Source organism: Bos indicus x Bos taurus, chromosome 15, assembly GCF_003369695.1.
Source record: "Bos indicus x Bos taurus breed Angus x Brahman F1 hybrid chromosome 15, Bos_hybrid_MaternalHap_v2.0, whole genome shotgun sequence".
Classification (NCBI taxonomy): Eukaryota; Metazoa; Chordata; class Mammalia; order Artiodactyla; family Bovidae; genus Bos; species Bos indicus x Bos taurus.
Window position 1 is genome coordinate 4,360,621 of NC_040090.1, and position 72,089 is coordinate 4,432,709.

Consider the following 72,089-nt stretch of genomic DNA (forward strand, 5'->3'; position numbering starts at 1 on the left):
TTTGCTGGCTTTCCTAATAAACTCACTATTCCTTGTACCAGCAACTCCTCTCTCCATGTATTGTCCTATTCTGCAGTACAAGCTTAGGCTAAGTAACAATTCTGGGTCCCAGACAGAGACTTTGCCCTATATTGTTCTCTAAAGATTTTCTGTCTTACATTTTGCATTTTTCTACTTTTAATTAATTTGATTTGCAAAAGGTTTAGATAAACATTATTTGTTGTTTGTTTCCCTTTAGTTCAGTTCAGTCACTCAGTCATGTCTGACTCTTTGTCACCCCATAGACTACAGCACTCCAGGCCTCCCTGTCCATCACAAACTCCCAGAGACCACCCAAACCCATGTCCATCGAGTTGGTGATGTCATCCAACCATCTTGTCCTCTGTTGTCCTCTTCTCCTCCTGCACTCTGTCTTTCCCAGCATCAGGGTCTTTTCAACTGAGTCAGCTCTTCACATCAGGTTGTTTCCCTTTTGAATGTCTAATTCATCTAGCCCCATTTTAAAATAGACTGTCTTTCTTTTATTGAATTACCTTTGCACATTCATAAAGAATTAATCAGATTTCAAGGGCTATTTGTGAGTTTTTATTCTGTTCTGTTGATTTATATGGCCATCTCTCCACCAGTACCAGCAGTTTTTATTACTGTAGCTACGTAGTAAGATGGTAAGTCTTAGCACAATGAGGAGTGGTCATTCTTTATTATTCTACATTTTAACATGTGTTGGGCTTCCCTGGAAGTTCAGATGGTAAAGAATCTGCCTGTAATGCAGGAGACCAGGGTTCAATCCCTAGGTCAGGAAGATCCCCTCGAGAAGGGAATGACAACCCAGTCCCGTATTCTTGTCTGGAAAATTCCATGGACAAAGGAGCCTGGTGGGCTACAGCCCATGAGGTCGCAAGGTCACTCTTCAAATTTAGTTATTTACGGTCCTTGGTCTGTCGTACATATTGTAGTATAAACTCATCTGTGTCTATAGAATATCTGCTGAAACTTCACGGACTTTGAATTAAATCTATAGATCACTTTAGAGAGAACTAGGATCTTTACCACATTTAGTCTTTCAACTGTAAACTGAGTATGTTTAACATCTCATTCCAAACATCTTTGATTTTGTTAATCAGTATTTTGTACTTTTCAGTATACAGATCTTCTTAATTTTTTTCTTCGTTCCACAAAAGTATTTCACTACACTTGGGTGATTTCCAGGTTTGCTTAGTTTTTGCCTAAGTGTTTCATTTTACTTGAGGTGAATTAAATGGTATGTATGTAAGTTTATTTTTTTTAATATTAAACTTATGATAATTTTCAGGGATTAGCTAATCATTAATGCATTATTATTTATACATATTGCTAGATTAAATCTGTTCAATTTTTGTTTAGAATTTTTGAATATCTATTAAGACTTGTACTTTTTTCTTAATATCTTTTCTTGTTTTTTATACTATTGGAAATCATCAATTTAAAAGTTGGAAAATGCAATAGATTTTTTTGTTGTTTGGCTCCAAAATCACTGCAAATGGTGATTGCAGCCATGAAATTAAAAGACGCTTACTCCTTGAAAGGAAAGTTATGACCAACCTAGAAAGCATATTAAAAAGCAGAGACATTACTTTATCAACAAAGGTCCATCTAGTCAAAGCTATGGTTTTTCCTGTGGTCATGTATGGATGTGAGAGCTGGACTGTGAAGAAGGCTGAGCACCGAAGAATTGATGCTTTTGAACTGTGGTGTTGGAGAAGACTCTTGAGAGTCCCTTGGACTGCAAGGAGATCCAACCAGTCCATCCTGAAGGAGATCAGTCTTGGGTGTTCATTGGAAGGACTGATGCTGAAGCTGAAACTCCAATACTTTGGCCACTTCATGCATAGAGTTGACTCATTGGAAAAGACCCAGATGCTGGGAGGGACTGGGGACAGGAGGAGAAGGGGATGACAGAGGATGAGATGGCTGGATGGCATTACCGACTCAATAGACATGGGTTTGGGTGAACTCCAGGAGTTGGTGATGGCCAGGGAGGCCTGGGGTGCTGTGGTTCACGGGGTCGCAAACTGAACTGAAGTGAAAGAAAAGAAGAAAATCACTTATTTCTTTTTCCTCAATATCAAGTAGTCAGTGCACAAGAACCTGATTTGAGGGAGTTATTTTTAATATACATTTCTATCTGAGATAATCCTTATTCTACAATTTGTTGTAAAGTGTTTCTTAGTGTACACACATGAATTCATACATATATTTATATATATATATATATATGTTTAAATTACACCTCATATTTCTGACTTAAAACTCAGATTACTGTTTCAAATACAATAGTAGGGTTGTTCAAGTTTCTTTTGTATTTGTCTTTTTCTAGTATTCTAGTAATCTTTTAAAATCGTTTCTGTATTATGTAATTAATAAATATAATTGACATTCAAAATACTCTATCAAATTATTCATTTATGTTGGTAAACCATTCATTTACCAACTCCTATTTTTTCAAGTATTCATATTCTATTAAAAATTGGAAAACTTCCTTAAATAAAGTTTGTGTGTGTTTGCTAAGTTTCTTTAATCATGTCAGACTCTGTGTGACCTATGGCCTGCAGCCTGTCAGGCTCCTCTGTCCATGGGGTTTTCCAGGCAAGAATACTAGAGTGGGTTGTTGTGCCTGCCTCCATGGGATCTTCTTGATTCAGGCATTGAACCTGTCTCTTACACCTACCTGCTTTAACCCGTGGGTTCTTTACCACTAACGCTATTTGGGAAGCCCAAATAAAGTATGGATTCACATAATATTGAAATAGAGAGTAACTTGTAGAATGAATGAAATGTGTTGGAAACATATGTGAATCTGAATTTTTCCCTTTTTGTACATCATTTTAAGGGGACTTTCATATAAAGCACACGGACTGATTTTAGAAAAGGTATATTGCATTACGCTTACTCAAGATTTTTTTCAATTCCAGATATTAGACACTTTTCTTTATCATAAAAGTTGCAATTATTTATTAAAGATATTTTGGGAAGAACATATAAGCAAATTTATTAAATTAAGCATACTGATAATCTCAGCAGCCATCAATAACTAAAATTAACATTTCACAGTATCACCGTCCAATATACTGTTCTAGGAAGATAGTTTATGTTTATAAGTAAATATTTCTTAGTTATATTAGTTTTCATAATTAAAAATCAACTATAAAAAACTTATTAGTAATATTTATTTTTACAAGATAATATAACATAATTTTAATCCCAATGAATTTTGTTTATTCAAATTTATTTGACTGCATTAAAAATGTTAATAATTTAAAAAATTTTTTTATTAAAAATATTTATTTATTTTTAGCTGTTTTTGGTATTCATTGCTGCATGCAGACTTTCTGTAGTTGCAGCAGGTGGGAGCTTCTGTTTTTGTGAAGCACAGGCTCTAGGTATTCTGGCTTCAATGATTGTGGCACGAGGGCTTATCTTATCCAGAGTATGAGGGATCTTCCACAACCAGGGATCAAACCTGTGTCCCTGGCAATGGCAGGCAAATTCTTAAGCACTGGACCATCAGAGAAGTACTGATCACATGCAAAATTTTAGTCCCTGACAGTGGCTGAAGGAAAGAATCTAGTCCCTCTATGAAATAAATAAAAACCATGAATGTTAAAAAATACGAAAATTAAACAGAAATGTGGAGAGATTTAAGAGTCTCTTGATGAAAGAGAGAGAGAACAGTAAAAAAGTTGGGTAAACTCAACATTCAGAAAACTAAGGTCATGGTATCCAGTCCCATCATTTCATGGCAAATAGATGAGGAAACAGTATTTGGACAGGAGGGGCACCAACATCACTGCAGATGGTGATTGCAGCCAAAATTAAAAGATGCTTGCTCCTTGGAGGAAAAGCTATGACCTCTCTAGACAGCATATTAAAAAGTAGAGGCATTACTTTTCCAACAAAGGTCCATCTAGTCAAAGCTATGTTTTTAGCAGTAGTCTTGTATGGATGTGAGAGTTGGACTATGAAGAAAGCTGAGTACCAAAGAATTGATGCTTTTGAACTGTGTTGTTGGAGAAGACTCTTCAGAGTCCCCTGGACTGCAAGGAGATCCAACCAGTCCATCCTAAAGGAAATCAGTCCTGAATATTCAATGGAAGAACTGATGCTGAAGCTAAAACTCCAATACTTTGGCCACCTGATGTGAAGTGCTGACTCATTTGAAAAGACCCTGATACTGGGAAAGATTGAAGGTGGGAGAAGAAGGGAATGACAGAGGATGAGATGGTTGGATGGCATCACTGTCTCCATGGACACGAGTTTGAGTAAACTCCTGGAGTTGGTGATGGACAAGGAAGCCTGGAGTGCTACAGTTCATGGGGTCACAAAGAGCTGGACATGACTGAGCAACTGAACTAAACCTGAATGGCAGTTTGGAGGAAGTTAGTACAGGCATCATAACACGTACATCAATTGTTACATGTCACGCTATACTTTCACCATAAACCAAGTCATGGAACTGACACATTATATTTCTTAGAAGAGGAACTATCAAATCAATGCAGTGAGATAATGTATCCTTATCAACATGTAATGCACACTCAATCAATCAAATTTGAGGGAAAAAAGAAACATGAAAGAAAAGTAACAAATATAATTTATCATATAGTGGACCTCTTATGCAAATATAGTTTGCATATGACCCTCATATGGTCAGTTTGCAAAATGACACTTAGACAAGAATTATTTAAAATAATTTTTGTCTCTAAGAAATTTGTCTTAATTGATATATTCACAAGTGTAGACAAAAAGACTGAATAAGACAAAAATAGATGCTGTGCTGATCTGAGTTGCTGAAATGCCATGATGTTGAGTGAATAGGTTCTGTAGAACTCATATGTGATAATAATAAAACTGAGGAGAAAAAAACAGGACCCTAAGTTCCCCATGTAGAAGGAGGGTGTTTGAGCAAATTCGTATGACTGTTGAGTTTAAGTCATCCCACTCCAAGGAGCTTGCTTGAAACCACAAATAAGTTTGCTTTTAACATGGACCATGAAAGAGTATGAATGATAAATCAAAATAAATGTTAATAAACAAATACCCGCACCTGTACACAAGCACATAAAGATAACTTCAGTGTTTATTCTAAAAGTTTGAGAATACAATGAACCATTTAAATTTCCTTTTTGTACCTACTATTCTCTCTCTCTCTCTCCCCCATAGCATGCCAATCTCCTTGACTATTCCATGATATACAGCTCCTAATTCATTCTACTACACTCTAAAAATTGATTTAACTACTTTGCTTATGTTTCATTTCTTTTTCTCAGAAATGGCAAAGATTTTTTTCTTATGTTTTGCTTACATGAATGGATTTATAGCCCTTAGAAGTGTGAGTGACACGCAAAAGCCATTCTCTAAACTATTTGAACAACTCATTTACATTGGCTTTTTCTTCTGAAAGCACAGGCAGCAAAGTATAAAGTTCTGAAACTAATTTACAGGAATCACATTGATAGTGATCTTTAAGAAAAAAAAATATTTCATAATTTCATCCAAATCCTTTATAGGGCATATTTTACATCTTTGTTCCTCAAACTGTGGATCAGGGATTTAACATGGGGATAACAAGGGCGTAAAATATAGATGCCACTTTATCAGTGGCATCTGGACTCTGGTTGCACATATATAAGTAGTAAAGTTCCATAGAACACGGTGACCACTGTCAAGTGGGACCCACAGGTAACTCTCAAGAGTCTTCTCCGAAACCACAGTTCAAAACCATCAATTCTTAAGAACTCAGCTTTCTTTATAGTCTAATTTTCACACCTGTACATGACTACTGGAAAAATCATAACCTTGATGGGAGGGACCTTTTTTGGCAGAGTAATGTCTCTGCTTTATAAATGCTGTCTAGCTTGGTCATAACTTTCCTTCCAAAGAGTAAGCGTCTTTTAATTTCATGGCTGCAATAACCATCTGCAGTGATTTTGGAGCATCCCCCCCCAAAAAAAAAAAAAAAAATTCAGTCACTCTTTCCCATTCTATTGTTTTCCTCTCTTTCTTTGCACTGATTGCTGAGAAAGGCTTTCTTATTTCTCCTTGCTATTCTTTGGAACTCCGCATTCAGATGCTTATATCTTTCTATTCCTCCTTTGCTTTTTTATTCCCTTCTTTTCTCAGCTATTTTTAAGGCCTCTTCTGACAGCCGTTTGCCTTTTTACAATATATTTATATATGTATGTGTGTGTGTGTGTGTGTGTGTGTGTGTATATATATATATATATATATATGTGTGTGTGTGCATGTGTATGTGTGAGGAGATATACAATATTTGTCTTTTTCTATCTAATTTATCTCACTAAGCATTGTACTTTACAGGTCCACCATCCATGTTGATACAAATGGCAAATTTTTATCTTTTTTTTTTTTTTGTGGTTGTGTAAAACCTCTGTGAAGTATCACCTCACACCTGTTAGAATGGCAAATTAAAAAAGACAAGAAATAATAAGTGTTGGTGAAATGTGAAGAAAAGGGAACCCTTTCTGCACGTGCATGGGATGCAAATTAAAGCAACCACTATGATAAATAATTGGAGGTTTCTCAAAAGATTAAAAATGGGACTACCATACAGTCTGGCAATTCCACTCCTGGGTATCTATCCTAAGAAAACAAAAACACTTATTTGAAAAGACATATGTACCCTAAAGTTCAAAGAAGTGTTATTTGCATAGCCTAGTTATGGAATCACCCTAATTGTCTATAAATAGATGAATGAATAAAGAAGATGTAGTACATATATTTAATGGATATTTTGTGGGCATTTTGTTTAAAAATCATGATGGGTAAATATAAGCATAACATAATACCAGTAAAGATACATGGGGATAGTAGCGCATTTTTTTTAAGCTTAAAATAACGTAGGAAAAAACCTGATAGATTTGACTGCATATTGTGAAACTTTATTACTGCTTTATTCTATTCTATTCTTTTAAACAATTCTATTATATTCTGTCCTACCAAACAGATTTTATTAATATTCCCATTGTTGTTTTTCAGTCACTAAGTCGTGTCCAACTCTTTGCAACTCCATGTACTGCAACATGCCAGGCTTCCCTGTCCTTCACTATCTCCTGGAGTTGGCTCAAACTCATGTCCATTGAGTCAGGATGACATCCAATCATTTCATCTTCTGTCACCTCCTTATCCCTCTGCCCTCAATCTTTCCCAGCATCAGGGTATTTTCTAATAAGTTAGTTCTTGACATCAAAGGGCCAAAGTATTGGAGCTTTAGCTTCAGTATCAATCCTTCCAATGAATATTTGGAGTTGATTTCCTTTAGGATTGACTGGTTTAATCTCCTTGCAGTGCAAGGGACTCTTAAGACTGTTCTCCAGCATCACAATTCAAAAGCATCAATTCTTCAGTGCTCAGCCTTCTTTATGGTCCAACTCTCACATCTGTACTGGAAAAACCATAGCTTTGACTCTATGAACATTTGTAGGCAAAGTGATGTTTCTGTTTTTTTTTTTTTAATATACTACCTAGGTTGGTCATAGCTTTTCTTCCAATGAGCAAGCCTCTTTTAATTTGATGGCTGCAGTCTCCATCCACAGTGATTTTACTCTGAGTAACAGAACTAAAATTGCAATTTTAAAAGTGCTATTCTTTTTTTTTTTTTTTTTTTGGCAAAGCAATGTCTCTGCTTTTTATTTTATTTTTTTAAATTTTATTTATTTTTTTAAATTTTATTTTATTTTCAAACTTTACATAATTGTATTAGTTTTGCCAAATATCAAAATGAAGTATATTATTAGTACATACTAATTAAGATCATGTAAAATAAAACAGAACTTGGGTTTATATTCTTACTTTTGTACTTAATAGCTGTGTGAACCTGGGCAAGTTACTTAATACCTCTGAGCTTCTGTAACCACATATATAGAGTAAAATTGATAATAATAATAGTTACAAAGCTAGTTTTTGTGAAGTGATTGGAATAGTGTCTTGTTACATAAGGAGCACAAGTTGTTTTCTATTATCATTTGTGTTTGTATTAGTGTCTTCCAGAGAAACAGAACCAATAGGATGTGTGTGTATAAGTAGAAGGACATTTATTTTAAGTATTCGACTCATGATATTATGGAGGCTCAATTCAGTTCAGTCACTCAGTCGTGTCTGACTCTTTGCGACCCCTTGAATCACAACACGCCAGGCCTCCCTGTCCATCACTAACTCCCAGAGTCCACCCAAACCCATGTCCATCAAGTCACTGATTCCATCCAACCATCTCATCCTCTGTCATCCCCTTCTCCTCCTGCTCTTAGTCTTTCCCAGCAGCAGGGTCTTTTCCAATGAGTCTGCACTTCACATCAGGTAGCCAAAATAGTGGAGTTTCAGCTTCAACATCAGACCTACCAATCAACACCCAGGACTGATCTCCTTTAGGATGGACTGGTTGGATCTCCTTGCAGTCCAAGGGACTCTCAAGAGGTTTATCCAACACTACAATTCAAAAGCATCAATTCTTCAGTGCTTAGCTTTCTTTATAGTCAATCTCTCATATCCATACCTGACTACTGGAAAAACCATAGCCTTGACTAGATGGACTTTTGTTGACAATGTAATGTCTCTGCTTTTCAATATGCTGTCTAGGTTGGTCATAACATTCCTTCCAAGGAGTAAGTGTCTTTTAATTTCATGGCTGCAATCACCATGTGCAGTAATTTTGGAGCCCAGAAAAACAAAGTCAGCCTGTTTCCACTGTTTCCCCATCTATTTGCCATGAAGTGATGGGACCGGATGCCACGATCTTCGTTTTCTGAATGGTAAGCTTTAAGCCAACTTTTTCACTCTCCTCTTTCACTTATTATGGAGGCTAGCAAGTACAAATTCTGCAGGGTGGAGATTCAGGAAAGAATTGATGTTATACTTCAAGTCCAACCATCAGGCTGAAGACACAGGAAAAGCCAATTTTTGACTTTCAAATCTGAAAGGAGTCTGCCACAGGATTCTCTCTTGTTCAGGAAAGATAAGTGTTTTAGTATATTCAGGCCTTCAGCTGATGCGATGAGGCCCAGGTGCTTGCTGGAGGGCAATCTGATTCAAAATTCACTGATTTGAATGTTATTCTTATCCCCAAACACCTGCACAGAACCATCTAGAATAATGTTTGACCACAGATGGGCATTGTGACCCAGCCAAATTGACACATATAATTAATCATCATAGAGCTGAATAGATTTCATGTCATGGTAAAATAAAGAAACATGCTAATTGTTCAGCACACTGAAGACACTGGGAAACGACTGGGGTATCCAAGTGGAATATTATATTATTTTCAAATATCATATTTTAATGAAACAAATACAATTCAAAATAATAATAAAGGTTATTTGAATTTGTATAAAAATTACAAATATTTTTCCCAAATTTTTGAATAGAAAACTTGAGTTTGCTTTCAACAGTTTATCTCAGCCTTTTCAGTTGAAGTAACTATGAAAAATTTCTGAAGAATAATCTTTTAAATTAAAAAAATATTTAATTTTCTTTCTGGAGTATAGTTGCTTTACACTGTTGTGCTAGTTTCTGCTATATAGCAAAATGAATCAGCTCTACATATGCATATACTTAAAGGGCCTGATATTAAATTTAAATAAACGATGTTCGAGCGTTGCTTTCCAGAGCCCACGAACAGTGCTGGCCCGATCTTGGGCTCTGGCCGCCCCATCCGTGTGGAGCCCTTGCAGGAAGCCCCGGCGAGCAGAGGAGCCGCGCCTGGGTCCCAGCAGCGCTCACTAGTCTGTCACTTGGCCCGTGAGCGGGCTCGTCGTCATCTTCTTATGGTCCAGGATGTACTGACTAAATCTGTGTTAGCAAATTCAGACACTCCTTCCCCTTCGGTAGCATCACAGTGTTCATTCTCCCTCAGGCTTCTCTTCACGCGGAGTCCTCGCTGGGGACGGGGCAGGACCTCTCGCGGGGCTCTGGGGGTGGACAGGGGGGTGAGGCTGCCTTCTCTCGTGGAGCTGGCAGCCCTTTCGCAGGACAACAAGCCTTTCCTTCCCTCCCCTCCGCCACTTGGCAGACTAGTGACGAGGTATCCCTGCTCTCAGCTCTGTTTCAGTCAGCCTTTTCAGAAAACTGAGAGAGATGGTCTCGAGACTTGCTCCGACTCTTTGGTATTCAGTATTCAACTATTTGGTATTGTTTTAATCGATGATGGGCCTTTTGCAAGTAGCGTCAGCTCTTTTTAAAAAGAAAGTCAAGCTGAGCTAAGGGTGCACTTTGCTGTATCGCAGACATGGTGGGCCAGGTGAGGCCTCTGTAGGCTCCTGCTTTCCATGACGAGGGCCAGGGAGACGCCCTTCGCCACTCAGTTGCCGGATCTCAGCTGGAAGGGGCTGCCTTGCTTCTTCCTCTCCCTTTCACCAGGTGCCTGGAGGAACGGTCCCGGGCGCTCACACTTGGCCCGCCCTCTTTGCCAGAGGCAGGACCCTGTGTGCCAAGGGCGGCTTGCTTTCCACCCTGTCCTCTGAGGGCGCTTCTTTCTCTCCTGGCCTGTTGTCTTGGGAAGGATGTCCTTTTGTCTTCAGGCTTTGTGATCAAGTCATCTCCAGTTAGGACTGGCACCTGTTCCCTTCTTCGCGGGGCCTGGTGGCCTTTCTGAAGTCGCAGGTGGTCAGGAGCCCTCCAGTGTGTGTCACATCTGGTCAGTTGACCTGCCAGGCTGGGTGGTTCTACTGCTTTCTGAATTTCTAAGAATCTCTTTTTCTTTCTTAACGAGTTCTGCTGATTTATTTGACAATGTACGTAAGTACCATGTTCTCCTTGTGGTGTACGCTCTGTTCTGGTTTTTGTTTTTAATCAAATGCCTGTTTGGGAGGAGATGAACGTATTTAGTCTATTAGATTTGCGCTGCTGGAAATTTTTTTTTTAAAGTGTAACCTTGACTAGCTGTCTTATTATTGTTTATCCTGTAAGATTAGTCTATCAATTAAAGTTTGATAATTAATTGCGGAAAAAAAAAAAAAAAAAAACGATGTTAAAGCTATTCTTCATTTTCTCCCTTTGAGAAACAGTGTTGAGATTTCTTGTTACAATGCAAATGAATTTCAAATCCAGTCTCATGTTCACATATAGCATATTCCAAAAGATGATGAATCTCTAAACTGTGGAAGTTCACGTGGAGTTAGATAGTCATGTTGCAGCCTAGATGTCAGTAAAACGACAAGTCAGCTAAAGGTGCATATGTTTCTGATGAATGTGAAGATAGATTTGGGAGCCCAGGTGGACCTGTATTTGCCAGGAAATTTCACCAGACACAATATTCACCCCTTCCTGCCTGACTGCCTCTCCACAGACCTATCTTGCTGTACCATGGCCCTTATCCACAATGGGGCCATGGAGACAGTTGTTCAGGTTGCTGGATTAACCAGATTAGCATATGATGGCAAAGCAGAGAACGAAGCAGAGGATGTCGGGGTTAGTCTCCTTGTTGTCCTGTGGGGCAGGCCGTTAGAGCACTCTATGCAAACTGCCTTCCTTATTGTACCTGAGGAGGCTGCCAGGTCTGTGTGGCCAGCTTCCCATTTTTGTCCCAATATTTCTAGGCACCCTTCTACGTTGTACATTAATCAAAAATCTCTTTTCATTCAGCACTGTCCCCCTAGCAGAATGTCTGCTACAGAGTAGGTGCTAAGTAATATTTATTAAATAATATTTGTTCATAAACTAGCTAGTACTTTATATTATCATATTCATACTAACTTCAGTATAAAATCTTTTCTTTGTCCTTGCATGGCTAAGAAGGTTACTGACAATAGTTGGACTATTCATCGTAGTGAAAAATGTGGGGGGAAAAAACACCAAATATCCATTGACAAATGGATAATCAAAGTGATGTATTCATATAGTGAAAGTGCAAGTGAAATTCACTCAGTCCTGTCCGACTCTTTGCAACCCCATGGAATATACAGTCCATGGAATTCTCCAGGCCAGAATGCTTGATGGGGAGCTTTTCCCTTCTCCAGGGGATCTTCCCAACTCAGGGATTGAACCCAGGTCTCCCACATTGCAGGTGGATTCTTTACTAGCTGAGAAACAACGGAAGCTCAAAATACTGGAGTGAGTAGCCTATTCCTTCTCCAGAGGATCTTCCCAACCCAGGAATAGAACCGGGGTCTCCTGCGTTGCAGGTGGATATTCATATTGTGGAATATTATTCAGCCTTATAAAGGAATGGGATTCTGATACATGCTACATGAATGAAATTTAAAATATTCAGCTAAGTGAAATAAGCCAGACACAAAAGGACAAATATTGTATGACTCCACTTAGGTAAGGTACTTGTGCTAAGTCGCTTCAGTTGTTTCTGACTCTGTGTAACCTTATGGACTGTTGCCCGTCAGGTTCCCTCTGTCCATATGGGACCCTCCAGGCAAGAATACTGGAGCGGGTTGCCATTTCCTTCTCCAGGGGATCTTCCCAATCCAGGAAGCAAACCCGCATCTCCTGCATTGGCAGGCGAGTTCTTTACCATTAGCGCCACCTGGGAAGCTGCTGCTGCTAAGTCGCCTCAGTCCTGTCCGACTCTGTGCGACCCCATAGATGGCAGCCCATCAGGCTCCCCCGTCCCTGGGATTCTCCGGGCAAGAACACTGGAGTGGGTTGCCATTTCCTTCTCCAATGCGTGAAAAGTGAAAGTGAAGTCGATCAGTCTTGTCCGACTCTCCGCAACCCCATGGACTGCAGCCCACCAGGCTCCTCCATCCATGGGATTTAAGAGCAGTCAAATTCACAGAGATGGAAAATAGACTGTGGTCACCAGCAGGTAGGGGAGGAGACAGCATGGAGTTATTGTTTGTTAGGTTCAGGTTTTAGTTTCGAATGATGAAAAAATAATTCTGGAATTGGATGGGAGTAATGGTTGTATGATGGTATTATTTACTTAATGTCACTTATACATTGTCAACTATGTATAATGTCAATTATACATTGAATCGTTAAAATGACAATTTTATATATGTTTATGTTATTTTACTATGATTTTTAAAAAAGTTGATTGACAGGATTTGTACAGAATAAGTGTGTATGTTCTGCCTTAAAGAAGTATCCAGGTCTCTACCTTTTCTCTTAAAAAAAAAATCAAAAATTAAAAATGAGACCCTCAAAATGATTTTAAAATGGCTTTTATGAATTTAATCCTTAAAAGTACAAGCTTTGGGCTCAGATGCACCTGGCTAGAGATGGAATGATCAACTACTAAAATAATCATAATTCTCTGTTGAATATTTAAGCCCAATGAACTGTAACATTATGTCCTATGTATAAAACTATTTTTCAGCTACTACCAGTCTTAAACAAGTGTTTAAAAACCATGAAGATATTATTCTCTGGCTAAATATGTAGTAAAAAATAAAATGTTATACAGATGTTTTCAAAACACTAAACAAGGGGGAAAATTTTCAAACAAGGAAGATCAGAAATGAACCACCTAACTTAGTAGCAGTTATATTTGTGTGATGAGATCATTGAAAAAAAAATTATATTTCTGTGTTGTTTAAGCTTTTTATAATGAGTATGTCTCTATAATGTCTACTTAAAAAGGATCCTAGAATACCCTTAAGAATGTCCACTTAATTCTTTACTGTCCTTTTCAAGGATAGTAACTCTCCTTTTATTTATTTTTAACTGAAATTTGGATTTGAAAATAAGCCTGTTTAATATATTTATTATTCAGTATCAGTCAACAACAATGCTTTAAGCATTTCCTTGCTAGTTTATAGCCTTCCAATTTTTTTAAATTTAATTTTATTTTTAAGCTTTACAATATTGTATTAGTTTTGCCAAATATTGAAGTGAATCCGCCACAGGTATACCTGTGTTCCCCATCCTGAACCCTCCTCCCTCCTCCCTCCCCATACCATCCCTCTGGGTCGTCCCAGTGCACCAGCCCCAAGCATCCAGTATCATGCATCCAACCTGGACTGGCAACTCATTTCATACATGATATTATACATGTTTCACTGCCATTCTCCCCAATCTCCCCACCCTCTCCCTCTCCCACAGAGTCCATAAGACTGATCTATACATCAGTGTCTCTTTTGCTGTCTCGTACACAGGGTTATTGTTACCATCTTTCTAAATTCCATATATATGAGTTAGTATACTGTATTGGTGTTTTTCTTTCTGGCTTACTTCACTCTGTATAATAGGTTCCAGTTTCATCCATCTCATTAGAACTGATTCACGTGTATTCTTTTTAATTAGCCTTCCAATTTTTAATTTACTATTTCTTGGTATAAAACACACATTCACCATTCTCATTTCATACTTTGATTTACCTGGTTTTAAACTTGAGAACTCTGTGGCATGGATTTTGCCCTTGATGAAGTACTTCTAAGGAAGTTTAGGAGATTCTGGGCTTGTGGACCCTTTGGTGGGAAAAGAAACAAACAACAGGAATAGAAGACAGGACTGGGGAAGTTAAATGACTATAATCTTTGCATAATTTTACTTGTAAAATTGAGATGAAACTAATACTCTGGCAAATGTGTAAGAGTTTATGTGGAAAGCCTGAGAGCATATGGACTGTTGAAAATCTTGAAAATACAGAACTGGTGATCTTGTCCAGGTAAGATTAAGAAGATATTGGTTTGGGAAGCTTACCGGATAGGAAGTCAAAGGGGAGAGTATCAGACTGAACTTTGTCATTAATTTTTCTTTAACCTCCAGAAGCTACCTTGCTCTGAGGAGGGCTTCATTTTCACATTTATAAAATAGACTTACAACTATTTCTGAGCAACAAAATAGGGCTTATTTACTAAAGTTAAAATACTATAGTTTTTTGGCCTTTATTGTTGCTATTAATAAAAATAACCAGAAAAATATAGTCTCTATCCTTAGGAAAGTCTCAATCGAATAATGCACGGCTAAAGTATAATGACTAAAATGTATGACAGAATTGTTAATAGTCATAAGAAGGAAACACAGGGTTTGATGAAGACTCAAAGGAAGGAAGGACAGAAGGAAGGAATATTCACTGTGCATTAGATTAGGCAGTAAATAATCATTGTGGAGGAGGTGACCTTTAAGACGGGCACTGAAGGTAGGATTTGGATGTCCAGCTGTGATGAGAGGAATAGCAGGTTAAGGGAATGACCCAAGGAGGGGCCTGGAGGTATGACAAACAGGGGGTCACATTTAGCTGAGATTATGGGAGAAGGCGATGTCACCCCACTCCAGTACTCTTGCCTGGAAAACCCCATGGATGGAGGAGCCTGGTAGGCTGCAGTCCATGGGGTCGCGAAGAGTCGGACACGACTGAGCGACTTCCCTTTCACTTTTCACTTTCATGCATTGGAGAAGGAAATGGCAACCCATTCCAGTGTTCTTGCCTGGAGAATCCCAGGGACGGTGGAGCCTGGTGGGCTGCCGTCTATGGGGTCGCACAGAGTTGGACACGACTGAAGTGACTTAGCAGCAGCAGCAGCAGCAGCAGCATGGAAACAGTAAAGTTGAGTGGTATGGGATATGAATAGAAGAATAGATGGAGTCATATTATGATCTAATTGGTTTAATGAGTTGTAACATTATTCTCTAGAAAGAGGCTAATTTATATCACATTAGGGCTACCCTGTTGGAAAGGTGGCTTTGTGTAGGATGGTCAGAGTGTCTAGAGGTGATAAGACCAGGTAGGAGCTAGTGCAATAGTCTGGATGAGAATAATAGTGATAATTAAGCAAGAATGAGAAGTAATATTTATTGAGCACTTACTATCTTCTAGGCACATTATATGCACTATCCCATGTAATTCCTTACTGTGAGTACCACTAACTTGCAGCTACACTTGAAGAAACAGAAACTCAGGGGTTTTAAATAACTTGCTCAAGATCAAGAGCTGGTGTTCCAACCTGAAAGTGTCCTCCTGAGGTACACACACTATTTTGTTTTTGTTTTTAATTAAGTTTTTATTTTGAGATAATTGTAGATGAAATAATGAGAAATATGAGAAATAAGTATGAGAAATAATACAGAGAGATCCTATGCACTTTTTTCTTAATTTTTCTAATGTAACATCTCCTGTGCTTCACCTACTTTACGTATCTACCCTCCTCCAAACCCCTGACAATCAGTGATCTTTTTCTGTCTGTATATTTCTGCCTTTTCTATAATGTCATGTAATGGGAATAACAAAATACATAGCTTTTGAAGACTAGGACCCACGTTCCTCAACTAGCAAAGACTTGGAATTACAGCCTTTCCTATATCTTCTGATTTTTATAAAGGAATTTAATCTTCCACCTTTGCCAGTTTTTGCTAAATGGGAATAAATTTTTCTTTTGTTTGTTTTGTAGGGCAAACAATCTATTTTAAAGAAACCAGATAACAATCAATAAACTTATAGTGCTAGAAAGAACCACCCCGCACCTTACGTTAATTTACAAAGTCATTGTGATTCCCCGGGGTCAGTTCTTCTTTGCTGCCTCACTGTATCAGGCCTCAAGAGCTACATTTCAGAGTTGAACACCAATTATCAACCAGGAAGTTTTCTTATTTAAAACTGTCTTTATTAATTAGTTCCTCTGAAACTTGTTTAGGAGTGAGGCAAATAATTTCTTTCAAGGTTAGTAATCGCCCATCTCTGAACACTCAATCAGTCTTAATAATGCCCAAAGCATCTTGTTAGAGAGATTAGTAAAAATGTTTGGTCTTGGAGTCTGTCTCACACTGGGATGAAAAACTTAAGTTAGTTTTTTGCTGTAATAGCTTCTCTGAGGATGTAACTACTGATTGCTCAGGTTTGAAACTCATTCAAAGTTTTTTTGAATCCCAGAAATGTTAGAAGTGAGAACTACCTTAGCAATAATCAGGGATGATCCTTCTGTTTGTGAGATGAGGGAACTAATAAAGAATTGATTGGCTTAAGGTCATGGAGATAGAAGTTAAATATTAAGAACTTGGTCCTCATGATGATTAGGGAGGTTACACCTTGTAGGGTCCCATGATATTATAAAAAACAGAGGAAAGAAGCAAGGAGGGAGGAAAATAAAGCTCAAATAACTAATCACACTGAAAGAGAATATTAAACATTTTATGATTAACTCATGACTATTCCCAAAGGGCATTCTATTAAAAAAGACAATCATATTCTTGTGGAATTTTAGAAATATGTGATAGAGAAGTAAAGGAGAATTTTAAAAAAAGAAAGTCAGTGCTTCCTAGTACTTTTTGACAGAGGCAGTAAGGGGAAGGAAATAGTCTTGAGAACTCAGGGAAATAATGACCCTTGCTCTCAATTAAATCAACTTTGCTTTCTTTTATGGCCAGCTTTTTTTTTTTTTTTAAATGAATCTTTTCTCTGAGAGATAGTTGACTGGTATAATCTGCTGAATGGGTATAGCAAATAAATGCAAATATACTTTATATAGTTTCAATGCATGTAAACTTCGTATTTTGGAGCCCAAAAAGATAAAGTCTGACACTGCTTCCACTGTTTCCCCATCCATTTGCCATGAAGTGATGGGACCAGATGCCATGATCTTCATTTTCTGAATGTTGAGCTTTAAGCCAACTTTTTCACTCTTCTTTTTCATAATCATCAAGAGGCTTTTCAGTTCCTCTTCACTTTCTGCCATAAGGGTGGTGTCATCTGCATATCTGAGGTTATTGATATTTCTCTTGGCAATCTTGATTCCAGCTTGTGCTTTTTCCAGCCCAACATTTCTCATGATGTATTCTGCATATAAGTCAAATAAGCAGGGTGACAATATACAGCCTTGACGTACTCCCTTCTCTGTTTGGAACCAGTCTGTTGTTCCATGTCCAGTTCTAACTGTTGCATCCAGATTTCTCACGAGGCAGGTCAGGTTGTCTGGTATTCCCATGTGTTTCAGAATTTTCCACAGTTTATTGTGATCCACACAGTAAAAGGCTTTGGCGTATACTGTATACACACACATAAACACACTCAGAGGAAATGTATGACAGAACAAACATTATACTAGTTTAGGGGGAGGTCTTGAATTGATGAAGTAATTTTGAATAGGTATTACAAGGCATAACAATGGACAAAAGTGAGAGGATTGCAGTAAAAAGCCATGAGTAATTATGCAAAAAAGAAATATGGGTGGGCCCCTAATAGTCAACCCAAAATGGATTAGAGACTTAAATATAATACTTTATACTGTAAAAACTAGAAGAAAACATAGAGGGAAATATCCTTGACATTGGCAATGATTTTTTGAATGTGGCACCAAAAGCCCAGAATCAAAAGCAAAAATATACAAGTGGACTATATCAAAATGCTTCTGCACAGCAAAGAAAACTATTATAATGAAAAGACAACTTGTGTTTGGAAAAATATTTGCAAATATAGATCTGATAAGCAATTAATGTCCAAAACATTTAAAGATCTCAAACATCCTAGAAGTAAAAAATATCAAAGACGTTGATTTAAAAAATGGCCAAAGGACTTGAATAGACATTTTTTTCTGAGGAAGACATACAAATGACAAATATAAAAATATACTCCACATCACTTGTCATTAGGAAAGTGCAAATTAAAACCATAATGAGGTATGGACTCATACTTGTTGGAATGACTATTGTCAAAAAGACAAAAGATAACAAGTGCAGTCAAAGATGTAGAGAAAAAGGACCCTCATACATTTTGGCGAAGGAAAATTGTCATAGGCTTAATGGAATACAGTTTGGAGGTTTCTCTAAAAACAGAACTACCATATGATTCAGTAATTTCATTTCTGAATATGTATCCAAAGAAAATGAAATCAGTACATTGGACATTCTAAATGTCCATTGATGTATGAATGGATAAAGAAATTGTGATATATCTTTATCTATACCTATAATTTTAGAATGAAGGGAATCCTGTGTTTTGCAACAACATGGATGAATCTGGAGGATAGTGTGCTCAGTCACCGAGCACAATTGTGTCCAACTCATTGGGACCCCATCAGCCGTAGCCTGCCAGGCTCCTCTGTCCATGGGATTTCCCAGGCAAGAATACTGGAGTGGGTTACATTTCCTCCTTCAGGGGATCTTCCCGTCCCAGAGCTTGAACCCGTATCTCTTGTGTCTCTGGTATTGGAAGTGGATTCTTTATCACTAGTGCCACCTAGTAAGCCCCCAGAGGACATTATCTGAAGCAAATGAGCCAGGCATAAAAAGAGAAACACTGCAGGACCCCACTTACATGTGAAATCTCAAAAAGTCAAATTCATAGAAATGGTGAGTAGACCGGGGACAGGGAGGTGTGGGAAACAGGGAGATGTTGGTCAAAGTGTGTGAAGTTTCAGTTATGTAGGTTTGAATAAGTTTGAGAAACCCAAAGTGCTGCATGGTGATCATAGTTAATGGTTATATTATATTGGAAACTTGCTAAGAGAGTAGATCTCAGATGATCTCAACACAGGCACACACACACACACACACACACACACGATGATGATGTGAGAAGGTGGATGTGTTAATTGGCTTGGATATAGTACTCATTGCACTATATATATATGTATGTATGAAAACACTGTGCTTTACTTCTTGCATGTGTGCTCAGTCATATCTGACTCAGGGCAAAAATCACTCAGTGTTCTTGGGGTTTGTGGTTTACAGAAGAGGCAGGAAAATAAACAACTGCAAATATACGTAAATTATTCAGCATAATAAATACTACAAAGTTAGGATTCTAGATTACAGATCCTCGGAAGGGTATGGATTCTATAAGTAACTAGGGCAGGAGAGCCTGGCTAAAGGACAGTGCTTCTTGTTGAACACATGTGTGAATACTTTAAGCACAGTATTATTTTTATACACCACAAGGCGGCAAGATTTACCCAACAAAAGCGTCTTTCCTTGTAATGCTGAAGTTGGACTGGGTTTTTTGACTATACACATATGGACACAAATAATAATATAGAAAAAAATTAAATCATTCATAAACACTGTCATTAATTATATTAATATGTTTATAGATAGAGGGAAATAATTCTTTTAAATTTCTATTAGAAGGCTATATTAATTCATGTCTGTTACTAAAAAGAGTCAAAATCCTTAAAGTATATAGAAGGACAATGAAAACTCCATTCAACCTACCCCTTTATGTTTAACCTGCTTCAGGTTCAACTGATGACCCAGAGGGATGGGATGGGGAGGGAGATGGGAGGGGGGTTCAGGATGGGGAACACATGTACACACATGGCTGATTCATGTCAATGTATGGCAAAAACCACTACAATACTATAAAGTAATTAGCCTCCAATTAAAATAAATAAATTAAAAATCATAACAAACAAAGAAAAATCACTTTCTTTCACCTTTTTATAGACTAATTTTAGTCTATAAATTAGTTATAAACTAAGTTTAAACTAAGGTTAAATTTAGTTTCAGGACAAAATTTATTGGAAAGTATAGAAGATAAATCCTTTTAACAATTTTTTTTTCTTTTTATATTTGTCTGCAAAAGAGTATTATAATGTTGTTGTATAGTCACTCAGCTGTGTCTGATTCTTTAGTGACCCCATATAGAGAGCCCACCAGGCTCCTCTGTCTATGGGATCGTCCAGGCAAGAATTCTGGGGTGAGTTGCCATTTCCCCCTCCAGGGGATCTTCTGACCAAGGGATTGAACCCGTGTCTTCTGCATTGGCAGGCAGATTCTTTACCACTGAACCACTTGGGAACGCTGGTGTTATAATATTTTCTTTCAATTACATTTCCATGATTCATTAAGTTATCCTTCTTGAAGGCAGGGACTACACGTTTGTTTGCTTTTGATTTTTAAAATCAGCAATGCCTATTTGTCTTACCAGTCATACATCTCTAATATTCTTGTCAGAGCACTACTTGATAAAATTTATGGAATTAGATAGGAGTTTCACATTACCAGAAAAACTGCAATTTATGAGATTTTATGCCATCTTCCCTAAAGGATACGAAAAGCACCTCAGTGTTCAAAATAAAGAAATCAAACAATATTAATATTAATTCTAAAATTATATACTATCTATTTTAAATAAGGTTCTAAACACTTTATGTGTTTTAACTTATTTTGCAAATTATTCATAGAATGCTTAAATACCGTTGCTATTTGCTGTTTTTTAAAACAATTTTACTTCTTAGAGAAATGCATATCTTATACACTTTTTATTTTAGTTATCTGAGGTTTAAGAAAGTTTCCCACTGCCCTAGGCAAGTTTTTATCTCTTTCAATTGTTTGAGGTTTGAGTGAGATAATATCTATAAAATTATCAACCCTGTGCCTGGAATTCAGCAAGAACTTGCCATAGTAACCATTCTTTTTATTAAGTGTTGAGAGTGGAGGACAGAGGTGGAGGGAATCCTGAGTTCTTGGTGTTGATGGTGCTTTGCACGTGTGTCTTTCTGAATCATGGTTTTCTCAGTTATATGTTCAGTACTGGTGATTCTATTTTTAGAAAAATTTTAAAGAATCTCCATACTGTTCTCCAAGTGGCTGTATCAATTTACATTCCCATCAACAATGCAAGGGAACTCCCTTCCCTCCACACCCTCTCCAGCATTTATTGTTTGCAGGTTTTTTGATGATGGCCATTCTGATCAGTGTAGATTGGCACCTCATTGTAGCTTTGATTTGCTTTTCTCCTGTATGGATGTGAGAGTTGGACTATAAAGAAAGTTGAGCTCAGAAGATTTAATGCTTTTGAACTGGAGAAGACTCTTGAGAGTCCCTTGGACTGCAAGGAGATTCACCCAGTCCATCCTAAAGAAGATCAGTCCTGGGTGTTCATTGGAAGTGCTGATGTTGAAGCTGAAACTCCAATACTTTGGAAATGTCATGCAAAGGACCAACTCATTTGAAAAGATCTTGATGCTGGGAAAGGTTGAAGGCAGGAGGAGAAGGGGACTCCCAACAGAGAATGAAATGGTTGGATGGCATCACTGACTCAATGGACATGAGTTTAAGTAAACTCTGGGAGTTGGTGATAGACAGGGAAGCCTGGCGTACTGCAGTCTATGGGTTCGCAGAGAGTCAGACATGACTGAGCGACTGAACTGAACTAAACAATTAGTGATGCTGAGCATCTTTTCCTGTGTCTCTTGGCCATTTGTGTTTTATTTAGACCTTTGGCCAATTTTTTGATTGGTTGTTTTTAGATAGTGAGTTGCATGAGTTCTTTGTATATATTGGAGATAAATCCTTGTCATTACCTTGTACGGAAGTGCACCTCATTGGGACTCACCATTACAAAGAACAGTGAGTGATTTATACTATTTTTGCAAGATGGTGGGGGAATGCCAAATGTTTTAGGCTAATTTTTGACTTGAATTGTGTGGCGTTACTAGAAACGTGCAAGGTGGAGTAGCTTGCAAAAATATTGCAAGCTCAAGGAACAGCGTGCTCAAATCCAAGGAGAGGCTTTTCCAGGTAATAAGACAGAGCTCTAAGGGTCTGCACCATTGAAAGCACGATTGTGATGACTAGCAGAAGATGTGACTGGGCAGGAAGGCCGTAATTTATGAGCCTTTTTGTGTCATGTAGGGAAACATGAACTCTTATCTTGTCAAGTTCCAAGACTGGTCCGAGGTTACTTAGAGGGACTGTGATTTACAGTAGGATCATAAACAGAACTGAAGTGACTTAGCAGCAGCAGCAGCATAAACAGAAACATTTTTCTTTGATTGAGGTTCTGTTTATAGAAGTGCAAATCAATCAGCCTTAATTTGTCCAGCCTTGTTCGGGGATCTCCTCTATTATGCAGCTCAGTTGGTAAAGAATCCACCTGCAATTCAGGACACCCCGGTTCGATTTCTGGGTCAGGAAGATCTGCTGGAGAAGGGACAGGCTACCCACTCCAGTATTCTCAGGCTTCCCTTGTGGCTCAGCTGGTAAAGAATCTGCCTGCAATGTGGGAGACCTGGGTTCAATCCCTGCATTGGGAGGATCCCCTGGAGAAGGGACAGGCTATCCACTCCAGTGTTCTGGCCTAGAGAATTCCATGGACTAGTCTATGGGGTCATAAAAAGTCTGACACGGCTGAGTCACTTTCACGTTCCTCTATTATGCAAGAGTATTTCATAAATTTAAGAACACAGTCAGTTATTATGACCTTTTTCCTTTTTCCTCTCCTTCCAAAAAATGGCCCCTGTGCCTGACATAGTTACACTTAAGCAGCTTTGCCCTCTTGCATTCTCTGAGTATATTAGTGTGACTTGCTTAGTTGTGTCTGACTCTGTGATCACACGGACTGTAGCCCACCAGGCTCCTCGTCAATGGAATTCTCCAGGCAAGAATACTGGAGCTGGTTGCCATTTCCTTCTCCAGGGGATCTTCCTAATCCATGGATAGAACCTGGATCTCCTGCATTGGCAGGCAGATTCTTTATCATCTGAACCACCAGGGAAGCCTCATTCTCTGAGTGGTCCTTAGGGATCCTAGGCGCACAGTGACGTTTTCTGCCCCTTTGCCTTAGTTCTCCTTCATCCTTTGCTTCAAGATCAGGCATGTGTGGATGGCACTGAGGGGGTGTTTATATAGAGGAGGGCTCTCCTATCCCACCTGTAGTGGTGAAAGCCTCCAAGTCACAGCATAGGAGTGACACATAGGTTTTGCAGAGATTCTAACAGCACTTTTCTGACCAAGTACTATTTCCTCCTTTTTCTTTCCAGGACTCAGATATGAATACTTGAGTACATCATCAAAAGGCAATTTTTAAAAATTGACAAAAAGTTTTATATATTTAAGATGTATGACATGATGCTTTGATACACATATACACTAGAAAAATGATTATCACAAGCTAATTAACGCATTCATTACTTCATATAGTTACCATTTTTTTATGAGTGATAAGAGCACTGAAGATTTATTCTCTTAGCAAATTTCAAGTATATGATGTACTTGTTTTCTACAGCATTTTTTAAAAATTAGTTTTAACTGGAGGATGATTGCTTTACAGTGTTGTTTGTTTCTGCCATAAATGGACATGAAGCCGTCATAGATATGCCTCCATCGCCCTACTCTTGCACCTCCCTCTCCCTTCCCCACACCATCCCGCCTGGCCACCCCATCATGAATCCTCATCCCATCCCACCCCGTCCCTGTAGGTTGTCACAAAGCCCCACACCCCTTTATCTTGTCACAGAGCACTGGGTTGAGCTACCAATGTCATACAACAGATTCCCACTGGCTGTCTATTTTGCATATGGTAATGCATATAGGAATGTATATACTGCCATGCTCCCCTCTCAATTCGCCCCACCCCCTCCTGCCAACACTGTGTCCACCGGTCTGTTCTTGATGCCTGTGTCTCTGCTGCTGCCTGCAGAGATACAGAGGAGCCTGGGGGGATCCAGTCCATGGAGTCACAAAAAGCTGGACATGGCTGAGCGTCTGAGCACATAAGTTCATCAGTACCATTTTCCTAGAGCCCATCAGTTCAGTCGTTCAGTCGTGTCTGACTCTTTGCAACTGCATGAATCACAGCACACCAGGCCTCCCTGTCCATCACCAACTCCCAGAGTCCACCCAAACTCATGTCCATCGAGTCAGTGATGCCATCCAGCCATCTCATCCTCCGTCGTCCCTTTCTCCTCCTGCCCGTAATCTCTCCCAGCATCAGGGTCTTTTCCAATGAGTCAGCTCTTTGCATGAGGTGGCCAAAGTATTGGAGTTTCAGCTTCAGCATCAGTCCTTCCAAAGAACACCCAGGGCTGATCTCTTTTAGAATGGACTGGTTGGATCTCCTTGCAGTCCAGGGGACTCTCAAGATTCTTCTCCAACACCACAGTTCAAAAGCATCAACTCTTTGGCGCTCATCTTTATTCGCAGTCCAACTCTCACATCCATACACGACCACTGGAAAAACCATAGCCTTGACTAGACGGACCTTTGTTGGCAAAGTAATGTCTCTGCTTTTGAATATGCTGTCTAGGTTGGTCATAACTTTCCTTCCAAGGAGTAAGCATCTTTTAATTTCATGGCTGAAGTCACCATCTGCAGTGATTTTGGAGCCCCAAAAAATAAAGTCTGTCACTGTTTCCAAAGTTTCCCCATCTATTTCACATGAAGTGATGGGACCAGATGCCATGATCTTCGTTTTCTGAATGTTGAGCTTTAAGCCAACTTTTTCATTCTCCTCTTTCACCTTCATCAAGAGGTTTTCTAGTTTCTCTTCCCTTTCTGCCATAAGAGTGGTGTCATCTGCATATCTGAGGTTATTGATATTTCTCCGAGCAATCTTGATTCCAGCTTGTGTTTCTTCCAGTCCAGCATTTCTCATGATGTACTCAGCATAGAAGTTAAATAAGCAGGGTGACAATATACAGCCTTGACATACACCTTTTTCTATTTGGAACCAGTCTGTTGTTCCATGTCCAGTTCTAACTGTTGCTTCCTAATGTGCACATAGATTTCTCACAGGCAGGTCAGGTGTTCTGGTATTCCCATGCTTTTCAGAATTTTCCAAAGTTTATTGTGATCCACACAGTCAAAGGCTTTGGCATAGTCCATAAAGCAGAAATATATATTTTTCTGAACTCTGTTGCTTTTTGATGATCCAGGGGAGGTTGGCAATTTGATCTCTGGTTCCTCTGCCTTTTCTAAAACCAGCTTGAACATCAGGAAGTTCATGGTTCATGTATTGCTGAAGCCTGGCTTGGAGAATTTTGAGCATTACTTTACTAGCATGTGAGATGAGTGCAATTGTGTGGTAGTTTGAGCATTCTTTGATATTGCCTTTCTTTGGGATTGGAATGAAAACTGACCTTTTCCAGTCCTGTGGCCACTGCTGAGTTTTCCAAATTTGCTGGCATATTGAGTGCAGCACTTTCACAGCATCATCTTTCAGGATTTGAAAGAGCTCAACTGGAATTCCATCACCTCCACTAGCTTTGTTTGTAGTGATGCTTTCTAAGGCCCACTTGACTTCACATTCCAGGATGTCTGGCTCTAGGTCAGTGATCACACCATCGTGATTATCTGGGTCATCAAGATCATTTTTGTACAGTTCTTCTGTGTATTCTTGCCACCTCTTCTTAATATCTTCTGCTTCTCTTAAGTCCATACCATTTCTGTCCTTTATCAAGCCCATCTTTGCATGAAATATTCCATTGGTATCTCTTACTTTCTTGAAGAGATCTCTAGTCTTTCCCATTCTGTTGTTTTCCTCTATTTCTTTGCACTGATAGCTGAGGAAGACTTTCTTATCTATCCTTGCTATTCTTTGGAACTGTGCATTAAGATGCTTATATCTTTCCTTTTCTCCTTTGCTTTTCGCTTCTCTTCTTTTCACAGCTATTTGTAAGGCCTCCCCAGACAGCCATTTTGCTTTTTTGCATTTATTTTCCATGGGGATGGTCTTGATCCCTGTCTCCTGTACAATGTCATGAACCTCCATCCATAGTTCATCAGGCATTGTCTATCAGATCAAGTCCCTTAAATCTATTTCTCACTTCCACTGTATAATCATAAGGGATTTGATTTAGGTCATACCTGAATGGTCTAGTGGTTTTCCAAACTTTCTTCAATTTAAGTCTTAATTTGGCAATAAGGAGTTCATGATCTGAGCCACATTCAGCTCCTGGTCTTGTTTTTGCTGACTGTATAGACCTTCTCCATCTTTGGCTGCAAAGAATATAATCAATACGTATGCATTAATATGCAATGCTTGTTTTCCCTTTCTGACTTACTTCACTCTGTATAGCAGGCTTTAGGTTTATTTATCTCCATAGAACTAACTCAAATGTATTGCTTTTAGTGACCGAATAATATTCCATTGTGTATAGGTACCACAGCTTTTTTATCCATTCATCTGTTGATGGACATCAAGGTTGCTTCCATGTCCTGGCTATTGTAAATTGTGCTGCAGTGAACATGGGCTACGTGTGTACTTGCACTATTATTTATTACAGCCATCATACTGTACATTGGATCCTCAAAGCTTCTGGATCTTTAAACTGAAAATCTGTCCTCTTGGACCAAAGTCTTCCCACTTGCAGCACTGCCCAGTCCATGGCAACCACCGTTGGATTCTACTGTTTTGATTTAACATATAAGTGATATTCTGCAGTATTTTTTTCTGCCTCTGGATCTTTCATTTTGCAATATGCTCTCCAGGTTTATCCCGATAGCAAGGTTTCCCTCTCGCTTATGGCTGAATAATAATAAACTTGATCCACAATGTTCTACAAACCAGCCCTGTCTGCTCCCATGTTCTGGGATCAGATTTGGACAATTAATCTCTTTTTCCCTCCAAGGTTGTGTGTTGTCCAAGGATGCTCTCTAGTTCTCTGTGTAAATTTGCATTTATGTGCCCACATTTGTGTTATCCTTATACTTCGTGAAATAGCAAGAATTAAAATAGGCACACAGCCTAAGCTTACCCATAGTCATACCTGTTTCAATTCTGGAGGAAATGAGGAAACAATGTGATATGTTTTAAAGCACTGGAGTAAAAATATGACACAAGATTCTAGAGAATTATTAGAGCAGCTGTGAGGAGGAAGGATTCAAGGCAGGAGTAATCAGGACCCAGAAGTTTAGTGCCAGCACAGTAGTCTAAGCATGAAGCATGTGGCAGACAGATGGGGAGGGTGTTTTTGAGATAATGAGTTGCAGTAGGTTTAACAAGAGATGTAGGAACTGAAAACTGAAAGAAAGAATAGATATAAGAGAAAATTCTGGGGAAAAATCAGACAAAACCTGCTGTTTTTGTGTAGATAGTCTACTTGGATTTCCATATAGGATATTGTATAAGCTGGCAAAAAACAGCCCCTCCCCTCCAGTTGGGGAAATAGAAGTAAAAGCAGTTCCATTTATAAATTTTTAATATATTATTATAAGCTGTTATGAAATTATGAAAGCAATCTCCAGCAAGATTTTTTTTTTTTAATTTGGAATGTCTACAGACAGTGTGCTTGTGTATGCTCAGTCATGTCTAACTCTTTGTTAGACAAAGACTAACAAACAGTCTCCATGTTCTGTAGCCTGCCAGGCTCCCCTGTCCATGGGATTCTCCATACAAGAATAGTGGAACGGGTTGCCATGCCCTTCTCCAGGGGATCTTCCCAACCCGGGAATGGAACCCAGGTCTCCTGCCTTGCAGGCAGTTTCTTAACTGGCTGAGCCATGGGCTACAAACAATTCTCGAGCATTGATTGTGTGCTGATGATTCTTTGGCTATTCCTTTCTGCCAAACTTTATCACAAATGCAGGAATGGAAGTCACAAAGCTGAAGGGTTTTACAGATCAACTGTAAATTATATTCATGATGAGAGTTCTCTTCCTACTTCATCCCAGAGAGATAACTGGCATTAAAATTGGTCACTTGACACCAGGACAGCACATGGCATGTTCTTTGCTTTTAGCAGCAAATCCCAAAGGGATTCTCAGGCTTATATTTTCTCCCAGTATTGTTACCTTTGGAAACAGGATTCCTGTGAAGTGAATAGAAGGCATTTTTTGTTCTAAGGTAATATAAAAAAAAATTTGGGCTTTAGTTGAAATTCAAGTGAGGAAAGTATTTATAATCCACAAAGAAACTACCTTGTTGAGCTGACCAGGCAAAAAAGGTCAGTAAATCACCATGTGGGTAAAAACAAAACACTTTACAATATAATCAAATCATAATATAATTCCATTTCATGAAATACAGTAAGGTTTTATTTCCTATAGTTATAATGGATGAAGAAAACTGAAAGAAAGAAGTGAAGTTGCTCGGTTGTGTCTGACTCTTTGCAGTCTTATAGACTGTAGCCTGCCAGGCTCCTCCATTCATGGGATTTTCCAGGCAAGAATACTGGAGTGGGTTGCCATTTCCTTCCCCAGGGCATCTTCTCGACCCAGGGATCAAAATGTGGTCTCCCACACTGCAGACAGGTTGAAATGCCTTCAAATGTCTTTTGTTTCATTCTTTTTCTCTTTTTCAGTGAAACAGATAATTAGTCGTATACTTTATGGATGTTTTTTTTTCTCATAAACCCTGAGTAGCTGCATGCAGCTCTCTGTGGCCCAGTGTCTCCTTTTATCTTGTAGTAAGCTGATCCATCCTTAATGTTGGTAAGAGTATAGAAATACTAATATTGGCCAATATTTTCATGACTTTGAAATGTTTCTTTTTATATGTTCTGAAGTTCATGGGATAGAAGCTCTTTAAGAGAAAGAGCAAAATTTTATATGTCTATCAATCTAGTTCTATGTATATTTATATCTTTGTCTATATTTATACCTATTTCCATATATAATATATCCATCGATACTTGTAGTTCTATATATATTTCACTTTTCTTTTTTGACATCTAAGATTTATGTATAAAATATAGATATAGATGAATATGTTTAGGCATTTCTTTGGGATCATATTATGCTATTATAACTATAACTCAAGAAGTACCTGATTAAATTATCAAACTGAATGACACAGATTGCAAACACATTAAAACAGAAGAGGACTGGGAGATCACAAAGACCTCAGCTTCTTTTGGATAGCCAGCCCCAAAACTGTCTACCTCTTAAATCGGTCTCCTGATAATGAGTGATGTGGAGAGATATTTTGTGGGAAGAAAGTTTCTGAGTGTTCCTTCTAACAAGGCATGCAGCCAGCTTTAAGTCTAAGAATTAATGGCAAGTAAGGGTATCTCAAAAATCTCTCTTTTGTGTCTTTATATATATAAGACTATTGTGTAATATATTATGAGGGCTTCCCTGGTAGCTCAGTGGTAAAGAATCGGCCTGCAGTGCAGGAGATGCAGGTTTGATTCTTGGGTTGGGAAGATCCCTTGGAGGGGGACATAACAACCCACACCAGTATTCTTGCCTGGAGAATTCCATGGACAGAGGAGCCTGGCAGGCTATAGTCTGTGGGGTCACAAAGAGTTGGACACGATTGAGTGACTAACACTTTCACTAAAGTCTCACTGAATTGAGAAGGTAGGTGAGAAAATAAAGCTTTAGAGGTTATCATTTTATTTCAAATGGCAACAACCAACTCAGATCAGAATCCAGATTTCTTGATTCTTGATCTTAAGCAGCTTCCAGGAAGATGCTTTGTTAAAAAGGATCATGGCTCCTGGCACTCCTGAAATTCTAAAAGAACTGAAACATTACTTACTCCAATCCTCGTTTGCTTTTTCTGAATAAATTCTACTTTGATAATAAATGTAGCATTAACATTTTTAATTAAAATTATGGATTTCATTCATCAAAAAGATACAGTTCCAGAAGAGCAATTATTTATATTTTTAAGCTTAAGTCCATTACCTAAATCTTCCCAGGTGGTGCAGTGGTAACGAATCTGCCTGCCAATGCAGGAGATGTAAGATATGCAGGTTCCATCCCTGGGTCAGGAAGATCCCCTAGAGAAGGAAATGGCAACCCATTCCAATATTCTTGCCTGGGAGATTCCATGGACAGAGGAGCCTGGCAGACTACACAGTACGTGGGATAACAAAGAGTCAAATACAACTGAGTATGCACACTCATGCACACACACACACGCACTCATCACCTAAAAATATATATTTTATTTTTTCTTGGGTATAAGAGGTTTTGAAAGCCTTGGCTCTAATAGCAGAAATATATCCATGCCTGTTCAGAACCCTGAAAATCCTAATTTAGCCCTTTTTTGATTGTGCTAAGTGGTGTTATGTTTCTTTCAAGTTGTACCATAGACAAGCCGAGATGGTCCTTCCCCCATTGCTGGCGGCAGAAATGCTTCTACTTTCAAAGGAAGAAGACTATTAGAGGTTGACTTCTATAATTTCATGTATTAAATGATCATAAACTGGGTGGCGTAAAGCAGCAAAAATTTATTCTCTCATAGTTCTGGAGCTCAGAACTCAAAGGCAATGGATTAAAGTCAGGGTCATGATCCACCCAGAGGCTCTAGTGGGGCTTCTCTTTCTTGTCTCTTAGGCTTTGTGAGGTTGCTGGCATTCCCTGTGGTCGTATCACTCTGAACTCTGCTTCTCTGGTCACACTGTTCCTTCGCTGGGTCTGTAGTCAAACCTCCCTCTACCTCCTTTCTACAAGGATATTTGTGGTTGGATTTAGGGCCCACCCTGATTACTTTCTTATTTCAAAATTCTTAATTTTTAACTTAATTATCCTTTCCCATAAAGTACATCCCCATGTACCAGCAATTAGTAAAACACTAATTTGAAAAGATACGTGCATCTCAATGTCCCCAGCAGCACTATCTACAAAAGACAAGATATGGAAGCAATGCAAGTGCCCATCAACAGATGACTGGGTAAAGATGTAATATACGTATGTACATAGCAGAATATTGCGAGCTACAAAAATTAATGAAAGTCTGCCATTTACAGCAATGTAGATTAATCTAGAAAATAGTGAAGTAAAATGAAGATAAATACTGTATGACATCACATATGTAGAATTTGAGAAGTAATGCAAATGAATATATGCAAAATAGAAATAGACTTACAGCTACAAGAAACAAACTAGTGGCTACCAATGGGGAAACGAAGGTAAAGGGACAAATTAGGGATATGGGATTAAGAGATACAAATTACTATGTATAAATAGATAAGCAACAAAGATACAACGTATAGCACAGAGAATCATAGCAAGTATCTTGTAATAACTTTAATAGAGTATAATCTGTAAAAATGCTGAATCATTATGCTGTACACTTGAAATTAATGTAATAATGTAAATCATCTAAACTTCAACTTTAAGAAAAAGAACTTGAACATCTTAATGGGCCATATTCTGCTGACCACGTTCCCCCAAATCATTCAGTTTGATAAGTTTAGTTTTTGTTTTTAATTCTCATTTCTATAGGAAATTAAACCACATTTTGAACACAATTATCCATTGATTAATATTTTCACTTCCTTTCAGCATGCATTTGAATGTCATACATACATAGATATGGTTTCAAATTCCTATTCTCTAAGTAAACCTATTGTATTATTCAAGTTATACATTTTATTATTCATTTTTAAACTTTATTTTTAGCTATTTTATTAGTTTTGTGGATAAAGAATTAAAATATAAGTATGGCCTTCAAAGAAATTAGCATAAATGCACTTTCAAGGTTATTCCAAAGTGTGACCAGGCTAATAAAAGTATGCTTCTTCTGGTAATTCATTAGCAAAAACAAAGATTAAGAGCTCAAATGCAAACTCCCTTTTTTATGTCTTCCACGTGCTCCCCAATCACTCTAGCTGCAAACAGAAAAGAAGATAAACAAATCACCATCTCTCAAAAGGAGAATGATTAGAAAAAAATGTATGGTGACAAACTATATTATGTTCATAATCTGGTCTTTCAAGGCAGCATAGAAAAATTTAACAGTTTTCTAACAGGAATAATTTCTAGTTCAGCATAAACAATTTTTTTTTAGTGAACATGGTATATGCATTATTTGAGTATTTAAACAATCTAAAATGACATATAATGGGGAAGCTGATAACATCAATACCTTAAATCATGACATATTGATCATTTTTTTACAGAAAGGAATGAAAAAAACTCAGATTCAATGGATGAAAAAAAAATATACCGTGGTGAAGGAGTTCATACTTTTAGGATTTATGACAGACCCATGGTTACAGAGAGTTCTTTTTTATATCTTCCTCATCATATATATCAGCAGTCTTTTAGGGAACATCACCCTGATTTCTCTGATCTGTGCTGATTCTCGGCTCCACACACCCATGTATTTCTTCAATGGGAATCTTTCATTCCTGGATCTCTGGTATGCTTCCGTCTATGCCCCCCAAATCCTGATGACCTGCATCTCTGACGACAAGTGCATCTCTTTTGCTGGCTGCCTAGCTCAGTTCTTTTTATCTGCTGGACTGGCCGACAGCGAGTGTTACCTGTTGGCTGCCATGGCTTATGACCGCTGTGTGGCCATCTCTAACCCGTTACTTTACTCCCAGGCCATGTCCCCAAATTTATGTACCAGTCTTGTTGCGGCTGCCTACTTTAGTGGCTTTGTGAACTCAACTGTCATCACCAGTGAAACATTTACCTTGAGCTTCTGCAAGAACAACGTCATTGATGATTTCTTCTGTGACCTGCCCCCCCTTGTCAAGTTGGCCTGTGATGTGAAGGAAAGCTACCAAGCTGTGCTGTATTTCATACTTGCTTCCAACGTCATCACTCCTGCCGTGCTTATCCTTGCCTCCTATTTCTTCATCATTGCTGCCCTCTTGAAGATCCGCTCCACCCAAGGCTGCTTGAAGGCCTTCTCCACCTGTGGCTTTCACTTGACAGCTCACCTTGTACTATGTATCAATTCTCTTCATTTACTCCTGGCCAAGTACCAGCTATGCCCTGGAGAGGGAAAAAGTGGTGTCTGTGTTCTACACAGTGGTGATTCCCTTGTTGAATCCCTTGATCTATAGCTTAAGAAATAAAGATGTTAAAGATGCCTTGAGGAAAATGTTAGATAGAGCAAAGTTTCTTTAGCAAAGGCTTTGGTAAACAGTAGGTATAATGGTCATCTGAGTTAAATTCACCAATTCCAGTCCATTTTAGCTCACTGATTCCCAGAATGTCGACGTTCACTCTTGCCATCTCCTGTTTGACCACTTCCAATTTGCCCTGATTCATGGACCTAACATTCCAGGTTCCTATGCAATATTGCTCTTTATAGCATCAGACCTTGCTTCTATCACCAGTCACATCCACAACTGGGTATTGTTTTTGCTTTGGCTCCATCCCTTCATTCTTTCTGGAGTTCTTTCTCCACTGATCTCCAGTAGCATATTGGAAACCTACCAACCTGGGGAGTTCCTCTTTCAATATCCTATCATTTTGCCTTTTCATACCGTTCATGGGGTTCTCAAGGCAAGAATACTGAAGTGGTTTGCCATGGGAGAAGATACTTGAGAGTCCCTTGGACTGCAAGGAGATCCAACCAGTCCATCCTAAAGAAGATCAGTCCTGGGTGTTCATTGGAAGGACTGATGCTGAAGCTGAAACCTCAATACTTTGGCCACCTGATGGGAAGAGTTGACTCATTGGAAAAGACTCTGATGCTGGGAGGGATTGGGGGCAGGAGGAGAAGGGGACAACAGAGGATGAGATGGCTGGATGGCGTCACCAACTCAATGGACATGAGTTTGAGTGAACTCTGGGAGTTGGTGATGGACAGGGAGGCCTGGAGTGCTGCAGTTCGTGGGGTCACAAAGAGTCGGACACAACTGAGCAACTGAACTGAACTGAACTTGGTAAACAGAGTGTTTTTTTTTTTTTTTGCTTGTCTTGTGTTTTGCAGATTAGTTTCTATTTTATTGATAACAATCTGTAAATCTCAGAAATAAATAAATTAAGCAAAAATAAAATCACTGAATAATGTAGAAATACTAGCCTGTATTTGTCTTTTTAAGTCAGCACTGATGTTCTTGAATATTTTTTAAAATAAATCAGTCTGTGGCAATTGGAAAAACTACTAGGCATGCTAGCTCAGAACAGAGTCTATAGTACTGGAATTCTGAGAGTTTTTTTTTTTTTTTTTTATACAATTGACAGCTTATTAATTAATTGTAAGTATAATAGTATTGGTTATGCAATCACTGTCATGACTAGACAGATGAAATCTCTTGGTTCCAATCAGATAAATCATAGGTAAGATAAAATAACACAAACACAGATTTTTTGATTCCAGAGGTACTTATTCATTTGTTATGAGTTAGTGCTAGTTGAAAGTTCATAAGTACAATATCTACTGTAAAATGCCATTCAAAATAAATTTATTTTTCTTTTCTGATTTTCATATTTTTGCTTACTGTGAAATAAAGATGTTCACATCTTTGTTTCCTTGACAGCATATATAGGAAAGAAACACTATATTTAGAGTCATGGCAAGCTTCCAATAAAATACTATTTTCCCAAAGAAATAAAAGAATGAATGGCAAAAGAAGAGCTGCTCCATGAAACAGAAATGGAGAAGAAGATAAAGATAGATAATTAGAGAGGTAAAAAGATTTCAAAAGCTTTACATCCAAGAGAGGATTTAGAGTTTGTCAGGGCTGCCATATCAAAATACCAGAGACTGACTGTCATAAACAATTGAAATATATTTCTCACAACTCTGGAGGCTGAAAGGCCAAGATCAATGAGTCAGCATGGTTGGTTTGTTCTGACGTCTTTTTCATTTGCTGGCACTTTGTCACTTTCTTACTTTGTCCTGGCTTGGATCTGTGTGCATGTGTGTGTGTGTGTGTGTGTGTGCATGAGTGCAAAAGCATCCCTGGTATCTCTTTTCCTGTTTCCATTTTTGTTTGTTTTTATAAAGGTACCAGTCAGATTGCATTAAGGTTCATTCTAACCATCTCATTTTAACTGAATTTCCTTTATAAAGGCTCTATCTCCAAATTCAGTCACATTTGAATTTACTGGAGGTTACATCTTCAATACATGAATTTTAGAGGGTTGCGATTCAAACCATGGCCCCAAGAATAGGTAGTGTTTCCTGATGAATGAGACAAGGAAGTGTAGCCTGGACAGATAGTGAAACATAGGAGAGGGGAAAACACTATGAATCACATGATAATATCTAGAAAATACAATTAGTACAATTTGGAGAGTTTTTTTTTTTAATCACGCAAATGCTGTGTGTGCCTGGTCAATTCAGTCCTGTCCAACGCTGCAACCCTATGGACCATAGCTTGCCAGGCTCCTCTGTCCATGTGATGCTCCAGGCAAGAATACTGTGGGTTGCCATGCCCCTCTCCAGGTAATCTTCCCAACCCAGGGACTGAAACTGCGCCTCCTAGGTCTCCTGCATTTGCAGGCAGGTTCTTTACCCTAGCACCACCTGGGAAGCCCACACACACAGTCACACACAGGTATGATTACATTTGACATATTCATTTTGAGAGGGGACTTTTAATGAAATGCTCCTTACCAGGGTCCAGCCCCGGCTGATCCAGGGTATTCGAAGGAGAGATGGCATCGGTGACCTATTTATTTAAATATTCATCAAAGATATAAAGAGTAATAGAATGAGGATAGCTCAGTGAGGAAATTCAGTGGAGAAAAGAGGCGGAATAATTCAGCCAGAAGGTGAGAGAAAGAACGACATGGGGAGACCAAGTTTCAGTGGACAAGGCTCGCGCTTTATTTCCCAAAGTAGTTTTTATACCTTAAGTTATGCATAGAGGATAATGAGGGAAGGGGTAGAGTCATGCAGTAAGCCAGGCTTTCTCCCTGCAAACTTATCATATGCAAAAGTTTAGGTGATTTGCATCATCTTCTGGCCCGGAGGCCTGTTAACATTTTAAGACCCTTTCTTCAGAAAACTTATTTTTCTCTAAAGGTGACTAGTCAGGCACCACCCTCCAAAAGCATTAAAGTTGCATTCCTACAGGGCAAAGGTGTGGTGGGATACAACAAGAAAGAATTAACTCAAGGGTCCAAGGTTACAAACATTAAAGCTACTACTTAGACCAATTATATTAATCAATACACTGCCAGGGACACAGCAGGTAAGGGATATGGAGACTTAGCAGCAAACATTGGCACAACAAATGAAAAACCCTTCACCAATACAATTTCTAATCAATCTTTTAACTGCTCAAAGGAATCTGTATTTAGACAGTTTAGAACATCTCATGCCTCTCACAGTTGGGAGGCTCTGAGCAATCACATGTGGCCGGAAAAACCTATTCAGGCAGGCTAGAGGACTTCCAAAGGAGTTTGTAGGTTGAAACACTATCACATCCAGGAACTTTATTAACTGGAGCTGTAAGTTAACTCTTTTTTCAGAGAGAGGTAGTGGGGAACAGCCCCCCATAAACTCAGAGGTGTAGGTGAGAGCACAAAGCAGAAAGTAGGCAGACTCTGGTTTTGGGGGTAGATGCTCGAGAATTTCCAGGGGGACTCCTGAGGCTCGATCCCGCCTTTGCATATGCTGAGCCTCCTTCCTCATGACCTTTGTCATGGGTGGAGCTCCTGCTCCCGGCAGCTCCTCATTTTACCATATCCTAATTAATACACTATCCCCATGCTCCAAATGAGCTCCGATTGTGTCTTTGGAGAGGGAGGCACATATTTCTGGGATGCTCTGCGGAAGAGGTCCCAATGGACCATTTAGGAAACACTTATATTAGATCTAACACAGCTCCCCAAAGCATCAGAGGAGAGGGAAGAGGGTCTCACTTCCAGGAGTGTCCTTCCTGATCAAGGGTAAGCAACCAGGGTCAGGGGCAGCTAAGTGCTCTGGCTTTCTGTGACCTCAGACAGAGTCTGGCCTGGCTCTCAAAGGGTCATTCTTATGCAAACACACACACACACACACACACACACACACACACACACGAGTCTTCTAACTTGAATTTCATTCGTGTTATATGTAACCCTCATTTAGAGTTCTAATTCAGTCTGGTAGCTATGCTGGGTCATCATATATTCATGTACACAGTAGAGAAAATAAGAGGCAAAAAAAGACATGCTTTTTGACTCTAGTGGTTCTGAGAATGCTGTGCTGCTCAAACAGCTAGTGTGTGATATTTTCCTTCTTGGTCCTCATTTTCTGGTGCTAGAAGGATGCATTCTTTCCTCGAATTTTAAGTGCTCCAGTGAAGGGAGAAAGGGACAGAGATGCTTCAAGGATCACACTACATATGAAGTCCTTTTATATGGGAGGCTCAACAGGACTGGCTATGACATTTTCTTTGTTGCTTATTTTATTCATTTTTTAAATTGCAAATTATCTCAAATTCAGAAATTATTTTAGTCCATCTTGGTGGTTATGAATCTTCTCTTTATTTATTCTTCCTTTTCATGTGATATAATACACTGACCACTTGAGGGAAGATGTGTCCTGGGGAGTTTGAGCAAGGTTAGAAAGGAGACACATTTAAATTATAAAGGTACTTACTCATTAATTAATTTCAGAAATATTAATCAAGTGCCAATTACATGCTAAGAACTGTTCTATACTTTGGAATACAGCAGTAAACAAAACAGAAAAGTCTTTCTGACCTGTGTTGTTACATTCTGGTGAAGAAAGAGGGACAATAAACTTAAGCAAAAGGAGAGGATTGCAGTTGTCCAGTCACTGACTGACTCTGTAAGTGACCCCATGGACTGCAGCACTCCAGACTCCCAGGTCCTCTCCTGTCTCCCGGAGTTTGCTCAAATCCATGTCCATTGAGCCAATGATGCTATCTAGCCATTTCAACCTCTGCCATCCCCTTCTCCTTTTGCTTTCAGTCTTTCCCGCAGACTCTTATGTCTGGGGAAAAAGGGCAGGATCTGAGCAGAATAAGAAGGATGGGGATTGTTGATGGGAAGGGAATGTAAAATTTAAAATAGATTGATGAGGATGGGCAGAAATGCCAGAAAGTGCCATTTGATAGAAACTTATAGAAGATAAGAGAGTGTGAATCTTGTAAACATCTGGGGAATAGTGTTCACACTGGGGAGCAGATAGATCCAATGTATCTGATGCTGGGCCGGGGCTGCTATTCTTAAGAAACATTGAGAAAGTCTATGAGGTTGAAACAGAAATAAAGGAGGAGGGTGTCGTAGAAGGTAAGGATCTGTAGGTAATGAAGGGCCTGCTTGTGAAGGACATTGAGACCACTGCACAGACTTTGACTTTAACTTTAAATAAATTAGTACATTCATAGTTTTTTTTTTTTTTTTTTAAGAACAAGAGTTACATGAATTCCCTTATTTTTGTAAACAACAATACTGACTGATACATTGAAAATAAACTATAGAGGAACAAATGTGTAGACCAGTTTGAAGGATATTGAAATATTTTTGGCAAAAATGGGAGTAGTTGGACCAAGATGTTGCCAGTGGAGGTGGTGAGAAGGGCTCAGATTCAGGGAATGTTTTGAAGGCAGGGACATGAGGATTCCTTGGAATTGTGAAGAGGAGGCAGGAGAGAAGGAGAGTAGGTTGATTCCAAATGTGTGGCTTCAGTAGAATTTACTAATAATAAGAGAAATGAGCAGTTCAATCTGTTTGGGGGAGTAAGGGCTAGGAATTCAGCTGAAAACATGTGAAGTTCAAAGTAGTTATCACTCATCTCATAATTACAGAATATTAGCACTGCAAAGAACTTAGGAATCTTTTAGGAATTGAGTTTTTAACCTAAGAATCATAACTACTGAATTGACAAATAGATATCTAGGGATTTGTCATCTCTCAAAACATTTGATTGTTTCAGTTCAATTCAGTCTCTCAGTTGTGTCTGACTCTTTGAGACCTCATGGACTGCAGCACACTAGGCTTCCCCGTCCATCACCAACTCCTAAAGCTTGCTCAAAGTTGTGTCCATAAAATCAGTGATGCCATCCAACCATCTCATCCTCTGTCTTCCCCTTCTCCTCCTGCATTCAATCTTTCCCAGCACCAGGGTCTTTTCCAATGAGTCAGTTTTTCACATTAAGTAGCCAAAGTATTAGAGTTTTAGCTTTAACATCAGTCCTTCCAATGAATATTCAAGACTGATTTCCTTGAAGAGGGACTGGTTGGGTCTCCTTGCTGTCCATGGGACTCTCAAGGGTCTTCTCCAACACCACAGTACAAAGGCATCAATTCTTCAGTGCTCAGCTTTCTTTATAGTCCAACTCTCACATCCATACATGACTACTGGAAAAACCATAGCTTTGACTCTATGGACCTTTGTTGGCAAAGTAATATCCCTGCTTTTTAGTTTGCTATCCAAGTTGGTCATAGCTTTTCTTCAAAGAAGAAAGTGTCTTTTAATTTCATGGCTGCAGTCACTATCTGCAGTGAATTTGGAGCCCCATGCCCCACCGCAAAAAAAAAAAAAAAAAAAAAAAAATCTCTTATTGATTCCATTGTTTCCCCATCTATTTGCCATGAAGGGATGGGATTAGATGCTATTATTTCAGTTTTCTGAAGGTTGAATTCTAAGCCAACTTTTTACTCTCCTCTTTCACTTTTCATCAAGAGGCTCTTTAGTTCTTCTCTTTCTGCCATAAGGGTGATGTCATCTGCATATCTGAGGCTACTGATATTTTTCCTAGAGATCTTGATTCCAGCGTACACTTCATCCATCCCAGCATTTCACATGATTTAATCTGCATATTAGTTGAATAAGCAGAGTAACAATATACATCCTTGACATACTCCTTTCCTAGTTTGGAACCAGTCTGTTTTCTTCATTTTTAGTTCTAACTGTTACTTTCTTGACCAGCATACAGATTTCTTAGGAGGCAAGTGAGTTGGTCTGGTATTCCCATCTCTTTAAGAATTTTTCACAGTTTTTTGTGATCCACACAGTCAAAGGCTTTGGCATAGTCAATAAAGCAGAAGTAGATGTTTTTCTGGAACTCTCTTGCTTTTTTGATGATCCAGTGGGTGTTGGCATTTTGATCTCTGGTTCCTCTGCCTTTTCTAAATCCAGCTTGAACATCTGGAAGTTAACAGTCCATGTACTGTTGAAGTCTGGTTTGGAGAATTGTGAGCATTACTTTGATAGCATTGTGAGATGAGTGCAGTTGTGCGATAGTGTGAACTTTCTTTGACATTGCCTTTCTTAGGGATTGGAATGAAAACTGACCTTTTCCAATCCTGTGACCACTGCTGAGTTTTCCAAATTTCCTGGCATATTGAGTGCAGCACTTTCACACATTATCTTTTAGGATTTGAAATAGCTCAACTGGAATTCCATCACCTCCAATAGCTTTGTTCGTACTGATGTTTCCTAAGGCCCACTTGACTTCACATTCCAGGATGTCTGGCTCTAGGTGAGTGACCACACCATCATGATTATCTGGGTCATGAAGATCTTTTTTGTACAGTTCTGTGTATTCTTGCCAGCTCTTCTTAATATCTTCTGATTCTGTTAGGTCCAGGCCATTTCTGTCCTTTATGTGGCCATCTTTGCATGAAATATTCCCTTTGTATCTCTAATTTTCTTGATGAGATCTCTAGTCTTTCCCATTCTATTGTTTTCCTCTATTTCTTTGAATTGATTACTGAGGAAGGCTTTCTTATCTCTCTTTGCTATTCTTTGGAACTTTGCACTCAAATGGGAATTTTTTTTTTTTCTCTTTTCCCCATTGCCTTTTGCTTCTCTTCTTTTCACATATATTTGTAAGACCTCCTCAGACAACCATTTTATCTTTTTGTGTTTCCTTTTCTTGGGGATGGTCTTCATCACTGCCTCCTGTACAATGTCACAAACCTTTGTCCATAGTTCTTCAGGTACTCTGTCAATCAGATCTAATCCCCTGAATCTATTTCTCACTTCCACTGTATAAGTGTAAGAGACTTGATTTAGGTCATACCTGAATGGTCTAGTGGTTTTCCCTACTTTCTTCAGTTTAAGTCTGAATTTGGCAATAAGGGCTTCATGGTCTGAGCCACAGTCAGCTCCCAGTTGTTGTTTATTTAAACACAGGAAATTTTGGATGCTGGGAAGAAGATAATACTCCTTTTAATGTGTTCTCAAAGAGATCCACAAGTCTACAAATTTAATCCAAGTCAGGTAAAGAACCAGAGAGTGGCAATTAGAATAAACAACCTCAACGATTGATTTTTAGGGAAATAAGAATGTGAAAATTTTAAAGCGAAAAGAGGAGTGCTGTTTTTCTGTGGTGCATCGCGTCTCTCTCTTCAATCAAGATGATGAGAATGGCCCATGTATCCAAACTACATGCATATTTAAGGATTACTAATCTGTTCTTCTGGAGAAGGGAATGGCAACCCATTCCAGTGTTCTTGCCTAGAGAATTCCATGAACAGAGGAACCTGGTGGGCTACTGTCCATGGGGTCACAAAAGAGTCGGACATGACTGAGGACTAACTCTAATCTGTTCTTATACATGATGTTGTAGACAACCTTTCTACTCTGATCTTTATGATAGATTCTTTTTTTTTTATTTTTTTTTAAATTTATTTTAATTAATTTATTTTATTTTATAACTTTAGATTCTATAAGGGATATTAATAAATGGAATCTTAGGAACTAAATGCTGGAAAAGGATCAACTAATTTTTACTGGGGTGAAATTGTGCTCCAGGGAGGACACTGGCATTCTTAAAAGCACACATGTTTGTATCTGTTGATCCCACAGTCCTAATAGGTAAGCAAAAGGATTCACTGTACAGAACAGGAAATTATATCTTGTAATAACTTTGAAATATAGGTAGAAAGAGAACTGAATCACTGTGCTATACACCTGAAACTAACACATTACTGCAAACCAGATCTACCTCCATAAAAAAGAAACAAAAATGCAAAACATATACACAGACACACACACATAGGTGATTAGCATCAGGCTCTGCCCCTATCAAGTCAAGGCACTAAAATGTGCATTTCAAAGCCTGCCAATCATTTACTGAGTGCATGTGAGTAGGCAAATATATGTATATATATTACTTTTCTGGGTTTTAGAAAGATTATGGGGGACACCATTATTCTGGCTTAAATGGTTTCCTTGTGGGAACTTAGCCACATTGTTTTTTCTTGAGGTCAGATTTAAAAGATAGGTCAAGCATTACTCATTTTTCTCGGAATGAAAATAGCTGTTACTTTATGATATTTTCTGGTGACACTTTTATGTACATATCATTGATATTTTTCTCATTTCTTAAACATGAAAAAGTGTGGGTTGGAGGTTATTAAAAGACTTGCTCACGATTACAGACCCATCAAGTGACCCAATCAGGATTTGAACTCAGGTGCCATTCCAACTGTGCAGCTATGCAAGGCTGACTATGCCAGCCCTGTCCGTTCCCAGCTAGGCTTGCTGATGGTCTCTGCTCAGCTGTTATGTTAGCGAGGGCTAGGTGAGGAAGAATGGACTCGCTCATATGACTGGGGTCTAGCTTGCTGTGAGAAAGGAGGTCCAAAAGAGAATGTAATCAGATGTCTCATCTTTCAGCAATCTAGCTGAGGCTTATTTTTATGGTGGTGTCAGAATTTTAAAAGTGAGAACAGAAGCAGGTAATGTTTCTTGTATGTGTGTCACTCAGTCATGCCTGACTCTTTGTGACCCCATGGACTGTGGCTTGCCAGGCTCCTCTGTCCATGGAACTCTTCAGGCAAGAATGATGGAGTGGGTAGCCTTCCCTTCTCCAGGGGATCTTCCTGACCCAGGGATCGAACCTGGGTCTCCTGCGTAGCAGATGGATGCTTTACTGTCTGAGCCACTAGGGAAGCCCAGTGTTTCTTGAGATCGGTGCTTAACATCTACATGGTGCTGCCAATGTGGCAAACTATTTGTCAGTGCAAACCACAAGGTCATCCCAGATCAAAGGGTAGAATAAGAGAATCTACTCTTGATTTCATGAAATCAATTTTAAAAAGTCATTAAAATATTAGTCACATAGATCATTGGTTTGTGGTTAATTTACCTCTCTAATTTAGAGACTGACCCTGGGTCTCCTGCATTGACGGTGAGTTCTTTACCATCTGAACCACCAGGGAAGCCCATTAGAGAGTTCATTTCGTGGGCTACAGTCCATAGCATTGCAAAGAGTCAGACTGAAGTGACTTAGCACACTGCACACATGCACAACGGATAATATGATTAATCTGTGATCTCATAATGATGACTACATGATTTGGTCTTTTAATAGAATGTTCTAAAAGTTCCACCAAATTTATTTATTCACTCTTTTCAAGATTTTGGAGCTTCTTGTGTAAAAATACAGAAAAGATGCTTCCACTGTTAACTAATAACTTGAAAAGACCTTGTCTTTAAGACTTTCCTAGTCTTTGAAGGTTAAATTGCTATATTAATACACATTCCTGGTTAGAAGAGGAATTGAAACTGAGAGTTGCTGAGTTTGTTTGTTACCACAAGTTCCCAGTTTTTGCAAGCCATAGGAATTTTCCTAAGACTTCTGAGTGCCTCTTTCCTACCTTTATCAGAGGTAGCCTTGTTGCTGCTCCTGCTAAGTCACTTCAGTCGTGTCCAACTATGTGTGACTCCATAGACTGCAGCCCACCAGGCTCCCCTGTCCCTGGGATTCTCCAGGCAAGAACACTGGAGTGGGTTGCCATTGCCTTCTCCAATATATGAAAGTGAAAAGTGAAAGTGAAGTTGCTCAGTCGTGCCCGACTCTTCGCGACCCATGGACTGCAGCCTACAGGTTCCTCCATCCATTGGATTCTCCAGGCAAGAGTACTGGAGTGGGGTGCCATTGCCTTCTCCAGAGGGTAGCCTTAGCAGGTAATAAAGAACAAAGGATTTCAGAGAAATTTCTGTTAGAGGGAACTTTTCCTCTCTTTCAGTCCATTCTCTGATTTGCAGTCAAAATGAACCTTGAAAATATACTTCTGACCATGTTACTTCCTCATGATGGCAGTGTTCCCATTTGTGTTGGTTTCAAGACCTCAATTCCCAATATGGCTTCCAGTAAGCTTAGTGAATAGATAACTCTTACGACTCATTGCTGATTCCTCTCTCCACCCCTTTCTTAAGTTAACCATTCTTAGTTTCTTAGCTCACCAGACTCTCATGTTAAGGATCACACACACACACACACACACACACACACACACACATATATATATATATATATATATATATATATTTCTTTTGGTTGTGAAAATCCTCTCCTCTCTCACATTACCCTTGACAAGGGGCCAGAACTGGATTCATTTTACAGGGTCATATAAATATTTCTTCTTCTGGGAACACTTTTGGCATAGCAGAACATTTTTTGTTTTGTTTTGTTTTTTGTTTTTTTTTTTTCCCAGTTATATTCCTCTTTAGAGGGCAGTCATAGAAGGGTAGTAATTGGTCTGTGCAGAAATTTTAGTTTTGTTCCTCAGATTATATTCTATTAAAAATGAATATTATGTTTATGGTGGTACATGTAGAATATTATTCAATCATAAAAATAAAAAATAATAGCATTTGCAACCACATGGATGGATCTAGGCACTTCCCAGGTGGTGCTAGGGGTAAAGAATCCTCCTGCCAATGCAGAAGATGTAACAGACTTGGGTTTGATCCCTGGGTAGGGAAGATCCCCTGAAGGAGGAAATGGCAAACCACTCCAATATTCTTGCTGGAAAATCCCATGGACAGAGGAGTCTGGTGGGCTATAGATCATAGGATCACAAAGAACTGGACAGGACTGAGCAAGCATGCATGAACATTATAAAATCTATAAATAATGAGAACATGTGTATAGCACAGGAAACCCTATTCAATACTCTACAATGGCCTATGGGAAAGGAATCTAAGAAAAAGTGGAGATATATGTAATGAATTTTCTTTACTGTATATCTGAAACTAATACAACATTGTAAATGAACTGTACTCTGATATAAACTTTTTTAAAATGAGGCTTAATAAGTCTCAGATATTTTTTATTCTTTAAGTGATAATGTAGTAGAGAAATTTATATTAACTATTGAGATGGTGTCTATAGGCTTCTTATTCATTTGTTTTTTGCATTGTGTTTCTTTTTCTTCTTTTAACATTTATGCTTATTAATTTTTTTGGCTGCATCAAGTCTTAGTTTCATTGTGAGACATCTTTGATGTTCGTTGTAGCATGCAGGATCTATTAGTTGCAGCATGCCAACTCTTAGTGGCAGCACATGGGATCTAGTTTCCTGAACAGGGATTGAACCTGGGCCTCTTGCATTGGGAGAGTGGAGTCTTAGCCACTGGACCTAAAAGGAAGAACCTATAATGCACCCTTTTATACATTATCAATGTAAAGAAAGCTGAGCACTGAAGAATTGATGCTTTTGAACTGTGTTGGAGAAGACTCTTGACAGTCCCTTGGACTGCAAGGAAATCCAAGTAGTCTATCCTAGAGGAAATCAGTCCTGAATATCCATTGGAAGGACTGATGCTGAAGCTGAAACTCCAGTACTTTGACCACCTGATGTGGAAGGACTGACTCATTTGAAAAGACTGTGATGCTGGAAAAGATTGAAGGCAGGAGGAGAAGGGGATGACAGAAGATGAGATGGTTGGATGGCATCACCGACTCTATGGACATGAGTTTCAGTAAACTCTGGGAGTTGGTGATGGACAGGGAGGCCTGACATGCTGCAGTCCATGGGGTCACAAAGAGTTGGACACGACTGAGCAACTGAACTGAATATAATAACCAAAAACTCCACCCAAGATAATTCTATTAAGTTTGAGTATATTTAGAAAGTTGTATTGTACAACTGAATAACAATGGCACTATAACTGTGAAGCTCCCAGGATGCATGAGAATCAGTCATGTAACTAATACACTTTGGTTGAAGTTCTAATAGATGAAGAGAAGTGGTAAGAGGGAGGATTATAAAAATTTAAGTTAAAACAAGTTTACAGAACCTAGGATATATGACTAAAGCATCTGTGCTTTAGGTATTGAGAAGAAATCCATTATATGCTGAAAAGAAATGGAACGGCCTTCAGGACTCCAAAGTTGCTTTTACCATCATGTCATCAGTCAAGTCACATCCTCTCTGAACCCTCAGCTACATTGGAAAGGTTAGGATAACAAGTCATTGAAAGATTAATTTACTTCACTAAGTAACAAGTGGAACCAATATACCTTGAGGTAGAACATTTGGGTTTGCATTCTAGGTATAGAACTGCCTCTGGTTTGCCTCAGAGATGAGTATTTTCACATTAAAGTAAACCCCGGTTCTCTCTGTTTTACTTTCTCTCACTGCCTAATGGGGGCTTCGCAGGTGGAGCTAGTGGTTAAGAATCTGCCTGTCAATGCAGGAGATGTAAGAGATGCAAGTTCAATCTCCGAGAGCTCTGGAAGTTCAAGATATAAACCTGGAAGGAGTCATAATTTTTCAATAGAGCTTTGACACCAAAAAGTTGGTTCTTCGTAATATTCAACATTACTGAATCCAAATATGCTTCAACTATGTATATAAATCTCCCATGAACTAGAGAAAAGTGCAGAATACTTTTCTCACTTTGAAGGCAAAGAAATTCAAGTTGTCAGAGAATTATAGGATTGCCTTAGCTGGAAGAGGAAGAGAAAAATATATTTACTTATAAGAGAGGTCAACGGCTTAACAGTTGAGAACATGAGGTTTTGGTACAGAAAATTCTAGGTTCAACTACTATCTCTGCTGTTGATCAGTTCTAGGTCCTTGGAAACATCTCTTAAACTACATCAAGATTATAATAATATCTTTAAAAACTGTGGAAAGTATTAAGTGGGTTAAGTATAGGATTTAGGGCTCTGTCCAAACAAAGTGAAATGTGTGTGTGTATGTGTGTGTGTGTGTGTGTGTGTGTGTATTTATATGTGTGCTAATAGTGACAGGAGCAGTACAGTGTATTGATATTTGTTGAACTATCAGCATCATGCTAGACACATAGATTCTTAATAATACATGCAGAATACTCAAAATTTTGACCACTCATCATGTACCAGATGTTTGGCTGACATTTTCCTTTGTATCTGCTTAACTCAATCAGCCAACCTGTCAGTGTCCTCATTTTGTTCATTCATTTGATGAGACTCAGATACTCACCCTGCATCAAGCAAATAGCAAGTGAAAGCCTTAATTCTAAAATCAGCTATTTTCCCCAATTCTAGTGGTCTTCCCAAGTGACAGACTGAAGATGCGGTATTTTACCGACATTGTAAGGGATTAATATGCCTCCTAGCAGTTGTTGAGTTTATTGATACCTTTACTTCTTTATTCCAAAAGAAAAATCAGCAATTTTTTTCTCATTATCTTATCAATCTTTCTCCTAGTGGACATGGATGTTGGAAATCGCACCATCCTGACTGAATTCATCTTACTGGGTCTCTCAACAGACCCCCAATGGCAACTAATACTATTTGGAGTATTTCTGACTGTCTATTTGGTAACCTTGTCAGGGAACATGACCCTGGTTATCTTAATTCATATTGATTCCCACCTGCACACACCTATGTATTTTTTCATTGGCAATCTGTCTTTCTTGGATTTCTGGTACACCTCGGTGTACACTCCCAGAATCCTGGCTACTTGTATCTCAGAAGACAAGCGCTTTTCCTTGGCTGAATGTGGAGCCCAGCTATTCTTTTCTTGTGTTGTAGCCTACACTGAGTGCTATCTCCTAGCAGCCATGGCATATGACCGCCACATGGCAATCTGTAACCCGCTACTTTATTCAAGTTCTATGTCTCATTCTGTCTGTTCCAGACTTGTTGCTGGCTCCTATATAGGAGGCTTCTCGAATGCCATAGCCCATACTGCCAACACTTTTCGCCTGAGTTTCTGTGGCAAAAATATCATTGACCACTTTTTCTGTGATGCACCACCACTGGTGAAGATGTCATGTACAGACACCAAGGTCTATGAGCAGGTCCTCCTGGGTCTTGTGGGTTTCACGGTCCTCTCGAGCATTCTTGTCATCATCATTTCCTATTTCCACATCCTTCTCGCTATTCTGCGGATCCGCACGGCTTCAGGAAGGCACAAAGCTTTCTCCACCTGTGCCTCACACCTGGTCTCGGTCATGCTCTTCTATGGATCCTTGCTTTTCATGTACTCAAGGCCGAGCTCCACCTACTCCCTGGAGAGAGACAAAGTGGCTGCCCTGTTCTACACTGTGGTAAATCCACTGCTCAACCCTCTCATCTATAGCCTGAGAAACAAAGATGTCAAAGAGGCCTTCTGGAAAGCAGCAAAGACCATAAGACCTCAGAGATGATGGTGACCTGTTTTTGCAGAATGTTCTCATTGCATTTTCTAGGCTATTGGCTTATTAACATGTTTGTAAACATTACCATATTTCAAGTAAATGCAGCATGTTGTACTTAAAAGAAGAAACACTGATTAAACCATGTTGTTTTTTATTACTTCTTTTATTGTTAACTATTTTAAACATACGATATTAGTTTGTTTGATGTTTTAAGATACTGTAGTATGCTTGATTCTGTAGTTGTGGTTTAGTTGCTTAGTCATGCTGGAGTGTTGCAACTCCATGAACTGTAGCCTGCCAGGCCCCTCTGTCCTTGGGTTTCTCCAGACAAGAATGTTAGAGTGGTTTGCCATTTCTTTCTGCAGGGGATCTTCCTGACCCAGGCATCAGACCCGCATCTCCTAAACTGCAAGTGGATTCTTTACCACTGAGCCACGATGGGAACTTACTATGCTTCTTAGCAATACTATATTTTCTGTAACATTTATCTGCCTGACTATCTTTGGAAGGTCTTAGAGACATAAAGGAATTTGATGGATTTTTGTATAAAGTTTGATTTTGAATTTTAGTGCACAAGCTTCATTCTGTGGGGAAAATATTTGGAGTGGCTGAATTTTTGGAAATTGACTCAAGATTTTATACATGTTTATTTTTAGGAAGTAACTCCACCATATTTATTCAAGAGCTCTAAATGGGTACATAGAAAATATCATTGTAAATTTTTGTCTTTGTAAAATTGATGTATTCTACATTAATTTAATATAGGGTCAAATATTTGGCAAAGTATTAAATTGATGTAGACGAAATGCTAGGTCCATGAATCAAGGCAAATTGGAAGTGGTTAAACAGGAGATGACAAAAGTGAACATTGACATTTTAAGAATCAGCGAACTAAAATGGACTGGAATGGGTGAACTTAACTCAGATGACCATTATCTACTACTGTGGGCAAGAATCCCTTAGAAGAAATGGAGTAACCATCATAGTCAACAAAAGAGCCTGAAATGCAGTACTTGGATTCAATTTCAAAAGTGACAGAATGATCTCTGTTTGTTTCCAGGGCAAACCATTCAGTATCACAGTAATCCAAGTCTATGCCCTGACCAGTAATGCTCAAGAAGCTGAAGTTGAATGGTTCTATGAAGACCTAGAATATGTTCTAGAACTAACACCCCAAAAAGATGTCCTTTTCATTGTCGGGGAATGGAATGCAAAAGTAGGAAGTCAAGAAATACCTAGAGTAACAAGCAAATTTCGCCTTGGAGTACAGAATGAAGCAGGGCAAAAGCTAATAGAGTTTTGCCAAGAGAACGCACTGATCATAGCAAACACCCTCTTTCAACAACACAAGAGAAGACTCTACACATGGACATCACCATATGATCAATACCAAAATCAGATTGATTATACTCTTTGCAGCCAAAGAGGGAGAAGCTCTATCAGTTCAGTCCAGTTCAGTCGCTCAATCGTGTCCAACTCTTTGCAACCCCATGAATCGCAGCAAGACAGGCCTCCCTGTCCATCACCAACTCCCAGAGTTCACTCAGACTCATGTCCATCGAGTCACTGATAACATCCAGTCATCTCATCCTCTGTCGTCAACCTTTCCTCCTGCCCCCAATCCCTCCCAGCATCAGAGTCTTTTCCAATGAGTTAACTCTTCACATGAGGTGGCCAAAGTACTGGAGTTTCAGCTTTAGCATCATTCCTTCTAATGAATACCCAGGACTGATCTCCTCCAGGATGGACTGGTTGGATCTCCTTGCAGTCCAAGGGACTTTCAAGAGTCTTCTCCAACACCACAGTTCAAAAGCATCAATTCTTCGGCACTCAGCCTTCTTCACAGTCCAACTCTCACATCCATACATGACCACAGGAAAAAACATAGCCTTGACTAGCCAGACCTTTGTTGGCAAAGTAATCTCTCTGCTTTTGAAAATGCTATCTAGGTTCGTCATAACTTTCCTTCCAAGGAGTAAGTGTCTTTTAATTTCATGGCTGCAGTCACCATCTGCAGTGATTTTGGAGCCCCCAAAAATAAAGTCTGCCACTGTTTCCACTGTTTCCCCATCTATTTCCCATGAAGTGATGGTACCAGATGCTATGATCTTCGTTTTCTGAATGTTGAGCTTTAAGCCAACTTTTTCACTCTCCACTTTCACTTTCATCAATAGGCTTTTTAGTTCTTCTTCACTTTCTGCCATAAGGGTGGTGTCATCTGCATATCTGAGGTTACTGATATTTCTCCCAGCAATCTTGATTCCAGCTTGTGTTTCTTACAGCCCAGCATTTCTCATGATGTACTCTGCATATAAGTTAAATAAGCAGAGTGAAAATATGCAGACTTGACATACTCCTTTTCCTATTTGAAACCAGTCTGTTGTTCCATGTCCAGTTCTAACTGTTAATTCCTGACCTGCATACAGATTTCTAAAGAGGCAGGTCAGGTGGTCTGGTATTCCCATCTGTTTCAGAATTTTCCACAGTTTATTGTGATCCACACAGTCAAAGGCTTTGGCCTAGTCAATAAAGCAGAAATAGATGTTTTTCTGGAACTCTCTTGCTTTTTTGATGATCCAGCAGATGTTGGCAATTTGATCTCTGGTTCCTCTGCCTTTTCTAAAACCAGCTTCAACATCAGGAAGTTCATGGTTCATGTATTGCTGAAGCCTGGCTTGGAGAATTTTGAGCATTACTTTACTAGCGTGTGAGATGAGTGCAATTGTTTGCTAGTTTAATTATTCTTTTGCATTGCCTTTCTTTGGGATTGAAATGAAAACTAAACTTTTCCAGTCCTGTGGCCACTGCTGAGTTTTCCAAATTTGCTGGCATATTGAGTGCAGCACTTTCACAGCATCATCTTTCAGGATTTGAAATAGCTCAACTGGAATTCCATCACCTCCACTAGCTTTGTTCATAGTGATGCTTTCTAAGGCCCACTTGACTTCACATTCCAGGATGTCTGGCTCTAGGTCAGTGATCACACCATCATGATTATCTGGGACATGAATATCTTTTTGTACAATTCTTCTGTGTATTCTTGCCACCTCTTCTTAATATCTTCTGCTTCTCTTAGGTCCATACCATTTCTGTCCTTTATCAAGCCCATCTTTGCATGAAATACTCCATTGGTATCTCTGATTTTCTTGAAGAGATCTCTAGTCTTTCCCATTCTGTTGTTTTCCTCTATTTCTTTGCATTGATCGCTGAGGAAGGCTTTCTTATCTCTCCTTGCTATTCTTTGGAACTCTGCATTCAGATGCTTATATCTTTTCATTTCTCCTTTGCTTTTCACTTCTCTTCTTTTCACAGCTGTTTGTAAGCCCTCCCCAGACAGCCATTTTGCTTTTTTACATTTCTTTTCCATGGGGATGGTCTTGATCCCTGTCTCCTGTACAATGTTACGAACCTCGTTCCATAGTTCATCAGGCACTCTATCGATCAGATCTATTTTTTTAAACATTTAATATTTTAAACATTTAAATTTTTTTTAAACATTTCAATTTATCTATTTTTAGTTGAGGGAGAGTTTCTTTCCAGCATGTGTTGGTTTCTGCCATATAGCAATATGAATCAGCCACAGGTATATATATGTGTCTCTCTCTCCTGAACCTCCCTTCCACTTCCCACCCGGTCCCACATCTCTAGGTTTGTCACAGAGCCCCAGTTTGGGCTCCCCAAGTCTTACAGCACATTCCCACTGGCTATCTGTTTTACATATGATAATGTACATGTTCCCGTGCTACTGTTTCCATTTGTCCCATGGTCTCCTTCCACGCCTTCTATCCAAAAGTCTGATCTCCATGTCTTTGTCTCCATTGCTGCCTTTGTTACATGTTGAATACTTTTCCTCTGTTCTCCCAAATCCATGCTCCATCCTTTTAATCTCATCTCTGCTCCAGGATGCTCAGCTGTACTAACTGCATCAGTGGGCTCATTTGTTCTCTGCATACTTAGTTGTGTTTAACCAGTGGTTGTGACTAGAAGGGAAGAGAGTAGGGTCAGAGTATTTTTTCCCAGCCTCCTTTCTAGCAAAATTATCATAGCTGGCTTCATCCCTGGACCTAAACCATAGATCCTGATGGATGGCCCATTTCAAAGCTTCCCCTTCAGTGCTCATAGCCTCTTTCTTTTCTTATATTGATTCCTCCAGGAACAGAGGAGGTTAACAGCTCTCAGAAGTTATTAGTTCTAGATTTATCACAGTAGTCTGGAAATTCTGCAAGCCTTAGATATCCCTTTGTATTAATACCTTTATTTAACCCTCACCAAATTAACCAGTTTGTGTGGCCTTCTGCTACCTGCCAGGTTCATAACTGATATTGGTGTTAGAGCAGTCTCAGGAGACAAACATTCAAATATAATTGAATTGTTCACATATTAGAAGATTAGACATTTAAACTTATCCTGGTGGGAAATGGCACAATGGTAACATATAGCATCTTGGAGTAGTTTACCATGCCGTTCTCCAGTGGGTCTTCCTGACCCAGGGATCAAACCCATGTCTCTTATGTCTCCTGCACTCCCAGGTGGGTTCTTTACCACTAGCGCCACGTGAGAAGCCCCTGCAGTAGTATCAGAGTTACTTAAGTGATCACCAGTGGCATCATGGAGTGAAAGATAAGTGGAAACAAAGTACCGAGGGATCGATTCCTGTAGCAGAGAAGCATGCAGATGGAGATTATGAACATCATGAGGGGAGTTGGCTTCTGCCGCAGTTTAAACCCTAGACTAACCAATTGATAAAAACAAACAGGTGGCAGCAAGCTTAAACTATATATTTGAAGAAGTCTCTCACTTCCTCTGCTTCTTGGGAAACTATATTTGAGGACTGATGCTATGACCATATTGTAGTAGTGCAGAGTTACCTCCCTAAATAAACTTGTTTGGTATTTAAGGAAAGATAAGAATATGACCAGAAAGGAGTGACGTTCTGAGGCATAGGATAGGGGCATTTGGGCAGAAAAGTAAAAATCTGAGAATTTTTCACCTCAAGTCCTTGAGTCTCATTTCAAAAACCAATAATTTCCCCCTTTATCTAGGGAATAAGAACTTTCACAGTACTGTCTCATTATTGACTGTACCTGGAGGGTTGAACACATGCAGAAACAAGTCTCCCTTACATTCAGCCCCATCATCCTCCCTTTTCTCTGTGTTTGGTGTGAAACTTCAAAACCCGCATAGCCCAGATGGTGAAATGCCAAATCTGATCTGCTAATAATTTCAGGACATCACCAATCAAGGTTGACAAGAATCTAGAGAATATATATAGGAATGGATTCTGAGAACATGAGGCCAAGGACAATGGAACTCCAACTTTAGTATGGCTAACTGTTATGACACAGGAACACTAAGCAAGGGTTTGGATTTGAAATCAGAATGTCAGACCAACCTGGCATAGTATTGAAGATGGATGACAGAAATATTGTAAATAACCTATTAGATGTGATCTACTCCACTGCTGCCTAAAGGCCACCCTCCTCACCTCTCACCTGGCTTCTCCAAGGGCTTCGAGAACATTTACTTTTCCAAGGTATTCATTGGAAGGTCTGATGCTGAAGCTGAAACTCCAATACTTTGGCCACCTCATGCAAAGAGTTGACTCATTTGAAAAGACCCCGATGCTGGGAAAGATTGAAGGCAGGAGGAGAAGGGGATGACAGAGGATGAGATGGTTGGATGGCATCACCGACTCAGTGGACATGCATTTGAGTAAACTCCGGGAGTTGGGGATGACAGGGAGGCCTGGCGTGCTGCAGTCCATGGGGTCTCAGAGTCAGACACGTCTGAACGACTGAACTGAACTGAACTGAAGAAACACATTGTTTAGGGAGTCATTAGCACCCTTGTAAAGCTCGGCAGGAGCTACCATCAGTATGCTATGGGTGATGGCAAGAGAAGCTGCTGTGGGATTGGACTCCAAAACACTAGAGTATGCCAGGTTGCAGTGCATAGCTGTCACTCTCACCCTAGAAAGAATGGCTTAAGTGGATGTTTTTCTGTCATGGTTTGTCTGAACAGTTAGCTACCAATTGCTGAGGGTCAAGACACACGTATGCACATATTTTTTTTACTTACAGAGATGTTATATATAAAAACCACCTTAGAGGTGAATGGGCTCTGTTCCTTGTCAGATGAAGGAACTAGCAACTATAGTGGAAACCTGATGTGCTCAAAGTCACATAGGTAAAGCACAACTCTGTCAAGAACCTGGTCCTCCTGACAGATTCTAGAGTACCATGATATCTGTTCACAGAAAAAGGACAAAAAGAAAGACAGAAGGGAGAAATGAAGGAAAAAAAGCTTCAATAGCTATCACACTGAAAGGGAATATTAAGCATTGTAATAATCCATTAACTCATGATGCTTCTGCAAAGACCTTCCATTAAAGAAAAAAGAAGATAATTGCATTTTTGTGGGATTTTAGAAATCACAATGAAGTAGCCTGGGAATTTTACCCTTTATTCATTTATTTTTACAGAGAGTCAGTGTTTTCTGATACTTTCTGATGAAGCTTTAAAGGGAAGGAAATAGTGTTGAGCACTCAGGGAAATAATGACACTTGGTCTCCTTTACATTTACTTTGTCCTCTTTTCTTTCTGTTTTAAAGAGCTTGTTTTCTTTTGATGTGGACTCTTTTTAAAATCTTTACTGAACTTGTTGCAATATTGCTTCTGTTTTATGTTTTGTTTTTTTGGCCATGTGGTGTGTGGGATCTTAGCTATCTCACCAGGGATTGAACCCACACCCTCTGCATTGGAAGACAAAGTCTTAACAACTGGGAAATCGGGGAAATCCCCGCAAAGTGCTTCTTGTTGAGCACATACCTCTATAAACAGATGCTGTTGCTTTCATACACATTTGGTAAAAATTCTTCAAGAAAGATAACTATGTATACTAATTAAATAATTTTCTATTAAAGAAAAAAAAATAAAAAAAAAAGAAAGATAACTTTCCCTACTAAGCTCAGTTCAGAATATATTGTTTGACAGTTCACATATGGATAAATGGTAATATAAAAATGCAGAAGTTTTAAGTATATTATAAATGTCAATATTTATATACAATATATTTATAAACACTTGCAAAACCACATTAAATCTTTTTAAAGTTCTATTTCATATATGTGAAATAAAATTCATATTTTATGATGACACAAGAAAAATTTAGAGATAAAAAAAGAGTTTTGATGTCCTCTGGTCTCCTCGCTCCTCTGTGCTGTGCATCGTGTATCAGCATTACGAATCGACCCGTCAACAGAAACACGTGCTCAATCGTAAAGACCAACCCTCTCCCAGCGTCAACAGCTCCTTAAAAGAAAACCTTGCTTCTTGATCTTGTAAGGGGCCATGGGCATATTTAGATTTGGATTGTGTAACCTGTCAATGGGCTTCCCTGATTGCTCAGTTGGTAAAGAATCTACCTGCAACGTGGGAGACCTGGGCTCAGTCCCTGGGTTCTGACGATCCCCTGGAGAAGGGAAAGAGTACCCACTCCAATATTCTGGCCTGGAGAATACCATGGACTATACAGTCCATGGGGTCACAAAGAGTTGGACACGACTGAGTGACTTTCACTTTTTTCAACCTGTCAATAATCCATTATTTAATGTACATCCCTCTGTATCAAAAAACTTCTATAACTGTGCCTTAACTTCTTGCTGTAGCTAATGGGGTTGCAAAGAGTTGAACACAATTTAGCAACTGAACAACAAATAACAACAACCTGACTTCTAAAGTGCAGAAGGCTTCTCAGAGTTTTCTGAGATGTTATAGTTCTCAATTTGGCTTGAATAAAATTTTCCATTTCTTTCTCAGACTCACTAATTTTTTATTGACATAGGTAATATGGTAATTCATGCCTGCTTGCTACTAAAAGGAATTAAGTCATGCTGAAATATAAAGACAAAAAATGATGAAAACCCCCTTTAATCTTTTATTTCGTAATACTCAAATACACCTTTCTTCTCATGAGTAACAATCTTGCCTCTTAAATTTTTAAATAGACTCTTTTGTTTTTTAAAGAATTTTTGTATCCCAGAAAAATTGAGTGGAAAGACTTGAAATAAATTATTAGCCCCAACATGGAATCTCTTTTGCCTTGGGTGCCTGTCAGTAAAACTGAACAGGGAAATGTTTCACTTGAACAGAAGCTTTTCTTCTTTTTTCAAATTTATTTTAATTGGAGGCTAATTACTTTAAAATATTGTAGTGGTTTTTACCATACATTAACATGAATCAGCCATAGGTGGACATGTGTTCCCCATCTTGAACGCCCCTCCCACCTCCCTCATGGTTATCCCAAAGCACGAGCCCTGAACACCCTGTTTCATGCATCGAACCTGGACTGGTGATCTATTTCACATATGATAATATACATGATTCAATGCTATTCTCCCAAATCATCCCACCCTCGCTTTCTCTTATAGAGTCCAAAAGTCTGTTCTTTACATCTGTGTCTCTTTTGCTATCTCGTATACAGGGTCATTGTTACCATCTTTCTAAATTCCATATATATGTGTTAATAGACTGTATTGGTGTTTTTCTTTCTGACTTACTTCACTCTGTATAATAGGCTCCAGTTTCATCCACCTCATTAGAACTGATTAAAATTCATTCTTTTTAATAGCTGAACAATATTCCATTGTGTATATGTACCACTGCTTTCTTATCCATTCATCTGCCGATGGACATCTAGATTGCTTCCATGTCCTAGCTATAGTAAACAGTGCTGTGATGAACATTGGGGTACATGTGTCTCTTTCAATTCTGGTTTCCTCGGTGTGTATGCCCAGCAGTGGGATTGCTGGGTCCTATGGCAGTTCTATTTCCATTTTTTTTAAAGGAATCTCCACACTGTTCTCCATAGTGGCTGTACTAGTTTGCATTCCCACCAACAGTGTAAGAGGGTTCCCTTTTCTCCGTGCCCTCTCCAACATTTATTGTTTGTAGACTTTTGGATACCATCCATTGTGACTGGCATGAGATGGTACCTCATTGTGGTTTTGATTTGCATTTCTCTGGCAATGAGTGATGGTGAGCATCTTTTCATGTGTTTGTTAGCCATCTGTATGTCTTCTTTGGAGAAATGTCTGTTTAGTTCTTTGGTCCATTTTTTGATTGGGTCATTCATTTTTCTGGAATTGAGCTGCAGGAGTTACTTGTATATTTTTAAGATTAATTCTTTGTCAGTTGCTTCGTTTGCTATTATTTTCTCCCATTCTGAAGGCTGTCTTTTCACCTTGCTTATAGTTTCCTTCAGTGTGCAAAAGCTTTTAATTTTAATTAGGCCCCATTTGTTTATTTTTGCATTTATTTCCATTACTCTGGGAGGTGGGTCATAGAGGATCCTGCTGTGACTTATGTCAAAGACTGTTTGCCTATGTATCCCTCTAGGAGTTTTATAGTTTCTGGTCTTATGTTCAGATCTGTAATCCATTTTGAGTTTATTTTTGTGTATGGCATTAGAAAGTGTTCTAGTTTCATTCTTTTACGAGGGGTTGTTGACAAGTTTTCCCAGCACCATTTCTTAAAGAGCTTATCTTTTCTCCATTGTATAGTCTTGCTCCCTTTGTCAAAGATAAGGTTTCCATAGATGTATGGATTAATCTCTGGGCTTCCAATTTTGTTCCATTGATCTATTTTTCTGTTTTTGTGCCAGTACCATACTGTCTTGATGACTGTAGCTTGTAATATAGTTGAAGTCAGGCAGGTTGATTCCTCCAGTTCCATTCTTCTTTCTCAAGATTGCTTTGGCTTTTTGAGTTTTTTTGTATTTCCATACAAATTGTGAAATTATTTGTTCTAGTTCTGTGAAAAATACCATTGGTAGCTTGATAGGGATTGCATTGAATCTATAGATTGCTTTGGGTGATATACTCATTTTCACTATATTGATTCTTCCAATCTATGAACATGGTATATTTCTCCATCTATTTGTTTCGTCTTTGATTTCTTTCGTCAGTGTTTTATACTTTTCTATATATAAGTCTTTTGTTTCTTTAGGTAGATTTCAGTTCAGTCACCCAGTCATGTCCGACTCTTTGAGATCACAGGAACTGCAGCACGCCAGGCCTCCCTGTCCATCACCAACTCCTGTATTCCACTGAAACCCTTGTCCATTGAGTCGGTGATGGCATCCAACCATCTCACCCTCTGTCGTCCCCTTCTTCTCCTGCCCTAAACCTTTTCCAGCATCAGGGATTTCCCAATGAATCAGCTCTTCACATCAGGTGGCCAAAGTGTTGGAGTTTCAGCTTCAACATCAGTCTTTTCAATGAACACTCAGGACTTATCTCCTTTAGGATGGACTGGTTGGATCTCCTTGCAGTCCAAGGGTCTCTCAAGAGTCTTCTCCAACACAGTAGTTCAAAAGCATCAATCCTTCCATGCTCAACTTTCTTTATAGTCCAACTTTCACATCCATACATGACCACTGGAAAAATGGGCCTTGGTTGGCAAAGTAATGTCTCTGCTTTTGAATATGCTGTCTATGTTGGTCATAACTTTCCTTCCAAGGAGTAAACATCTTTAAATTTCATGGCTGCAGTCACCATCTGCAGTGATTTTGGAGCTCCAAAAAAATAAAGTCAACCACTGTTTCACATCTATTTGCCATGAAGTAATGGGACCAGATGCCATGATCTTAGTTTTCTGAATGTTGAGCTTTAAGCCAACTTTTTCACTCTCCTGTTTCACTTTCACCAAGAGGCTGTTTAGTCCTTCTTCACTTTCTGCCATAAGGGTGGTGTCATCTGCATATCTGAGGTTATTGATATGTCTCCTGGCAATCTTAATTACAGCTTGTGCTTCTTCCAGCCCAGCGTTTCTCATGATGTACTTTGCATATAAGTTAAATAAGCAGGGTGGCAATATACAGACTTGACGTCCTCCTTTTCCTATTTGGAACCAGTCTGTTGTTCCATGTCCAGTTCTAACTGTTGCTTCCTGACCTGCATATAGGTTTCTCAAGAGGCAGATCAAGTGGTCCAATATTCCCATCTCTTTCAGAATTTTCCACAGTTTATTGTGATCCACACAGTCAAAGGCTTTGGCATAGTCAATAAAGCAGAAATAGATGTTTTTCTGGAACTACCTTGTTTTTTCCATGACCCATCAGATGTTGGCAATTTGATCTCTGGTTCCTCTGCCTTTTCTAAAACCAGCTTGAACATCTGGAAGTTCACAGTTCACGTGTTGCTGAAGCCTGGCTTGGAGAATTTTGAGCATTACTTTACTAGCATGTGAGATGAGTGCAATTGTGTGGTAGTTTGAGCATTCTTTGGCATTGCCTTTCTTTGGGATTGAAATGAAAACTGACCTTTTCCAGTCCTGTGGCCACTGCTGAGGTAGATTTATTCTTTTACTTTATTTTATTTAACTTTACAATATTGTATCAGTTTTGCCATATATCAAAATGGATCTGCCACAGGTATACATGTGTTCCCCATCCTGAACCCTTCTCTCTCCTCCCTCCCTATACCATTCCTCTGGGTCGTCTCAGTGCACCAGCCCCAAGCATCCAGTATCGAGCATTGAACCTGGACTGGCAACTCGTTTCATATATGATATTATACATATTTCAATGCCATTCTCCCAAATAAATGAGGTAGATTTGTTCTTAAGTATTTTGTTGTTTTCATTGCAATGGTGAATAGAGTTGTTTCCTTAATTTCTGTTTCTGTTCTCTCATTATTACTGTATAGGAATGCAAGGGGTTTCTGTGTGTTTATTTTATATCCTGCAAATTTACTGTATTCATTGATTAGCTCTAGTAATTTTCTGGTGGAGTCTTTAGGATTTTCTATGTAGAGGATCATGTCATCTGCAAACAGTAAATGTTTTACTTCTTCTTTTCCAATTTGGATTCCTTTTATTTCTTTTTCTACTCTGATTGCTGTGGCTAAAACTTCCAAAAATATGTTGAATAGTAGTGGTGAGAGTGGGCAGCCTTGTCTTGTTCCTGACTTTAGGGGAAATGGTTTCAATTTTTCATTATTGAGGATAATGTTTGCTGTGGGTTTATCATATATGGCTTTTATTAGGTTGAGGTATGTTACTTCTATGCCTGCTTTCTGGAGGGTTTTCTCATAAATGGATGTTGAATTTTGTCAAAGGCTTTCTCTGCATCTATTTGGTTTTTATCTTTCAATTTGTTACTGTGGTGTATCACATTGATTGATTTGCAAATGTTGAAGAATCCTTGCACTCCTGGGATAAAGCCCACTTGCTCAAGATGTATGATCTTTTAAATATGTTGTTGGATTCTGTTTGCTAGAATTTTGTTAAGGATTTTTGCATCTATGTTCATCAGTGATATTGACCTGTAGTTTTCTTTTTTTGTGGCATCTTTGTCTGGATTTGGTATTAGGGTGATGATGCCCTCATAGAATGAGTTTGGAAGTTTATCTTCCTCTGCAATTTTCTGGAAGAGTTTAAGTAGGATAGGTGTTAGCTCTTCTCTAAAATTTTGATAGGATTCAGCTGTGAATCCGTCTGGTCCTGGGCTTTTGTTGGAAATTTTCTGATAACAGTTTCTTTTTTGTGCTTGTGACTAGTCTGTTAAGATCTTCAATCTTCCTGGTTCAGTTTTGGAAAGTTATACTTTTCTAAGAATTTGTCCATTTCTTCCAAGTTGTCTATTTTATTGGCATATAGTTGCTGACAGTAGTCTCTTATGATCCTTTGTATTTCTGTGGTGTCTGTTGTAATTTCTCCATTTTAATTTCTAATTTTGTTCATTTGATTCTTCTCCCATTTTTTCTTAATGAGTCTGGCTAATGGTTTGTCTATTTTATTTATCTTCTCAAAGAACCAGCTTTTAGTTTTGTTGATTTTTTCTATGGTCTCCTTTCTTTTTCATTTATTTCTACCCTAATTTTTATGATTTTTTTTCCTTCTATTAACCCTGGGATTCTTCAATTCTTCTTTTTCTAGTTGTGTTAGGTGTAGAGTTAGGTTATTTATTTGATTTTTCTCTTGTTTCTTGAGGTAAGCTTGTATTGCTATGAACCTTCCCCTTAGCACTGCTTTTACTGAATTGCATAGGTTTTGTGTTGTTGTGTTTTCATTTTCATTCGTTTCTATGCATATTTTGATTTATTTTTTGATTTCTTCTGAGATTTTTTGGTTATTAAGAATTGTGTTGTTTAGCTTCCATATGTTTGTATTTTTATTTTTCATTTTTTTCCCCTGTAGTGGACATCTAATCTTACCACATTGTTATCAGAAAAAATGCTTGGAATGATTTCTTTCTTTCTTTTTTTTTTATTTACCAAGGCTAGATTTATGACCCAGGATGTGATCTATCCTGAAGAATGTTCCGTGTGCACTTGAGAAAAAGGTGAAATTCATTGTTTTGTGGTAAATGTCCTATAGATATCAATTAGGTCTAACTGGTCCATTGTATCATTTAAAGTTTGTGATTCCTTGCTAATTTTTTGTTTGACTGATCTATCCATAGGTGTGAGTGGGGTATTAAAATCTCCCAATATGATTGTGTTACTGTTAATTTCCCTTTTCATTCTTGTTAGCATTTGCCTTACATATTGCGGTGTTTCTATGTTGGGTGCATATATATTTATAATTGTTATGTCTTCTTCTTGGATTGATCCTTTGATCATTATGTAGTGTCCTTCTTTGTCTCTTTTCAAGGCCTTTATTTCAAGGTCTATTTTATCTGATATGAGTATTGCTATTCCTGCTTTCTTTTGGTCTCCATTTACATTAAATATGTTTTTCCAGCCCTTCACTTTCATTTTGTATATTTCCCTAGGTTTGAAGTGGGTCTTTTTTAGACAGCATATATAAGGGTCTTGTTTTTGTGTCCATTCAGCCAATCTTTGTCTTTTGGTTTGGGCATTCAACCTATTTACATTTAAGGTAATTATTGATGAGGATGATCCCGTTGCCATTTACTTTGTTGTTTTTGATTCGAGTTTACAAACCTTTTGTGTGTTTCCTGTCTAGAGAAGATTCTTTTGCATTTGTTGAAGAGCTGGTTTGGTGGTACTGTATTCTCTCAGCTTTTGCTTGTCTATAAAGCTTTTGATTTCTCCATATTTGAATGAGATCCTTGCTGGGTGCAGTAATCTGGGTTGTAGGTTTTTCTCTTTCATCACTTTAAGTATGTCCTGCCATTCCCTTCTGGCCTTAAGAGCTTCCATTGAAAAATCACTTGTTATCCTTATGGAAATCCCCTTGTGTGTTATTTGCTGCTTTTCCCTTGCTGCTTTTAATATTTGTTCTTTGTGTTTGATCTTTGTCAATTTGATTAATACATGTCTTGGGGTGTTTCACTTTAGGTTTATCCTGTTTGGGACTCTCTGGGTTTCTTGGACTTGGGTTGCTATTTCCTTCCCCATTTTAGAAAGTTTTCAACTATTATCTCAAATATTTTCTCATGGCCTTTATTTTTGTCTTCTTCTTCTGGAATGCCTATGATTAGAATGTTGGGGCATTTGACATTGTCCCAGAAGTCTCTGAGGTTGTCCTCATTTCTTTTAATTCTTTTCTTCTTTTTTCTCTCTGCTTCATTTATTTCCATCACTCTATCTTCCACTTCACTTATCCTATCTTCTGACTCAGTTATTCTACTGTTGGTTCCCTCCAGAGTGTTTTGATCTCATTTATTCCATTATTCATTATTGATTAACTCTTTTTTATTTCTTCTAGGTCGTTGTTAAACATTTCTTGCATCTTCTCAATCCTTGTCTCTAGATTATTTATCTGCAACTCCATTTTGTTTTCAAGATTTTGGATCATTTTTACTATCATTATTCTGAATTCTTTTTCAGGTAGACTCCCTATCTCCTCCTCTTTTGTTTGGTTTAGTGAGCATTTATCATGTTCCTTTTCCTGCTGAATAATATTTTTATTATGTTTAGATTGCTGTTTTTGGGGTGGCCTTTATGTATGTTGGAAGTTTGTGGTTCCTTTTTATTGTGGAGGTTCCTCCCTGTGGGTGGGGTTGGATGAGTGGCTTGTCAAGGTTTTCTGGTTAGGGACATTTGTGTCAGTGTTCTTGTGGGTGGAGAGGGATCTATTCTCTCTGGAGTGCAATGAAGTGTCCAGTAGTGAGTTTTGAGGTGTGTGTGACTTTTGGTTGCTTGTATCTTAATGCTCAGGGTTATGTTCCTGCATTTTTGGAGAGTTAGTTTGGTATGTCTTGCTCTGAAACTTGTTGGCTCTTGGGTGGAGCTTGGTTTCAGTGTTTGGAGGCTTTTGGATGAGCTCTTGTTTATTAATGTTCCTTGGAGTCAGGGGTTTTCTGGAGTTCTCAAGTTTTGGATTTAAGCCTCCTGCCTCTGGCTTTCAGTCTTATTCTTACAGTTGTCTCAAGACTTCTCCATCCATACAGCACCAATGATAAAACATCTAGGTTAATGGTGAAAAGATTCTCCACAGTGAGGGACACTGAGAGAGGTTCACAGAGTAACATGGAGAAGAGAAGAGGGAGGAAGGAGATAGAGGTGACCAAGAGGAGAAGAGGGGGAGTCAAAAGGAGAGAGACAGATCTTGCCAGTAATCCATTTCCTAAATGTTATCCACAGCACTGAATACCCAAACAGATTTATAGAGTTGGGTAGAGAAGAGAAGGGGGAGGGAGGAGATAGAGGTGACCTGGGGGAGAAAAAGGCGCATCAAAAGAGGGAGAGAGCAATCAAGCCATCAATCACATTCCTAAGTAAAAATGGACACTTAAGATTGGATTCTTAAGGTACAAAATTGATAACAAATACCAAAAAGCAAAGATTAAAAATCTAGAGTAGAGGTTAGACTCTCAAAAATACAATATTAACAAAACAAAATCAGAAAAATTATTAAAAATATATATGAAGTTTGCTTTAAAAGTGAGGTCTTTTCTTGCAAGGTAATAGTAGGTTATAAAAATGAAAATTAAAGAAATAATAAAGAACTTAAAAATTTTAAAAAAATTAAAAATGATAATAGTAAAATATATCTAGGAATTTCTTTGGAGCTGTTGAGGGCAGTGGGGTCAGTTCAGTTTCATATCTTTCCTTGTTTTAGCTTATATTTCTTCTCATGGTCTATAGGCACCTTCAAGTGTGGTCAGTGCTAACTACGGGATTTTAATCTGTTGCACCTGTCACTTCCAGAGAAGTTCCGTCTTCTTTGTTTATTTTGGCTTCCTCTGTTTGCAAGTCTCTTCAGTGTCTAATTTCCTGACACAAGGGGGCAAAGTTGGTCACTTATTTAGGCTAACTTGTTCAGTTGTGCTGTGGGAAGGGAGAAACACTGCAAAGAAATATCACTGGCATGTGTGGGGAGTACTCACAGCGTCTGGGCCACACTGGGTTTGCCCCCGCTCATGGTATGTGTACTTTCCCGGTCTACACTGCTCAGGCTCCAGGTTGCTCTGCAGGGGAACTGTCTAAAGCAGGTCCTGGGGTGCGTGCACTTCCCAGGTCTAAGCCACTCAGGTTCAGGTTCTTGCATACTCCACAAAGGCACAAACTTGGTTGGGCCTGCATTTTGTGCCCTTCCCAGGTCCGAGCAGCTCAGGAGACCAGGTGCTTGGAGAGTGCACTCTCCCAGCTGGGCAGTGACTCTTATCACCTCCCTGGTCTGAGAACTTTGGTTTCCTGGGTGTGCAGCAAGAGCACTGTCTCAGGTGTGTCTCCTCTGGGGAGCTGATCTCTGACTGCAACCCTCCTGGTGGATGTCAACCGTCCAGGATCCCAGGAAGATTGGTTAGTAACTGGGAGACTGCTCACAGTTTGGTGGAGGATGCCATCTCTGTGGTCAAGATTGCCCCTCGCCTTCAGGCTCTGGCTGTCGCCCACCTGGCTCTCAGCCTCTGGTGGGGGGCTTGGGGGAGGGGCCAGTCCACAGCCGGCTAGCTCTCTTCTGGTGTCCCCTCAATCCTTTGTTCTGTGAGTGGGCCAGGCTCTCTCTCTTTTTTTCTCTCTGATTATCCCACAGTTTGGGTTACTATCTCACATTTGCTCCCTCAGATTGTCCTCACGGCATCCAGGGCCTGTCCCCACCCTAAGCAAAGCAAAATGCCTCCCTGTTCAACCCTGCTCGCTGCTGGTGGACTCAAGCATCTGGGCTACTTCTCCGCTGGGAGTCGTGACTAGGCACATAATCTGTGGGTTCTTCCCCCCCACCCCTCCCAGTTATGTTGCCCTCTGAGATTCCAAAACTCCCCACAGACCCACCAGTGAGAGGATTTCCTGGTGTTTGGAAACTTCTCCTCTTTCATGACTCCCTCCCCGGGGCAGGTCTCTGTCCCTAACTCTTTTGTCTCTCTTTTTATCTTTTATATTTTGTCCTACATCCTTTTGAAGAGAATGGGCTGCATTTCTGGGTGCTGGTGTCCTCCACCAGCATTCAGAAGTTGTTTTGTGAAATTTGCTTAGCGTTTAAATGATCTTTTGATGAATTTGGGGGAGAAAGTGGTCTCCCCATCCTGTTTCTCCCCCATTTTAGGGCCGCTCCCAATAAATATTTTAAAAAAAGACAGTCTTAATAAGTCCTTAAAATAATGCATACTGTGCTTCATCAGTTGTCACAATGATTTATAGTGTAAAATACTTAATTGTAAAATTAAGTTTGTAGGAGGCAGACACCAATAATATAGATCAGAGAAGAAAACTAAAAATTTAGACCAAACATGTACATATACACACACAGACCCCTTCTCATGAATTGTCTTCAGCTACTCTCAAGACTGAAGACTGATAGGTCTATAGGAGATTTGTTTGTGATGTATGGTGTATGAGAAGTCCTAACCAGTTGACTCCAATGATTTTAAATCATATGAACAAAATATAATTATGTGTACACTCATTTCCATATCCTAACTACAGTGGATCATCTCCAAGAACAAGAAATGCAAAAAAGCAAAATGGCTGTCTCAGGAGGCCTTAAAAATTAGCTGTGAAAAGAAGAGATGCAAAAAGCAAAGGAGAAAGGGAAAGATATACCAATTTGAAGGCAGAGTTCAAAGAAATAGCAAGGAGAGATAAGAAAGCCTTCCTCAATGATCAGTGCAAAGAAATAGAGGAAAACAATAGAATGGGAAAGACTAGATATTTCTTCAAGAAAATTAGAGATGCTGTCTCAATGGACATGAGTTTGGGTAAGCCCTGGGAGTTGGCGATGGACAGGGAGGCCTGGTGTGCTGCAGTCCATGGGCTCACAAAGAGTTGGGCACTACTGAGTGACTGAACTGAACTGAGCTGAACTACAAAGGAAAAAGTAATTGGAAATGAAATCTATTGGTTAATCACTCACTAGGCCATATTTTGCACAAGTGTTAAGAGTTTTTTTGATAGTCAGAATTTTGAATTAAAATAATATTTTTTGAGTGCTAATATTCACCATTGTGCTTGCTATGTATCTTCAGGAATGTCTGACTCTGTGTGACCCCATGGACTGTAGCCTGCCAGGCTCCTCTGTCCACATGATTCTCGAGGCAAGAGGACTGGAGTAGGTTGCTATGCTGTCCTCCAGGGATCTTCCCAACCCAGGGATCAAGCCACATCTCTTATGTCTCTTGCAGTGGCAGGCAGGTACTTTACCACAATGCCACCTGGGAAGCCACAGGAAGAAGTGCAAATACCAAAACATAATATAAACTTGAATGAAGTAAAATCTTTCATTTTAATGAATTCATCACTGTGCCTTCACCAGCAAGCAAAAATGAAAGAAAATATTTACTTGCATATTGAATAAGTTATACATTTGCTACATGTTGTGGAGAGTAAAACTATGACTAACCAAATTCTTTTCTCAAAGAGCTTACAATATATTTGGTGAGAGAGAAATATTATACAAATACATTTTCTTTAAAAAAATACTTCTTCAAATTAATCTTCACTTCCCTTCAATAAACATTTACATGTGATTTCCCAAATTCTTTCATTACCACTCAGTGTTTCATGTAAAGTGAAAGTGTGGAGAGAGGCTCAGAGTGAGGGGATATGTGTGTAATAAGTGATTCACTCTGTTGTACAGCAGAAACTAACACACTTATGTAAAGCTATTACACTCCAAAATAAATAAATAATAAATAAAAAATTTAAAAAATAAAATCAATATTTTCAGGGAGTCATCAAAATTATAACATTTCATGCAGAATGTTAACTTGATGAATTTAATATTTCATGTCCAAAGAATGGCAAAATGAGCATCTTTCCCACATACAAACTTAGTTATCTTAGATTTCAATGATAAAAAGAATATTCAAGTTTATACATGTAAGTGTATGAAGAAAGTCTCAAAAATGTAGGAAATGTCAGAAATATCACACATGTTCATAATATATACACACAAAACCTACACAATTATCAATCTAGAAGAACACATACTAAACACATAATAACTTCCAGTGCATTTCTATTTCCTTAAATTTTCAATATTTTTCAAATTTTTACAATGTTAACATATTCCACTCAAAAGCCAAAATTGTGAGGTGGTGAGTGTTTCCTTAGCTGTTTGTGTGTTTGCCTTTTAAACCAACCTAAAATAATTCATAAAACACAACTATATATCCATTACAAAGAAGTCACTGTGTGTTAAAAATACTGGAGGGATATCAATATTCTTATGATAATGGTTAACATTTATTAGTACTGCCTTAAATGATTTGCATACATGAATTGATTTAATCTTTATAGTAACTGTGTGCGTGCATGTATGCTCAGTCACTCAGTCCTGTCAGACTCTTTGCAAACCCATGGACTATAGCCCACCAGGCTTCTCTGTCCATGGAATTTTCTAGTCAAGAACACTGGAGTGGGTTGTCATTTCCTTCTCCAGGGATCTTCCAGACCCAGGGATCAAACACATGTCTCTTGCATAGACAGATGGATTGTTTACCACTGAGCCACCTGGGAAGCCCCTTATAGTAACTATATGGACCTGGAATTATTATTTATCTAGTGCAGTTGAGGAAACTTGAGGCTTGAATTTTCAGTGATCTATGGTTTATATAAGTAATAGAGCAGCAGTCCTAGAATCTAAATTTTGGAATGTTTGGTTCCCAAGCAAGTGTTCAAATCACTCTGCTATAACGCTTCTCTCTAAAGTAAAGGAAATGACTTCTGAAATTGGCATCATTGTTCCCAAAATTGACCTCTTTTCCATCATAACATTCTCTGAAGTTGGATTACGTTTTAGAATATATATGACATATTTGAAAAGCTGACAACTATACTTTTTCATTTAGGAAATCAGTTTCACTTTAAAATGTGTATAGTTAGACTAGGTTTAACATGGTTCTGGTTTCCAATTATAATATCGATTTCCAAAGGCATATTCTTAAAAATAAAATTATATTTTTTATATTTAGATAGATTACATTTAGTTAGGCAAATGATGGCTCAGCAAAATAAATAAACAAACAATTCTATTTGTCTCTGAAGAGACAGCAAGGAAATACACTACAGGAATGAAAAGAAAAATGACTTTGAAGTTTAACATCACTGTTACTTTAATTATTTGGAGTCCTTTCTCTTCTTCATGACCCTATTGAGTGCATTTTTTACTTCTTTGTTTCTAAGACTGTATATAAGGGGGTTCAGCATGGGGATGACAATAGTATAAAAAACAGAAGCCACTTGATCCTTTCCCAAGGAGTAGGACTTACTTGGTTTTAAGTAAGTGAAAATCATAGTGCCATAGAAGATGGTGACTGCCAGGAGATGGGAGGCACAGGTAGAGAAGGCTTTCTGCTTCCCTGCAGTGGAAGTGATTTTAAGGATAGTGGACAGGATGGACACATAGGACACAGATATTGTGATAAGAGACACCAGTAGGGTGGAGCCAGCAGAAATGAATATGATGATTTCAATGTCATGTGTGTCAGTGCAGGACAGCGCTAAAATTGCTGGTCCATCACAGAAAAAGTGATAAATTATCTTTGAGTTGCAGAAATACAATCTACTCAAGCACAGAACATTGACAGAGGTGTCCATAAAGCCAATCAAATAGGATCCAAAGACAAGAGAGCAGCATCGCCTGGTGGACATAACCACCTGGTAACGCAGAGGGCTGCACAGGGCTGCATAGCAATCATAGGCCATGGAGGAGAGAAGGAAACATTCAGTGGCACCCAAGAAGACAAAGAAATACATCTGAGTGAAGCAGTTCAGGTATGAAGTATTCTTCTTGGAAGTTAGTAAGTTGTCTAAGGTTTTAGGGGTGATGACGCTTGAGTAACTGAGATCAAGAAATGACAAGTGACTGAGGAAAAAGTACATGGGGGTGTGAAGCTGGGGGTCCAGGTGGATTATCAGTATCATCCCCACATTCCCCAGCACAGTGATCAGGTATATCAGGAGAAAGAGGGTGAAGAGGACCAGCCGGATCTCTTTAGAATCTGTCAGTCCCATGAGGATGAAGTCAGACACCTGTGTGATATTCCTTCTGCCCATAGTGTTCAAATGCTCCAAATGGTTGAGATCAAAGTTGATACTTGACATGAATTACTTCAAAAAGCTTGCGGTTTTATAAACAACATGGTGTATTTATATTTGATGTTATAGTTTGATGTTTCTAGAGAGTGAGAAGAGGGTTGTAGAGAGTATGAAAAGAAAACTCTTAATTTGACTATCAAATATAGAAATAAGGGTAACTATATTTGGATATAATGTAGCAAAACCTAATACAATTGAATAGTTAGAATGACTGATACTGTTTTAAGGTTTGTCATTATTAATGCATTTAATTACCATCAGATTATTATACCATAGTTAGTACCATTTGACACATTCTTCATATGAGAAAAAAAGCACTGTGAATTTAGTTAACCCAACCAGAGTCAGAGCTATTAAATATTGGATCTGATATTCTACCAAGGTAGATCTACTGCAAAAGGAATACCCATAATACTATATTCTTATTTATGATTGATTTTAACAAACCTGAAAAAATTTTTAGATATATAATAACAAAAATTGTTTGAGGTATATATAATTGATAATTTGATATATATACATATATATATATATAAATTGATACATATATAATTGTTTGATATATATAGTTTAATGCATCATGCACTGTTCTTTCTTTCCCAATATATTTACTATTATACTAACAGTAATATTAGTATACATTATTATCTAATGAAATATTCATTTCATCTTTAGTGAATTTCAGTAGCATATGCTAAATTATAGACCATATATTAGTATAAATGTTCAAACAGCAGGATGCTTGTACAACTTGATAATTCAAAATTAAATTTCTTCCAAAATTATATTTCTAAGTATGCACATTGATTGCAGACCATGATTACATCAACTCTGTATTTCTGGTTCTACAAAACTTGGCATTACTTAGGGAAAGGTTTAAATAATATCAGTGTACATATTCTGAAAATATCTCCATTTTATTTGATTCTACCTAAAACCTTCTACCTTTGAGAATAATACTTACTGGAGGCCAAGGTTGGTAAAATACACTTCTTTCAATATTATCTGTCTATGAAGTATGTCGGCCACAAATTTTGCTCACAAATAAAACACAAAGATCATGTAAGTTGAAAATTTCTCTAATAAACATCGTTCTTTTTTGAGACAAATTATTTTTAAATTTTAATGCAGTCATTTTGTTTTCTTCAGTAGGGAAAAATAAATCAAACTAGAAACTTCATTCAGCTCCTGATCAAATGTAAAATTTGCTAGGAAGTTACACCTGAAAAGAATTTCATGGCTCCACTCTATAGGTACATCAGCAGAGAAGAGCATGCTTTTCATCTCATCCTAATATTTCCAGGGTAGATCATATACTGGGAATTGTTGATAATGAAACGTTTGCTCATCCCTGTGGAACAATTATCAAGAAAGATTGCTCTGCCTGTCTCCAGGGACAAAAGTGCAAGGACCAAAAGCAGCTACGATAGGATTTGAGAATTTAGTAGTCTTTTCCCTTGCTGCTAAGTCACATCAGTCATGTCCGACTCTGTGTGATCCCATAGATGGCAGCCCACCAGGCTCCCCCGTCCCTGGGATTCTCCAGGCAAGAACACTGGAGTGGGTTGCCATTTCCTTCTCTAATGCATGAAAGTGAAAAGGGAAAGTGAAGTCGCTCAGTCGCGTCCAACTCTTCACAACCCCATGGACTGCAGCCCACCAGGCTCCTCCGTCCATGGGAGTTTCCAGGCAAGAGTACTGGAGTGGGTTGCCAGTGCCTTCTCCCTTAGGAGCCACAAAATGAAGAGCCTAATGGTTTGGTCTACCTTTGTGATGCTCTAAATTTATTCCCAGAGTGGTAGAGAAACTATTTCTAGTGAAATATTTACTCCATGATTAAAATCATCAGGGGCAGAATGATACATTTTTGACAATAAAAGTTTTATATTTAAATATGTAATACTATTTAGGGAGTAAATATGTTTGTTAAAAAGAAAACTGGAATATAACAAAATTCAAAGAATGATATGAAAAAAAAAAAAAAACTGTTGTAACAATTTAATGAATTCCTCCCAATTATTTTTGTCATGGAGTACTTATCTGTATGCCTCTAGATTTGCATAATCACTATCATACTGTA

General features: G+C 38.6%; 2 protein-coding genes and 1 pseudogene across 2 annotated transcripts; 2 read left to right on the forward strand and 1 right to left on the reverse strand.

The window, feature by feature from the left end:
* Nucleotides 1-11,355: 11,355 nt before the first annotated feature.
* LOC113906027 lies at nucleotides 11,356-33,411 on the forward strand (annotated as a pseudogene).
* Nucleotides 33,412-47,634: 14,223 nt separating this feature from the next.
* LOC113906028 (olfactory receptor 9G4) lies at nucleotides 47,635-48,573 on the forward strand. The gene has a single exon (XM_027564050.1). It carries the CDS (start codon nucleotides 47,635-47,637, stop codon nucleotides 48,571-48,573), a length of 939 nt encoding a protein of 312 aa, XP_027419851.1.
* A 20,455-nt stretch (nucleotides 48,574-69,028) lies between these two features.
* On the reverse strand, nucleotides 69,029-69,967 carry LOC113904661 (olfactory receptor 8H1-like). Its single transcript, XM_027561780.1, has one exon. The coding sequence runs from the start codon at nucleotides 69,965-69,967 to the stop codon at nucleotides 69,029-69,031; it is 939 nt and encodes a 312-aa protein (XP_027417581.1).
* Nucleotides 69,968-72,089: the final 2,122 nt, after the last annotated feature.

Coding starts and splice junctions, on each gene's coding strand:
- LOC113906028 (XM_027564050.1), top strand. CDS start 47,635: ATGGATGTTGGAAATCGCACCATCCTGACTGAATTCATCTTACTGGGT.
- LOC113904661 (XM_027561780.1), bottom strand. CDS start 69,967: ATGGGCAGAAGGAATATCACACAGGTGTCTGACTTCATCCTCATGGGA.